Source organism: Prinia subflava, chromosome W (genome assembly GCF_021018805.1).
Source record: "Prinia subflava isolate CZ2003 ecotype Zambia chromosome W, Cam_Psub_1.2, whole genome shotgun sequence".
Classification (NCBI taxonomy): Eukaryota; Metazoa; Chordata; class Aves; order Passeriformes; family Cisticolidae; genus Prinia; species Prinia subflava.
In genome coordinates, this window is record NC_086282.1 from 6,060,417 (window position 1) to 6,132,505 (window position 72,089).

General features: G+C 42.9%; 1 protein-coding gene across 1 annotated transcript; it reads right to left on the bottom strand.

Moving 5' to 3' along the window:
- Positions 1 to 3,443: 3,443 nt before the first annotated feature.
- LOC134563385 (SWI/SNF-related matrix-associated actin-dependent regulator of chromatin subfamily A containing DEAD/H box 1-like) lies at positions 3,444 to 54,145 on the bottom strand. Its single transcript, XM_063421269.1, is given in 28 exon segments — positions 3,444 to 3,576; positions 3,882 to 3,991; positions 5,334 to 5,516; positions 6,439 to 6,557; positions 8,826 to 8,932; positions 8,935 to 9,013; positions 10,124 to 10,245; positions 10,506 to 10,623; positions 11,048 to 11,140; positions 11,970 to 12,039; positions 12,041 to 12,084; positions 13,102 to 13,237; positions 13,675 to 13,750; positions 13,947 to 14,006; positions 15,499 to 15,598; positions 17,244 to 17,334; positions 18,520 to 18,722; positions 23,306 to 23,697; positions 25,144 to 25,228; positions 25,856 to 25,945; positions 27,648 to 27,736; positions 37,730 to 37,783; positions 41,159 to 41,352; positions 43,251 to 43,325; positions 43,327 to 43,371; positions 43,373 to 43,418; positions 43,606 to 43,628; positions 53,895 to 54,145. Coding segments are annotated over 28 exon segments (3,117 nt in total). The 3' UTR covers positions 3,444 to 3,514.
- Positions 54,146 to 72,089: the final 17,944 nt, after the last annotated feature.

Here is a 72,089-nt window from a genome sequence, read left to right on the forward strand (position 1 = left end):
GACCCATCTTTAAAACTGTGTTAGACTTTGTAACAGAAGAAGGCGAAAGGCTCAGCAGTGAAAAAACACTTGAAACTGCAGAAAGAGAAACCTTGGGAAAAGCCTCTAAAAGCAACCATAAAAAAGGAGCCCAAAAAGTAAAATGCAAAAAGGCTCCTGCTCACCTTAGACATGAAGATAAAAATCCAAGTTCTGATGCCCCAAGTCCCAGAAAAAAACGGTTTGATTTACTCCCGAGGAGCAGGCAGGGAAGGGCTCAAAGCCCTCCCCCGAGCCGTCCTCAGACCCCCGGAGTGGGACCTGTGCCAGCCTTGGCCAAGCCGGCAGTTCCATTCCATCCGCCCTCCCCACCCCCTCAGTCTCCTGGTACGAGATACGGGCGATCCCGGTCCGTTAATTTTGAGCGCGCGAGTTTTGAACAAAGCCCTGAAAGCGCGGGCTCACAGAACAAAGAAAAACGTGGAATTCTCCCCATCTCTGAGGCAGAAACTTTAGCTCCAGGTGGGCGGGCTCAGTACAGCCCGACGCTGCGGCATGCTCCATCTGATGTGTCGCTCAGCTCCTCCCACTCCAGCACGGGAGGCTCCCCCTCCATGGGCAGTGCCAAGCCTCGGGCACCGCCCCGAGTTGCCACCCACAGCCTGGACAGACACGTCCTGGCTGTGAGGAGCGTGGGAACTGGATGTGACATCCCGGAACTTGCCCTCCCCAAGATGGCGGCGCCCATGCCGGAGAAATGTAAACAAACTCCGATGAAAAATCAGAAGGTTTCCCACACGTCCTGCAGTTTCTCTGATGATTCAGAGGATTCATCAGCCAGCATAGATCCCTGGCACAACATAAGGAAAGAAACCAGCACCCCAGAGCCAGCCCGGCTCTGGCGACAGGAGACCAAAACAAAACAAAAACAAGGACAGAGCAAGACTGAAGCAGTGAAAGTTTATCATCGTCTAAAACCCTCCAAGAAAACAGAACAGAGACAGCTAACAGTTCAATTCCAGCAGCCAAGATACAAAGTAGACTTCGTCCAAAAGAAGACTGTCATGAAAACCACCACAAGAATCCACCAAAGCAGCAGGCTCAAAATACCTTAAAACCCTGACCTATTCTTTTATTTTGCAGTTTTAACAAGAAACCCAGAACTTTATAAGTAAATTTTTTCATTAAGATCTCACAAAGACTACCAAGTAATTCCAATACAAAAAGTTTTTCTTTTCTGTTTTGTCAATTAAGCAAGAAGATTGTAATAACTTGCCCAAAAAATTCATATTCCAAATTAATTATAAAAGCGAATTCCTAAATAATTTTTCCTTTACAGGAAAAGATTCTGCAAAAATATTTTGCTTGCTCATATCTTTAATTGAAATAGCTAATTCAAAATTCAAAAGTTTTTAAAAAATAGCCCGTATAAATACTACAAAAAAAATTATTAAATTCATCTCTATAATTAAATTGAAAACCTTTCAAAATTCATACTCCTCTAAAAACAATTCGTTTTATAAATAAGTCAAGAAAATCTAAAATCTCATAACCATGTAGTAAAATCCTAACACCAAAAAATAAAAATAAGATTTTAAGAAAGTCTAGAAACTATATCTCAAAACCAAAAAAGAACAACTGTCTACATGTTTTTCAAAGTTCATATTTTATGTTTACAAATTTTTATGTTGCAAGTTTGGTAGAGGGAGCGAAGACCTCTCAAGAAAAAGTTCTAATCAATTGTAAAATTCACATTAAAATACTAATCTTTTTCCTTTTTTCTCAACAGCAACTGTATTGTGTCACATGTTAAAGCAAACACTAAACTCCTAAGTTTTATAGCAAATAGCAAGGTAACAGCAAACTTTTAACCATACATCAAAATACATCAGCTCTTGTAAAAAGTGTCGCATATATCTCAAAGTCAAATTAAGACAATTGTGCAACCATGCCCAAACTACCAAACACTAACTACACCATCAATAGCAGCAAAAGTTAACCCTCAAAATTAAAAACAAGTATCATGCAATATCAACCATTTAAACAATTCAAACAAATTCACTTGTCTAACCACACACTTTTTAAAGTATGTTCTACCTCAACACATAAAGGAGAAAAAGACCAAAAAAGACAATTAAAACATCTCTTGTAAACATTTCTCATTCCTAAATGTACAGTTCTTAAAATTACTGAAGTTTTCAACATATCAAATCTACCACATATTATAACTAATTCATTCAAAAGCCAATCTATTGTTAAAAAACACACAAACAGCTAAAAATGCTCTTTAAAAGATAAAAATGGGAAAAGGTGTAGTGCTTTCTATTATAGAAAGGTTGAACAAAGTTATATATATGTTTTTTAATCTCTCATATTCATAAAAATTCTGAAAACAAGACAAATTTTAGAGCCTGTCCTTTATGGCAGGGAGAGAGGTTTTGTTTGTCTCCACAGGTACAGACTCTAAGAAAGTTCCTGCAAAAGAAGTTGAGTCACAACTACAAAAGAAGAAAGGAGAGCAGAACACACCTCAAGAAGAGCATGCAAAAGGACCCAGAGTGACCACAGACTGTGTCTTCAAGAAGACTTCTGCATTTTGACACAGCCCAGCACTATAGACACTGAAATACGTTTGAAGCAGAGACTTAAGTTTTATAAAAGTTGCACTGTTAAAATTTTTGAAGTTATTATTGTCATGTCAAAATTGTTCGTTGTTGTATGTTAAAAGTTATTATCAAATCTTTATGCAGAAGAAAAAGAAAATATAGTTCACTTGAAAAAATCTCCCCAAACAAAGAGTAAAATAAGATTCATATGTAATTTGAGACTAAATATTAAATTTAAAAGATTGGCTAATAAAAAGAAAGTACCAAATTTAAATTTTTGTAATCCATAAAACTACAGCTTAACTATAAACCAAATTGTTAAATAACAATAAGTTATTGACACAATCACAATTATGAACAAAAGTGAGAATTTTTTCAAAGTAACTATTTCTCTTTTTTTTTCTTTTTTTAATATGATTTTACAGGGTGAGATGTAGTCGTGCATTTCTGTACCCGAGCAGGTGTTTCCATATAAGGAAGTGAAGCTAGAATTTTCTATAGCCTGCTCGCTGTAATTGGCTTGGTCCCAACACAGACACAGTGATAGGACTGTAGAAGTGCACCTCAAAGCCTAGTGTCCATCTCATTGGGCCAAGAGCCAAAAAAGCCCACCTAGACCATCGAGTACTAAAGGGCCTGCATAAGGGTACACGAGGCTTTTTGGGAGTGCCTTAGCCTGTGTAGCTTTGCTTGGTACACAGTGCTCGGCTTATCTCTTTTCATTTTGTAACGTTTATTATTTTCCTGTTATTAAAACTTTATTTTACAAAGCATATCCTGGGAAGCCGTCTCGCTACTTTATTAAGCCATTTCTCCGCTGGCTGGACCCTCGGAGTTATCGGGAGATACCCCGATAGTCAACAGTAATGTAAAAGTCCTTGGAGTACATCATCACCTTTCTTCCTTGAATTTCATAACATATTTACATTTTAGAGACCCAATGAAGCTTTCAATAGCGTGGCTATATCTGCTGGAATAGTTCCTTCTTCTCCTGAGGAACAAAGACAAGCATTAGTAAAGCTTAAAATATTTCACATAAATAGATAAAAGCCTATGTGCTCAAAACAGTAAAAAAATCCTCTGCTTGTAAGACGTGCTCACTGATTTCTGGGTCAGACTCAGAGGGCACTTCCTGTCAAATCAAAGAACAACCAGCAAAAATACATCTTTCTAGTTTAACATAAAAAACCTCAAACAACAAAAGGCTTGTCTGCATCAAGAACCTTCTTTTTTGCAGAGTAACATATTACAGCTTTAATTTACTTAAATGGACATCATTATGTGCACATCACCTACCTGATTCTGCTGCAGTCATATCTTGTTCTAACTTCAATTTTTGTTGGCTGATTTTGAGCATGGTTTCTTCAATAGTCCCCTTACTGATGAGCTTTATGACCTGTACTTCTCTGAAAACCACAAGAAAAAAATCCATTTTCGTAGTTCAGATTAATGCAAAAGGGAAGGATGCTATGCCTTGGCTCAGCTGGCTGGGGTTTAAAGCAAGGATGAGGAAATGAATGAGAGGGCAAAGAGCTGCTAGATTTTTCTCTGGAACAACTGTACCAGAAAACATGTTTTCCCCTGCAGTCCCAACCACTGCAAATGTCTGGACAGTCACAAACATCTCCATTAATATAAACAAGTCAAATTCCCCCTAATTCCATTTTACCCTTTGTCTTGGGTTGAAAAATGTAACCAAAAATGTGTATTCTATTTTAATCTGTTGAAATCCATTGGGAGATATTGTTCTTGTCTCCTGCTCCATCCATCCTCCTCCTCTACCCATCCTCCTCCGAGGGACATCACCTGTGAATGGGCCATTCAAAGCCTCTCACATGACTGATAACATTACTTCATTCCATTGTGAGATGCTCCACTCAGTGGGAGGAGCCAAAGCCTTTCCACCAGCATAAAACCTGCAATTCCAAACACTAAGGCAGCTGGTTTTTCCACTGAATCCTTGGAGGAAAGACCAGACCCATCTTGCCAGCACTGGACCCTTTTCCCTACAGAATCCTCTCTACTTCACAGAACAACATCTGTTACTCCAGGAAGACTTATTTGGACTGCTTCCAACACCCTGACAACAGGGTGTCAGGTCGTATCTCTGACTCTGCAAGGGTTTTCTAGGACTTTTGTTTGTTTACTTGTTTGGTTTTTTTTTTTTTTTTGTACTACTGCATTTGTATCTTTTTAATATTCCTAGTAAACAACTGTTATTCATATTCCCATATTTTTGCCTGAAAGCTCCTAATTGCAAAATTGTAATAATTTGGAGGGAGGGGGTTTTTACATTCTCCATTCCAAGGGAAACTCCAGTTTCCCCTGACAGATACCTGTCTTTCCAAACCAAGTCACCCTTGAATACTGTTGAAATTACACACATTCTATGGTTTCACTCTTTATGATAGGGTGGCACTTAGAAGTCTCCTGAAGAGAACAAACAGCTTGGCCAGACAGTCCAAAAGACTTCAGATCTACCTTGGAATAGTTCCCAGCACCAGTAATTTGAGAATTATACGCCTTTTGAGAGTTATAGTAAACTAGGAAAAGGAGGAAAGTGTAAATAAAGGTTTGTTCTGCCAGCAACATGGACTAAGACAATCACAGTTCCTAGCTCCCACACAACCCAGAGTTGCTCTACACAAGTCTCTGCTTAAAACTTCTAATCAAATACTGTCCTTTTAGCCTCTTTTTGAGAGCTTGCCTCCAAGAAAACCCAAGCACTATAATTAAAAAATGTTATACCGCGTCTGACCTACTCTGTAGCACTGGTCTTCTGCCTGCTTATCATTGTAAGGGTTGCAGTCAATGTTGTGAAGGATAACAACATTGGCCAAGGTCAGATTAATGCCCAAGCCACCAGCTTTGGTGGACAGAAGAAATACAAATATACCCATATCTGTATTGAACTCATCTATTGGATGTATCCTGCAGAACACAAGACACCATGCATCAAGGCCTTGGAAAACATTCCACACTGGCTCCAGAGCTGAACACAGAAGTTGGGATGATCTTTTGAAAGAGAGGACAGTGGCACTGCACAGCAGCTCCAAAGTACAGATGTTATGTAGCAGGAAAAAGGGGAACCAACAGTCCTCTGCAGTGATCAGAGAAACATACAGAGTGACAGATGGATAGCAAAGAGTGAAAATGGGCTTAAAAAAAGATTTTTGATGATCACAGAACACAGTCAGTTGGGAGACAATGGAAGACTGAAACACATGAAACAAATGGGAAGGCAGGGGATGAATTTCGCTTCATGACATTCTTCTGTACTAACTGCACATGCAAGGGCAGAAACAGACATCAGCTCAACATGGGAAGTAACACCATAGCAAGAATGACAGTTTTTTGAAATGAAGGAAAAAGCATCCAAAACCAAAAAATCTTCAAAAATTCTTGACACAGAAAACCAGCTCAGCTCAAACACAGGAAAAGCATTGCAACATTTTCAGCTACAGGGACATACAGAATGGTTTGTCCTAGAGAAACAAAGGGGTGTATCTACCTGTTGTAAAAGAGATACACTCTACTTCCAAGGAATCGCTACAGGTGTTATTACATGATGACACACAAATCAAACACACCAGGAACTGCTGAAGACACACATTTTTCATTTCCATGGCTGACTGTAACCCCACCATCTAAACCTCATCTTTCAGCCTCATCCTTACTAAGGTGATCTGAAATCCAACATCAAACGCCTTCTATGGTCAATGTCCAGTGAGCAGAAATTTCTACACATTGGAAAACAAAGGTAAGGGTCTGAAGTCACCTCCCTCACCTCCCCCACCTCCCCCTCTCCAACACATTCACTTTTTCTCTCTCATTTTTGGCAACAGTCATGTACTGCTCAGAAATCTGCGTTTTTCCATCCAGCCTAATGTATCTATGTTGCCAGTGTTTTAGGAAAACTTCCAAGATGTCCAGCATCATAGTGAACTGGCTAAACAACACAACTCTGTAACCCTGGAAAGGACAAAGCAAAGCAAAAATTTTGAAATGTGTCAATTGTGAACTACAAAAATTCTTTATTGAGACAAATATAGGATTTTACTTTCACAAAATCCCTGTTTTCTGAAATAAAAGACTAAGCTGAAAATCGTCAGGATTGACTTTCAGTGAAGATTCCATATCCAGTAGTTCTGCTGCATTAACTCACTGTCTGTCATTGCATTAAAATTTTAATTACTTTGTTGCCGAGGCCGTTTTAAGGGTTATAGGTCTTAAAAGTCTAAGAACATTTTAGGGTCTAAACAGAGTGGTTTATTATATGAATGCATTAGTCTGAAGGTGCGTGAGTCCTAAATGAGCTGTCTTACAATCTCATAATCGGTTATAAACATAAGTCTTAGCAAGCAAATTATAGTAAAGCATAGAATTTAACATCACAGCTTCTAGGTAAAACAGCCTTCAATTCCTGACCCCAAGCAGGGTTTCCGGCCGTGTAGTCGCAATAACAGAAAGGGATCAAAAAATCACAAATTCCAGACAGGGGTCCCGGCCGCAGGGATCACAGTGACAGAAAAGGTCCCGAGATTCTGAACCCACACAGAATCCCTGGCCGCAGGGTCGCAATGGCAGTGAGGGATCCCGAACCAGAGTTCCCGGCCGCGGGGCCGCGATGGCAATGGGGGATCCTGAACCCGGCAGAGTTCCCAACCGCGGGATCGCAGTGACAGGAAGGGGGGTCCCAAGGTCCCGAACTCACACAGAGTTCCTGGCCGCAGGGATTGCAGGGACAGGAAGGGGGTCCCGGGGTCGCAGAGGCAAGAAGGGGTCCTGGGGTCCCGAATTCCAAACAGAGTCCTGGCCACGGGTATAGCGGAGGCAAGGGGTCCTGGGGTCCCAAACCCTCCCAGAGTCCCCGGCAGCCCTGAACAGAGTTCCAGGGCAAATGCCGCAGAGAGAAAGGGAAAGGACGGGACCCCAGGGCCCTGATCCGAGCAACAAAGACTACAAGAGATGGTACCTTTAGAATCCCATTTGGCGCCCTGGCAGGGCTCCTTCCTCAGGCTGCAGAAGGTGGAGGTTGGATCGATAGATCAGGTTGATCAATTGATACCTTCACTTTCATCCCAGAGGCTTTTTTATCCATAAGTTACAAATGCATATTCATATCTTTATCTACACACTACCCAATCTAGGTGCAATTTTCTAAGTTCGTAAAACTACGAAAAACTACGAAAAGCAGCATCAAAAACCTACGCAGATAGCATATCTATCAGTGCAAAAACTCTGTCTTACTAGCGTAAAAGTTATCTTATTGTGCATAAAAATTCTATCTTGTTATGTGAAAAACTCTATCTTAACATACATAAAAAAACTTTACCTTATTTGCGCAAAATTCATACCAAAATTGTAAACAGTACTCTACTCTATTTTTGTTGTGTCTAAACTCTATCACTAGGCCTGAAGCTCTGTACTTCTACACTAACAACTAGGCACTTAGGGCATGTGAAGCTTAAAACTGAAGTTTAGATTTCTACTTTATGCATATATGGCTTTATATATTTTAATTTTTCTAAAGGTTTTAATTCAGTTCCTTCACATTTCACTCTCTGTGGAGGATCCATAGAAACATGGACTCCAACACTTTGTATTTTGGTGGCCCAAGCAAATCACATATCAAATGCATAAATGACAGATTACTTCACCCATAAACACTAAAATACTTAATTCAGAACTTAAATTTAAATATTTCATGTAATATAGAGTAGCCCTATTTTGTCTGAAACCGTCATATCTACAGCACCCACTTGTGCAAATTCAAGATACTCTGGAGCATTACAGCACATGCTTATTTGCAAAATAAACCTGTTTGAATCTCAGGGCAAGACTTCAAGCAGGGACTTCTTACCTTTCCATGGGCTTAACACACACATGATTATTCTAATGTAATACAGTATTATTCAATTGCCAAGAAAAGGTCCAAGGCCATGAGGTGTGAAAATTATGCAAGACCCCATATATTAATAGAGTAGTTAACTTGGGATGAACACTGAAACTTGGAAAACTGGGAAAATTTATTTCAGCTGTCTCTAAAGTGATGTGCATACTCAGGGCTGCACATTAAAAGCTGTAAGTGTTGCTTTGCAATTCTGCACACACACTAAATTACATTGCAAAATTCCGCAGCAAAGCAACTGGGTTGCATACAGAGCTGGCAGATATTAATTTAACCAGTTATTTAGAGCCACTCTTTAGACAGGGAGAAGCTTCAGCCATCTGTAATACCTTCTCTTTAAGGTTGGAGAGAATGCATTCCAGTGCTCTCAACTTTCCAGAATCCAGGATCTGATCCATGTCTAACTTGAAGTCATTGATGTGAGAATATTGCTTAAAAGGAAATGCAGCTCAAAATCTGTCATTACTGTCATATCTTCAAAGATAAGATCAGGGTTAGCATCACAATGTGTAGGTTCCTATTAGCAAAAATAAAGGGAAATAATGCAATACACAATCTCACCAGAGAACTAAAAACTAAGCCACCACACAGTAACATCCATGATCTCTGAAAGAAAAAAGTAACACACCTAGACATGGACAAATGCTAGACCATGGCTCATGCAAGCAACAAAAGATGAACTCTCAACTTCAGGTTTATAGGAGAGGATAATTACTTCACAGTTTAGCTCTTACAAGCGCTTGCACTGCCAAAAACTTAAAAAGGATATGCTCGACCTTCATAGGAATTACCTACTTCCCATCAAGCCCTATGACATTTTACCCCTTTATCAGATCTCTTCCCATAAAGACACATTCCCCAAAAGGGAGGTCCAGTCCTTGGATAGATGGTAGAAGATATGGAAAGCCCAGCCCAAGATGTAGGGTGGGTAGAGGGATGTCATGACTGGAAGAAAGAGGAAAAAAAAGGCACATCTGGAGAGTACAATGGTGTGGGAATAAAAAGGGACAAAAATCCTTCAAAACCCAATGTGTCACTTCTTGCTTCCCCTCAACCTTGTCTGGCTTAACTTTTAAAAAAAAAGCTGAAGAATATTCAAAGCTAGCTCCAACTGTTTTAGAGCACCTGCTGCACATTGAGATTTTTTTTTATATTTTAGAAATAAGCAACAATTTTCCCCAAGCTCCTCAGGCACTAACCACATAGAAATTTAAAAAAAAAATCCTTGACAGATGAATATTTATGCCTTTCCTATTTAGTTCTGTACTAGTGAGTTCTTGCTACTCAGAAAGCTATTAAACTCAAGTGCCCACCTAAGATTTTTTCCATAAACACTTTGGCTTCAAATTCTGGGGTGGAGGGAAGAGGTGCTAAGAGGGAACTTATGAAAAGGAGATTACTGCAGACCCACAACTGTTCTCTCTATCCTAATGACACAAAATCAGTGTTAAATACCGACAGAGCTTGATTAGAGCACTGGATAGATGCAGAGAAATAAAGAGCAGCAACAATGAATTAAGTTTGGCAGACATACTTCTGACCAGAAGTCTGACAACAAAACAAACAAACAACTTTTCATTAGAAATTCTGAAAAATTAAGGATTGCTTTTGAATCTCACCCCCTTACCTTGAGCATGAGGGTGGACATCATCCTGAGCTTGTCATTCGTGTAATACTGACGATGCAAAAGAGGGTGATTGGCCATTTTTCTAAGTTGCATCATTGCATTTCCCATATCCGAGCTTTTCTCTGTAAACAAAGAAGGCATCTTTGCACTGCTACTGAAAATAACCATCTGGAACACCTTTATCCCTCAGCAGAGCTTTGTTTGCAAGAACTCAGTTTGAAAACTCACCTATTACCTGAACTTAAAAAAAAATTAATAGATTTTCATAGAATATACTGTTTATGAGCATTAGACATTTCTACAAAGCAAAGACCATAGTCACATTCAATGTATGTCTCAGCATGAAAAAAATCCACCAAAAGGAACCGAGGCCCTTACATACCATTACTGTCAATAATTTTCTTGAGCTTGTTTAGGAGAGCCAAGTAGAGTTGTTCCTGTTTCTCAGACATGGCACAGAGTTCAATGAGATCTTTTTTGGGAGGTAGTTGTTTAAGGACCTGACAAAACAAAATGATACCCGATAAAACCTGTAGTGTTGTGAACCATCAGTAATTCTGCACTGTCTTATAGTTGTTATGATACTCTGTTCATTCTCCTCATCCCAGCGCCTTTCACTGCTTGTAACTTCACTAACTTGGGCAGCAATTCAACTCAGGTCTTGACCTGGATTATACATCAAGCTCCCCACCAAGTAGCATGGCCTGCACATTCCAAAACTGCATGAAATAATATTATATGCTATACCTGGGATATACTCCCCTGCTAATCAGCATTACCCCCTTCAGACCACTGCAGTCTGCAAGCACCCAGTAACATTTTTTGAGATCAGTAAGTAATTTTGCCTCACATTATAGTGTTGGTCTCAGAGCTTATCAGACTTTTTGATAACACAAACCCATAATTTTAAAGATAAAATGTTACCTCATCTTTTACTCTTCTCAAGATGAATGGTTTTATTATCTGCTTTGCATGTGCAATTCTCTCCTCATATATGCTTTGTTCTTCAGCACTCTTCTAAGGAAAACATTGAAAGAATTCAATTACAGTCTGAAGCTTTCAGCTGTAACACCACCACCTTAACTTCTCTAACTTGATGAAAACCCCAGCCAAAACAGACATACTTGACCTGACCATTAGTATTCAAAGATATCCTGTTACAGGATATTTTAATTTAAAAGGTTTATTCAATTGTTTCATTTTCTAGATTTTCATAATCACATTACCTCTTTCCATAAGATACCAATAAAACAGAAGTTATGCAGTGACACGGCCGGTAAAGTCCCCGGGTAGCTCTGCTTCCTGGCTGTGCCAAGAACTGTTCCCGAATCTGCCAGCAGGTTCAGGTAACGGTGCAGAACAAGGTGGTTCCTCCACAGCAACAGGTGTTACAACAGGTGCCTAGACTTCAGAGCAAGAACTAGAGAAGACTCCTTTTCGTACAATTTCTCAGAGACCTTTATTCCCCGAGACGGGGGTACAAAAATGAGCCAAGAACAAAGCCCGGGCCCGCTTTTAAACCCGAGGGGTGGGGGAGTGTGGAACAAGCAGGTGATTGGTCCCAGGACAGATGGACAGGGGTTTTTCCGTAACATAGGGCAGGATCAGGGCAGAGATGGACAGCTAACCGAAGCTTCTAGGAACAGGGCAGGGGTAGGCGAGGTAGACAAAGAGGGGGACATGCCTGGGCAGCACTTGACCCTTCGAGCGGGGGGAAACAGGGAAAAACCATTGAGATACAGAACTCCAAACAGCTTAACCAAAACCCACCACCACAATGCAGCAACAGTAGTCTTCCAGCAAAAAGAAAAAAGTTATTTTCAAGAAGAGACTTCATGGTACTCACTGTTTTTGAGGAGAACATCCTTCGAATTTCACTTGTGCTACTGCTGAACATATGGGGCATGACAAAATTCCAACAGATTATTTTGAACCAGAGTTAGCAGCAAGCGATTCTTGGCCTGTTCGTCCAAAGTGGAAAGAGCAATGAGAAACATTTGTCACATGGGCTAAGAAATATTATTGGCAAAAAACCCACAGCTATGGAAAAGTGAGAAAATTAGCTTGGTTTAAATTATAACTATTTGAACTTATTATATATTTGGAACATCATGGAATAATTTCTGTGTTAAGTCAACAAAACCGTTTACAGATCTGTGGAGAACTGTGCACCAATTTAAGACAATTAAAAAACCATTCCTAGATCTATTAGGCTTCTTGATCTGTTTGGGCTTTGTTTTGGTTGTCGTTGTTGGGGTTTTTTTGTTGTTTGGGGTATTTTTTCTTCCTCCCGATGACTGTGTTCATTGCTGCTCCCACATCAAGTTCTCTAATGTCATACAGTACTTAAGCACAAGTTCTGAACTGCAAGTACAAGAAAGTTTTATTGCTTAAAGATCAACTTTTTAAAAAGGGTATTGATGAAAACATGATTTTGAAAACTAAGTTGCAGTAAGTGATCTTGAGTACTTTTATTATTGTACAAATACTACAGTGCTAGATCATAGTATTCAGAGAAAGATACTCAAATACTTTTCAAAACTCTGCTTCATCAGGCTGCAAGCCACAAGAAAAAATATTTTCAAACTGGCTCTTCTTACATAGCCCTATCAGAGCAGGCCCTTATATACTATAAGGTTTCAGCACAAGTAATCAGAATAGCATCTTTAAAATCATTACTATGGGATATAACTGGGAATTTGCTTAATACCAAAACTCAAGCACTACCATCATTATAATGATGGTACAGGGAATTTATTATATTTCTTTGGGAGCTTATGTCCCTGAAAGAGATCACAGTGCAGGATACACTCCTTAGACCACACCAACACTTAAATCCACTTGCATACCCTAGTTTCTCTAAATTTATGTGTATTTGAACTTTACAGTTAATATTCCATTTTCCCCCCTGCTTGTAACTACAAAACAGAAAAGCCAGGAGTTGTCCCCTTTAACTCAGCAATAACTAAACCTCTTACATTAATTGTCATGAGGTGCTGGTAGCAGACAGAGCTCATGTTCTTGAGCATATGACCTTCATCAAAAATTGCATAATTAAGCTTCAGCCTGCAGAACAGTCCTCGATCATCTGAGCTGCTGATTGCAGAGTTGTATCTGTCAGAGACAAATATCACTTGAACTTAGTTTCTCTCTGAAAATGAATGTACTGTTATGACAATCAAATCAAATTCTCTAATATTGTTAATAGTTATGGAGAAAGTACATGAGAGGCAGTAAAACTGCCTGGAAGAAACCAACCACAACACAGTTTATTACTGGCAAATGATTTCAGTTCACTTGATGAGCCAATGCTCTCAGTAACACTTCCTAAAAATCTGCTGAAGTCTATTACAATTGTAATATTATCTGTAATATACATGCTGACAGACATATCTAAAGCACCTACAACACAGTATCTCTTACACAATCATAAAACCCTAGTTGACCATTAGCCGAAACCCAGCTCCTAAAATTGTCTGGTTTCTTGTACCACTAGAGGTCAGGAGGACCTCATTAAAGCTCCCTGTCTGTAGTGTTTTAACTGTACTTACGTAGTCACAATCACATTGAAATCAATGACTTTATTATGAATGTCCACCCTGAGATGTTTCCTATCTTCTTGGGATCCTAAAAAAGGAAACAACATTAAATGAGTACAATTATATATATTTATAAACATGTAACAATTAAAGACACTGCAGAGAAATCACTCATTAATAAATCTGTGTCTTAAAACAACATTGCCATGAGAAATTAATCTTTTCTTACACTGGCCACGCAAGCAACTGTTTTATTGCATTCATTTCTTAACTAGATTCCTCACCATAGTGAAAGAGGACGTTCAGTTCAGGACACCACAAATTAACTTCTCTTATCCAGTTATCTGTAAGGCAACACTAAAACAAACTCCAAGTCATTTATACTTTATTATGTCTTACTGTTTCACACCTCAGAACCAAAGCAAACATCTGATTTTAATGCAAATCCCTTTAAATTCTCCTGAAGGTTAAGAAACATTGTGTTAAAACTGGCAAACTGATATGTAAGAAACTGAATCAACCCCAACTGGGCTTTTAGTAATTCAACCAGCTTGCACTTTAAACTCCTGCAGGAACAGGCCCTGCACAGTCTGTAACCACTGTGTGAAATAAATACAATGTGTAACTTTGCAGCTTGTTTTTTTTTTCCCTAGACAGTTAAATCCCCAGAAAGCAAATCACTTCATCTGTCAGTCCTAGCCTGCAGAAGTATGTCACCAGGAGAGACAGTGCCTCTGGGAGCAGGCAGAGGCCTGACATCCCAGCTGTGCAGCTCCAGGTGTGCAGCAGCATAGTGGCCACAGGCAACTTTGCTGTGCCCAAGGGGAAGCTGCTTGACAGCCAACACCAGTGCTGACCCCAAACCACACCAGAAGAGGGACTCTGCTAAATGCCACTTTGGAAGGGGCTAGATCCAGATCAGGGATGAGGAGAAACCCCTGGAAAAGTGTCAGGAAAGTTGCCAGAAGACTGCACTGCCCAGGCACTGCCAACCCCCCTCTACAATTCGGACTCTAAGACTGACTTCACAAAAGCACCTTTCTTCATATACCTACGAACACCTCAGGTTTTCAGTAATATATGCTTTATTAAGTGTTGTTTTAAAAAGCGTCTTCCAGTGGAGTTTGAAAGCACATTAAAAATGATGATTTCAAACTTAAGTTGAACAACTGGAAACTTTACTGATGCATCAAGATAAATTTTCAAGCTCAAACAAGTATTTTATATTAAAAGCAGCATTTTCTTTCTAAATTCAACTTGTTACTTCCCCCTGTCAGTCAACAAATCCAAGTTTAACTCCATCAAGAACCATTTTCTGCTCAACCTCATCAGCTTTGCTGACATTTCATTCCACCATACTCTTTACAATTTCAACTGTGGCCATAAAACAATCAGAACACACAAGTAAAAGACAGTTAGCCTCATCTTTTTAGGATTTTCATCTGCTTTGACAGATGCTGTGCAGTAAAGCAGAAAAAAGACAGTGAGTGTTTAAAATGTCATGAAACCTAACCCTAAGCACAGCCTGAAGACTAGGAAGTTCAGTCAATATTCAGTAAGTAAAAAGACTACTTTGCTACACAAATTCAGATTGTAACAAGCAGCTTCATTTTTTTGAAGCAGACAGATCATCTAAAAAAGTTCCATGTTAAGTCTAATTAATTCAGAACAAGCATGTCTACAGTATGGTGTGCATTCCAATTCAAATTACTTAAGGAGTTGAGTACCCCATAAGAAACCCAAATTTTCTTTCATTAAATTAATTTTGCTTTACAGTATGTCCATGATTGGTTTTTTTTTTCCCTAACAAAAACATTTTTGAAACTTGTAACTTACCTAACGTTGAAGCTGGCACAACTATCAAATAGGGACCTCTATTGCCCTCTTGGTAAAGATAAGCCAGAAATGCAATAGCTTGAATTGTTTTTCCTAAGCCCTAAGAGAAAAGAAATCCATTTAAACAAAATTTACAATCTGTGGAACATAAAAGTGTTTTGAACTCATAAGATAATTGCAGTGTAGTGATGGCCCAGTAAAGATTAGAAATCTGATTAGAAAATTTGTTCTGTTTAACCAATTTTACAGAAGACAATTCCTTCTTAAGTACAATCTCAGTCAAACTTCATTATCACTGTAGCTCAATATTTGAACAAAGATACATCTTTTCAATTTATGAAGTTTTTCATTTTAGTTCAAAATCATCCCTCAAATAATCTTCAAAAACGTACCTTCCTGAACCAATGGTGCAGAAAAATGATTACTTGGAAACTAAATGTTTATTTCCATTTGAGCCAGTAGTACAAAGGGTGTGGAATTGCATTTTATTGAAATGGTATGCTCTGGCTCACCCCTGGAAAGTGTATGGTTTATCCCAAGGCTGTAACCTCCCCTCCAGTATCATGTATCTCTAAACCCATCGGCAGGAGAATCTATCCGCGCCCATTTCGAAACTCCCTGATAAAGGTGCAAACGGAGAGGGCACTCGCTCTCTTTGCCCTGGAGGCCTCCGGAGGCTCTGCTCCTCTCCCCTTCCCTCTCTCCCCCTCCTTCCCCCTCTCCCTCAGTGACCATGCTGCCTTCCTGGGGTCAAACTCCAAATAAACCCTCATCTCATCAGCACCTCACCAGCCGTCTAGAGCCTCCTTGCCTGCCTGCATGCGAATACCAACAAACCTATAGCCCGGGGGGGCTCCCAGGGAACCCTCCCCGGGGACCCCCCTAAATCTAAATTACAACAAAAGGGTATTCCAGATATTTCTGAAGTGGAATTTAATACGGGAATCAGATTAAAGACAAGCCTACATTTACACCAACACTCACTTTTCCTGTTTTCTGCATCACGAATTTAAAAATTGAGTGTGGTTGTATCTACCACAAAACACACACATTCTTACTAACATGAAACATACAGTAGGTGAGAAACCTGCCTAAATCATAGCAAAGCAAAGCAGTGCTTTTATTCATGGTTCATCAGAAGATGAACAGCAGCCAGGATTAAAAACAACAGACTACAAATTCAGCAGCTGCATCAGTAAGTTTTTATCTGTTGTACAACTATGGGTGGTGTCAGCATTCAACAAAACCTCAAACCCATAAGCTTCTCTCTCTTAGTTCAAAGTTGATGGGGAGTGTCATGACAAGAGATGATGCAAATGCTGCTTCTGAAGAAGCAGAGATGGTTTCTACCTACTTGGTTTTTCCTGTATTGTTATCTGCCTGTTTCGAAACTGATGAAGAAATGGACAAAATAGGAGCTCACTACACTAAATGTTGGATAAGTAGAATGAATTATATTTTGGGGCAAGGAGCTGTTAAACTCAATGGTTTGAAAATAACCTGTTGTGGCAGAAACCAGTTCTGTTGCATCAGAAGACACCACGTGACTTGCAATTGTCAGTGTCCATGAATCTTAGGCTACCTTTGATTTTCAAATGGAAAGGAGTTCAGCAGCTTCTAAGATCTTGGAGAACTGTTTGCAATTTAAGATTACTTATAATCTGCTTGAGGTTTCTAGGCAAGGATTTAACAAAATCTTTTTTGTACAATGTTAATGATTCTTAAATAAGCAGTTTCACACATACCATTTCATCAGCCAAGATGCCATTCAATCTGTGCTTATACAGCAGTGCTAACCAGTTCAAACCAATCTTCTGATATAGCTTCAGTTTCAAACTGTTAAAAACAATCAAGCTTATTACCACCTTTCATTTGTTTCTCCATGAAACAAAGCTTTACACTTATGGTAATCACAGACTGGCAGGTTCAACATTGCCTTTATTTCAATGCACTCCAGACCTCTTTGTGTAGTGAAAAACACAAGCTTTCTTAAACAGTCACCTTTACACAGAGTTGCTTATCTGCATTTTCATAGTTCTAAAATGATCAAAGTGAGTAACACAAGAAATACTTCTCTTCTACAATCAGTGATACATAACCAGATAAAAGCAGCTACAGAACCACTCATTTTGAAAATACACGATGAATTAAGTGGCATTTTGCAGCTGCATCCCTAATTTTGCTCTGTTGCATAATTACTGTTTGTGTCAGCACCAAAGAAAAACTCAAACACACAATCCACAAAACACTCAAAAGCAAGTCACCCAGTTCAGCACTTTTTCCAAAGAACCGTCACTGACATCCTTCCTTCAAAGACTAAAACCTGCTTCTTCCCAGGTTTTATTTTCACACAGCTGAGAATCCTTTTGCTATTTACTCGTAACAGCATCCAACTGGAATTCAAGCTGCTACTTTGGCCATTCCCACTACATCCCGACATTTCTTAACCATTAGGATAATGCCCTCTACCATATCCATTCCTCCTAATATCCATTTGGAGATCCTTACCAATTTACCTCTCTGAAAGGAATCCTTCCCCACAACACATCCCTGCTGCCACTTCGACTGGATACAGAGTTTCAGATTACTTGGTACATCTGAACTTCCTGACCAATGTCTTTCATCCAGTTGATAAACCTGCCCAGTTTGCTCAGATTTGTTCCAACTTAGCATTTTTGAAATTGAATCATATTTGAAACCTGTCCCCCATTAAAGAAGGAGGTTTGCTTGGTAAGTTGCCAACTCATGATTCCATTGTTTAAAGGTGGCTGTTACATTCACCAGAAATTGGAGTAAATAAAACACTGTTATAATTTTTTTGCTCTTATCCTGCCCACCAGCTCTTCTGATACACTTTAAAAAATCTGTTAGATTCTCTTAAGTGTTGCACATCACTATCTAGCTCACTGAGAGCTACTAAGTATCAAAAATCTGCAACTCCACTTTCAGAGACTACAGTTCTGAAAATCCCAGTCTTCAAGTATACCTTATTGTCTTCTAAAGTATAAAAATGAGGGATACCTGCAATTCAGAATGGAGGGTTGCTCTATGTTCCATCCACATCCTCCATCTCTAGTAATCCTGGTTACCTGTTTTGTCACTTTATTGGAAATGTCTTCACATTTATTCATGAGCTTTAGAACCACATCCCTCTCCTTCAGCAGTATCTTGCAGTTCCACGCTATATCTTCTGACAAACCAGAAGTCGTCATCATTTTTGTGAACTGCAAAATAATAATAATAATAATAATAATAATAATAATAATAATAATAATAATAATAATAAAATCTATGAACACTGGTAAGGGCAGCTGCAATGAAAATCCACAGCTGCTGCAGGCAGTAATTCAAGTAGGAGATGGCAGCAGCATCCCAATCTTCTCTTAAAACTCCAAATACTCCTTACACTTGGCCCACTGCAAACTGTGTGAATGCACACTGAAGGTCATCACTGCAGCTCCTCACACTGTGAAACTTGAAACCTTAAGAGATACAAATTCTCTGAAGTTTCTAAGGTAATATACAAGTGCTTTAATCTGAGGCAACATATAGTGCAAAGCCGGCTTTGAAGGCCAGGCACACTAACAGAGCAAAACCCCAAAAGGAAGGGAAAAAAAAAGCACTGATTCTCATTAAGATGCCCTTTTAAATAAACCCTATTAGATACTAAAGGTATAAGATGAAAGCACAATGTAGGCATTAAGGCAAACAAATGAACCTATACTGAAGGTTACTACATTTTGTCATGGGTGTGTCTGGGGCTTAACATTATTTGGTTCCAGTTCTAACTCTTTCACAACAGTAGTCAAACTGGACTTGGGCATTGTGCCAGGTTTTCTGTGGTCACCAAATACTACCAGTACAAAGAAGCCTTCCTTCCACCACTTGCTTCCTCAAGTCCACACTAGCTACTGTGTATTTCCTTCCTCTAAATTTCAGATCTTCATCATATTATGAATATTTTACATCAGAGACAAGCAGCCTGAAGTTGTATCAAAATAGGCCCATTGACCTCCTAAATTCAATGTAGAACCATCTGCAGAAAGTGTAAAACCTACCATTAAATACGTTTCTGCAGTAACTAGGGTCACATTCAAAATTATAGTATTTTCCTGAGTAGTTAAGTATATTTCACTGTAAAGAACAGGTATCTTTTTTTGTTTATTAATAGAGTTAAAGAATTGAAGAATACAAGATGCTTTGGATTCATCATTCTTGTATTAAAACAGAAGTAGTTTTCACACACATTTTTCTGAATTTTAGACCAAGGATCTGTTAAAATTTAGCACAAGACTTCCTATGTATATATCCTCCAAAAATTCCTTCCATAAAAAAGGAGTCATATGATCCAGCTATTATGTGTTAAGTAACTCACCAATACTGCCACATTGCAGAGTAACTGCAAGTTTTGTTAAGGTGAAGAGTACAACCAGATTAAACTAAAATAGAATTTAAAAACCAGCTTTCATTAGAAAAAGATTTTAAACATAAATGGAGTGAGGCAATTACAGTTTGGGGGTATGTTTTTGTTTGTTGTTTTTCCATTTTAAACAAACCCCAGAGAGTTCACCAACACTCATAGGTTGGACCAGGCAAAGGCACACATGTCAACACCTGTAAAGAAGTTTTCTAAACAGACACCTCTATTTAGAAATAAAAAAGAGCACAGTTTTTAATGGGTGCCTACAAAATTTTGACATTTGTTTTGATGACTAAAGCTTTAGTTGGCATGAATAGAAATCCTGTAATCCATAAATAAAGGTGTGAAGAATTGAGCCATCTGTTATTGACAGAAATTGTATTGTTTCATGTCAGCACATTAACAACTACGTCCAAATTGCAACAAGAAATACTTTAGCCACTGGTTTGCATGTGAAACACAGGGTGTTACTCTGCTCAGAACATAAAGCAGATCCACAGGTGGCCTTTGCTTTCTAGAGGTTCTGACACCCTCTGAAGTTCACCTTTTTTTCAAATGCGACCCAAAAATGTGAGACCATCATAGAAACTGAACCCATGAGCTTTCCCAGCACACTTGGAATTGCCACACCAGTACAATCCACCTGGGCTTACTTCACACCACTTGCAAGATGATGGAGGCTTTCCCTTTAATGCCTAAGGGTGAAAGTCAGCCTCAGCCTTGACAACAAACACCAGTTCCACTGTAAGCAGTTTCCCGTTGCTAACCTGATGCATTTGCTGATTCCCTTCAGCTGGCTTTGGTGCAAGGTGGTTCTGGAGTTTGGCAGTTTCTACATGACAAACATGGTCCTGTACCAGGCCAGGAGTTGGGCTTTGATATTTGGAGCTCATCCCTGCCTCTCCTCATAGCCCTCACAGCCATGCTTTCCACTGACCATCCTTTAGTTTGTCTACCACTCATCTGCTCCCCTTGTATTCTAATCCCTAATTCCCAGATGTGCAGAGCTGCTCCTCATAATCTCCCATTTGCCCATCACACCTCCCCTTATGTCTCAGCTCCATGCTTGGGCTTTGCAGAAGCACCTGGGCGCACCCTTCCAAAACCTCTGCCTCAGAAAGCAGTGTGCAATTTTTGGTTGTGAATATAATAAGCATTGAAAGAGGAGTTCTCAGAAAACATATCCCAATCTCTTTTGTTACCTACTACTCTCCCATGCATACAATGTATTCTGGAGAGAGGCCACCCGTCCTTGCAGACCTTGTTCACTTCTCCAAGGAGACAGACATCTAAAGCCTCAAGGACATACCTGAGTACACTATACAAGCTGGTGTTTGAGAGGGAACTCTCCCAGCCAGTCATGTCCAGCACTAAAGACTGGATAAAATTATCTTCCTGGAAAACATACTTGACCTACAGTATAGGCATTTCTAAACTGCCAAATGAATTAATCTTTGTGAGCTAGGACAATTTCAGCTCTCTCCATTTATTTCGAGAACTATGTCTATTAAAATTTTTCTGCATTTGAAGCATTACTAGATCAAGTTAAACACTTGAAATATTTACTCCAAAGAGTAAGTATTTCTAAGTGCTCTTATTAACCTTATGAGCTTATGAAATTAATTTAAATCCACTTGGAAACAAAATAGCTTAGTCCAACTTAAAAAACCATCTAGAATAAAAAAAAAAGGCATTCTCATTTATGTTTTCCTGGAATAAAACATGCAATTTACAAATAAGTAGGCTTTAGTTTTAATCTCAGACTGAGAGTCTTAATATCATCTGCAATTCTAATAATGAACACGTGGCAACAACTTGTAGTACTTCACCTTGTATTACACAAGATACCATTACAGTAAAAAGAGACCTTAAAACAAAGCCAATTTCTTTAATGCTCTAAATCAGCTCTCTCCATTATTCTGACCACCCTTATTAACTGGTAGAAAAAACGCTGGGTTACTGAGCTACTGGATCTTTATAAACAATTAAATCCACACTGATACAAAACATCTGCTAAAATCTCTGGCAAATCACTTCTGCTCTGGGCAAGTATTCACAATACTACATAAACATGTGGCTGCTGACAGCAGCAATCTTCAGGAAAGACAAATTTTGAATGCAAATAGGCCCATGTAGCTTTTTTTTTTTTTTTTACTGTAAATATTTTACACAGAGAAGAGCCCTGTAGAAAATACTTCTGCAAAGAATTAAGCTCAGACAAAATCCAACAAGTTTAGAAAGTAATAGCTGTATGATAGATGTTCTGTAAGAAGCTAAAGGCTTGGGGCAAAACGGATTTCTTTTGCAGCATACCAGTACCTTGTATATTTTTCAAGTACCATTCTCCTGTCTTCCCCCTCCCCTTACAACACAGTATACGAAAATCATTTTGTTTTCCTTAAAATTCTGTTTCCTATCTCTTACTGTTTTGCGGTAATATATTTCACACACTGAATAATAAGTGTTATTGTTTTACACATATTGAAGAAGCTCTTGCATATATCAGTAGGGGGGCTCAGAATGCACACTGATGAAAAAACACTAATTACTCTGTAAAAAGACCTGTGTACAGTTACTGCTTTAAAATCCAAAACACTAATAAACTAAATCAAGACAATCTGCTGTAATGCACTTCAAATTTCTTACCAGGACATTGCTCTTAGCAGGTGTGAGGACTTGCAGTTAACTGAAACTGTATGAAATGTGAAGTCTACAAACAAGCCATGGTAAACATCTGAAAGTAACAAGGAAGCAACAGTAGATAATGCACTTACCAACAGACAGCGTTTTCCCTTCCCTGGTGGATTGTGGCTTAGCCTTCTGATGCTTTACCTTTCATTAATAAAAAACACAGCAGCTCACTCCACTACAAATGGCTGCATTGCTTAGCTAGCAAAATCATGCTAGACACTGAGCTGCAGTATAATAAAGGCACAAAAGAAGAAAAAAAAAAGAGAACGACCATTTCTTGCCTGAAACTGAAAATATCCATGCTGGCTTCTTCAATCATGGAGCTACCCTGGAAGCTGCTGCTGCTACACAAGTGTCTGCATGGGTTTTCAGCTACAAGAGCTCAGAAAAGGCTAGCAAACACCACCGTCTCACAGTGAAAGCTCTAATTTCTCCTTCTGCAGTAAAATGAACCAACTTTCTGTGCTATGGAGTGAGTGATAGTAATGTCAGCCAATCAGCTTGAGTTTTACAGAAAAGTCACCCCTTAATTCATTCAAAATCAGGTCATATGACACTATTTGAAACGCTATTGGCTTAGGAGGAACACAGCATTTTAGCATAATGAGGATAAGGCCACCCATCTAAGCCTCCCTGGGCTGAAGCCACCTTGACTCTGGGCAGGCTGGGGATAGAAAAGGAAGAATGCAGACCTACCAGAGCCTCCCAGCTGTTAAAGGGCCAGAGCACTATTATCTTCTGAGCCTTTTTCTGAGAACACTGGGGAATCAGAGTCAGTTCGCTCAGGGAAGCATCCTGCAGGTAGCTGAGGATTTTTGCTTTGTAGCCATCCTCCATCACTTTGTCACCACTGCTGTAGTCCTCATCCAGGGAGCTTCCACCATCTTCGGAAGCGGACTTGTCCTCCATGTGTTCTGTTTCTGCTTCAGCACTCCAAATGCTTCTTTTGCTTTTGTCCTTTTTCTGAAAGCCATTCCGCTCTTTCTCAGAAGCTTTCTGCTTTGTCTTATCTTTACTCTCCTCTCTTTGGCTCTCAGTGGAGGCTTCAGTCCAGTTAGCATCTTTCCTTTTGGGAGGAAATTCCATATCTACACATGCAACGCAGAAGGCAACAAGTCAACGCATATTGGTATGGGGCTGATGAAAACACAAGTTGTTCTTCCAAAATAAAACCTACACATCTGTCAAACACAGTTCTAGTATTTAATACACAAGAACTCAACAGTAGGTGTTACTAAGAGAACAGAAAAGAAAATCTGGATAAAATATGTAAATAGCTGCAACTGTGAATATAAGATAATTAAAGCTCATTTGTACAATGCTCAAATAGCAGAAGGTTTTAAGAATCTTAAAATAGAGATGATCAACATAATGTAATATTTGTGAGCTGCAGAAGCTCTGATGTAAGAGCAAACAGTTAAGAACTCTTAAGATGAGATACTGGTCCCAGTGCACCTGACTGCAGAGATATTAATTCTGCTGACTTGAGAAAAAAAGCCTTCTTTCACTAAGAATTTTTTTTTTTCCATTTTAATGGATTGTAGTACAGTATTCAGAGTGGGACAATGAAAACATGTACTTGTTAAATAAAGCTCAACGAATGAGGCCATCTCCAACCAAAATGACTCAGCTGCCTTAAAATAAGTTATTTAACACAACACAAGCAAGCAATTTTCAGAAGTGCCTTGTAAGGGTTTTGACTCCTTCATTGCAAGAGAGCACTTGCAGTACAGAAGTTTCTCTTCTGCCCAATCCCAGCTTGCTGCTGATTGAGTCCAATCCTGACATCAGGCCTTCTCCGAAGCAGCAGGAAGGACACAACTTCCTAAGCAGTGATAGCTCTCTCCACTTGTAAAGAATGCAATTAAGAACACTACCCTATCCCAAGAACACTTAAATAGCTGATAGAGCAAAACATGTACATATCTGACAGCTGTGTAGCACACTGAAAAGTAATCAACTCATTAAACAGGACTTAAGTTATAACTTGCAGATTTACTTGGAATCACTGGGTTTGCTCCCTGCCATGTTTAAAGTACTGGTATTTACAGATGGGTCACATAATTCAAGGCCTCTTTCTAGTATGTTTCTCTCCTAGAATACATTTTAAAAGAACAAAATAGCATATATCACTTGTTACCTATGCAGTTATTTGCAATTACCGGTTTAGAAACCAGTAATTTACAAATAGTGCAGTTAAAAAACAAGCTTTTAAACAAGCAGGAAGGGAGCAGGTATCAGCTTTGACATGTACCAAAATATATTTTAAAAGCTATCCATAGGTAATTACAACTTTTTATGCCTATCTGTGTTATCAGGGCAAAGATACTTATCCCTAGTTAGAGAGCAAAAATAAAAATACAGAAAAACCAAGATTCCTTCTTTTATCCTCCCTATAATATTAATTTCAAGTATAAGTGTAAGTTTCTAGGCATGGTGCTGTCAGGACTGTTTGAATTGCTGGACGTTCAAAAATATTTGCATCACAAGTTTGCTTTTTCTTTAGATAAAATGAATTATAAATCTGTCTTTACCATCCTCATTGTCTGCAAATATTTCCAGGGCCTCCAGTGCATCATGAAACACCCAGTTATGTTCCTCAAGTACCTCTCTCAGCTCCTAGTGAAAAATAAGACATTTTGCATTGTGGTGAGATAAGCAAAAGCTAAATTTCTGTGCCTAATAGCATCAGGCAAAGAAAACCCCTGTAAATCAGATGATTCAAAATAAAAGAAAATGAAAAGAGAAAACTCTTCAGTTCCTTAGTATACTCAGTTTAGGCAGAGCTGCACTCCACTTTTCAAAAGTGTAAGAACACACATGAACAAGCTTTGCTTCCAACAATTTCAAGCACAGTACTGAATGGGCTCAAGCAGTTGCTGAGGACCATCAGGTGCTAAAGTAATACAAAGTGCAAAATATATTTAGCAATCTGGGGGAGAAGAGTGAGAGAGGGAGGGATCATTTCCCTTTGCATTTTTACAATAAGTCATCAAATTTGACTATGCTAGGCTTGTCATAGGGCTAGAAATGTAGGAAGAAAAGTTCCATTAAGTCCTAACCACATCCCACAGCTCTCAGTTCAAGATAAGCTACATTCTAAAAGCAGGAACAGCAAAAGCCATCCTACCCTGTGCTCTTTCCAAAAGTGCTGTCAGTATAAGAACTGTTTCATATGGACTATCAACAGCTGCAGTTTTCTTAAGAACTCAAAACTTGATGTGCCATAGGGAGACATCAGCTTACCTCCTTATCCAGTCCAGGGAATGTACCTTGCAACTTCTTCACAAGCATCTCTTGCCTCTCCCATCGTCTTTTGGGGTCTGAATCATCCAGCTATGTTTAAAAAGGTACCTATTAGGGTTTAACACTAATTACAGCTATAGAAACCGAAGAAAATTTCATCAGTATTGCTTATCCTTAAAGAGCTACTCTAAATGACAAAATGAGATGACAAATTCAATCTGAAGTGACTCCTCATACATAGTCAATGATCAAAGAAAGACCAAAACTTTCACGAACAGAAAATATCTTCAGTCATGAAAAACTTGGACTCTTTACCTGATAAGCATACACAGTGCAAAGCTATATACCAAAATATAAATAATTTAGAACTGTCTAGTTTATTTTGCTTTAAAATCAAAAGTTATTAACAATTCTGGATGATATTTAAGGCAGAAGATGTCAGGGTTGGTGATCAGATTCACTTATTAAACATGCAGTGTTTAACCCACCACAGCCTACAAACACATCAAATACTGTGTTTATATTAAGATTTATGGGTAAAAAAAATCCACAAATATTGTGTCACAGCATCATGGAGTCACATCAAAAACTGGTAAAACTTTTCATCAACAATAGCTTCACTAACAGCTACTACCAGCCTGCAAAATGGAAGTTAACAAGTGCCAAAACTTCCATAGGCCACAAGCTGCTCTGCTTTGTGGAGAACTACTATGAACTACTCTGTTGATAGGAACCACAAGGAAAAGCAAGACTAAGAAAAAAACCCTGCAAGTTCTCACTATAGTTCTCTATAATGAGTTCTAAAAGCCATATTCCACATTTGTTTTTTTCCAATCCTTCTCCCTTTAACTCTAATGTAACTGTTAAGAACAGAAATCAAGCTGATGTATAAAAACAGGTCCAGCGGAGCATTGTTTGCTAGGCTGGCTGGTTAATAATTAACTAAAGCCTCATTTCATAACCAAACTCAGGGGTTTGGTGAGGAGGAACAAACCCAGTTCACATCTCTCTTTCAGGAAGAAGGAATTACAAGTGAGTTGTAATATTTTTGCTTTAATAGAAAATTGTGTTTTATTTGGTTCTCTCTGAGGACAATATTATCCTAAATTTCAACACAGTCACCCTCCTTCATCCAGCCTCCAGTATTTATATAGTAGTCCCTTTCTCTACATAAGTGGCTTTCAAGAATGTCTACTGGGATGTCTGGGAGATGGCCTCATGACAGCACTGTAGGATGGTGCAAATCTGCCAAATACCATCCTGAATGCACCAGGATCATGAGAGAGTTTCCATTTATTAGCAGAGGTCAAAGCAGTCATTCCTTTAAATGTAACTAATTCATTATTTATAAAGATTTCCCTCAGTTATAGAGCTTCAAATATATAAGCAACATCTATGACAAAGAATAGCAGTAGATATAGCAAAAGATGTTAACTTCATGTGCTTGAGGAAATACAAGGAATGACCTGAGGAGGAGAAGTGATCCAGAGCCTGTAATTCCCACTGATGTTCACAAAACCTGAACAGTACTGAGCCTCACACAATGCTACCTGCCATCAACTACTTCCACCAAAGCAGTGAACTGGCTAGTGTGATACAAATCCACAAGCACTAAAGAACAAAGAAGGTAATCTCATTCAGAATGTCAACAATAAAAAAGTACAAAAAAACCTCATCCAGATGGCAAGATCTGATTTGACTTAATTTTCTGATAAAACACACCACTGTCGCTTACCAAGTCAAGTAATTCCATTTATTTTACAATGCACAAAGAGAAAAGCACAGTACTTACATAACTAGCTTTCGACTTTTTTGCAACTCGCTCATTTTTAGTTTTGCAATTTGTGGGAGAATCTCTCAGTTTCCTTTTACCAGAGGCAGCTTCAAAAATAATTGAGATGGAAAAGAAGGATTAGTTCCTTTCATTAAGTTCACCCCAAAACAGTAGAATATTTTAATTACTACAATAACATAGTAGCTACTTGTTACCTGCACAATGTTTACCAGTCTCCCCAACAGTTTCCTACTATAGACCACAGATACACTGAAACTTGAAGCAAAGCAGCTGCTTGAAGGTACATGTTTATCTACCTCTAAGCTATCTTCAGCATTCTGGCAATTAATCAAGTAATTACCTCTCATATATAACAACTGAAATAGCATTTTATTCTTCTTTTTTAATAATTGCCACATGTTATTACACACAAGTTGCATAAAGGTGTATCTGTGTCTGGTTTTATTCAAGTCGGTATTTCTTCCAGGCTGAAGCCCATCTGTGTGTTAGAATATGTACATCACTGCCAATCTGGAAGTGCTGATGACTGATTTCTGGCTCAGGTGCACACCAGAGCAGTTACCAAATGCTTTTCAACATTAAATCCAGACATCTCAAAGAAAACTATGCATATTAAGTCTGTGATAACCTTATCACTTACAAATAGTCCACATGAGCCATAATTTTCTGACTATCTTTGGGCCCAAGTGATTATCAAGAGATTATCATCTGAGCATTAAGGCCTGCCCAGCCAGGTGCACTTCCAGACTGCTGCTGTGCACGGCTCATGAAGGCAAGAACACATTATCAGTATTTCTGCAGGCCAGCTTGGCTTAAGCAGCATTACCAGAACAAATTATTGTAAAAATTCCTAGTCCATGATATGAAATAGTACTGAAAGTTATATCTTCTCTAGAACAGTAAGTGTCTGCGGAGCTTTGGTGTCTGATACCAGCATCTCTGGCCAACCTCTCCTCCCAGCCTGCCCTGGGAGACCAGTGAATAAGCACACCCCTCCTGTAGTGGTGCATTCTTACACCCAAACAGGTGTTTCTATATAAGGGAAAGAGTTTCAGCTTACCTTGAAACATATAAGGAAGTTAAACTAGAATTTTCTATAGCCTGCTCATTGTAACTGGCTCAGTATCAGCACAGAGACAGTGACTGGGCTTTGGAAGTGCATCTCAAAGCCTGCTGCCAAGTTCATTGGGCAAAGTGCCAAATAGCCCACCTACACAATTGAGTACTAAAGGGACAGCACAGAGGTGCTCAAGGCTTTTTTGGAATGCCTTAGCCAGTGTAAGAGTGTTTTGTACACTGTGTTCGGCTTGTATTTCTTTGCTTTATAATGTTTATTATTTTTGTTGTTATTAAAACCTTTTATTTTACAAAGCATGTCCAGAGGAGCCGTCTCACTATTTATTAAGCCATTTCTCTGCAAGGCTGGACCCTCGGAGGTATTGGGGTGCTTCCCAATACACCCCCCCCACACACACAAAAAATGCATTTGCTTTCCCATCCAGAAGACTGTCTGGATGATCAAAATAGTTTTAACTCTGGAACTTTAAGTAGCCAAATAAATTTTCTACTATAGTCATTCACTCTGAGATCAGAGAAGTGGCATATAAATATTGAAAAAAATTATTAAAACATCCCAAAGAAAACGAAAGTACTAACAACTCTTCCTTAAATTGAGGATATAGTAAGAGATACCAGAAAACATTGCTAAGATATTTTTCAAAGACTATGTATTTATATATTTAGGTAAAAATATCATAGAATCACAGAATTGTTTGGGTTGGAAGGGACATTAAAGATCACTTGGTTCCAAACCCCTGCTGTGGGCAGGGACACCTTCCACTAGATCTGGTTGCTCAGAGCCCCATCCAACCTGGCCTTGAACACTTCCAAAGATGGGACATCCACAACTTCTCCGGGCAACCTGGTCCAGTGCCTCCCCACCCTCACAGTAAAGAATTTCTTCCTGATTTCTATCTAAACCTACCCTCTCAATTTGAAGCCATTCCCCCTTTTTCTGTCACTACATGCTCTTGTAAATAGTCCCTCTCCATCTTTCTTGTACTGGAAGACCACAATAAATACAAGAGGCACAGTTCAAAGTATCCAGAGAATGTGCCAGTGGAGGCTCTCCTTCAGCATTCAGACCTTGACTGTTCTGCCCAAGACCTAATTTAAACAAATTTGCCAGGAAATGCCTGCTACTATCTTAAGTCTGAGAAATGTGTGGTTGTCTTAAAATCCAAACTAGGAGCTGCCAGGCTGCTGCTGGGTCAAGCACTATAAGTCATTGGAGCCCTCGTGCTATTACTTCTTAAGCTCAATTAACATTGTATTCAGGATGGATAATTCTCAATGAGAACAGTGACCCTGCAAACCTCTTTGCCCTAAAAAAATAAAATGGGCTTGATATAAGAGTATTTAAAAGATTTTCCTGCTTTTAGGTGATGGGCTGAGCACTCAATAGCCTTTGAAGGAAGCCCCATCATGAGCAATTTTAGAGGCAAATGAACTGAAACAAAGGATCTGGAAAACCATGGTCCCAGGAACCTAGAAACATAGAATTATTTAAAAATCCAACTGTGGTCTTTGGAAACCCACCACATTTTCAAATGACAAAAAAAAAAAAAAAAAAAAAAATCCAACTTTCTGAAGACATCCACTTTGCAAAGTACACTTAATTTTTCCTTTCTGTGCTAAGGGAGTATATGGCTGAAGGGATAAAGAAACTCTTACTGTTAGATAGGAATCATCCTTGGAGTGCAGGCAGGGCACACCAGGCCTTCCAGAGGAATCCTTGTTCTCCCCGTAAATTTTACAACTAAGGAGCAATGAGAAAAGCAGCTCCAAGGTTTCAAACTTTGGAGGAGCATCAATAATTATTTCCCCTGTTAATTGCTGCTACCTCTAACAAAAAATCCCTTTTATTACTGTGACTTCCCTCATCATGATAAAAGAAAACAGTAAGTTCTGACTGCTCAAAAAGCAGTGAATACCAGACAGATTTACATGAGGCTTCAGCTCAGAAGCACACCCATCACCTTTGTGGTTTTCAAGATGTACAGAACACAACAACAGCAGAAACAAATCACAAGCAACAGGTATTACTACAACTTCACATCTTAGACATGTATTTTCAATGGGTTGCATCTAATCTTCATAACTTAAAAAAAACTGCTCTGTTTCTTGGTTTAGCTCTACACAACTATTGAATTCAAGCTATAAATACAAGTTTTTTGTCATTTTGAAAGGACAGAAAAATTCAAGGATATTGTAGTCACACTTTGTTCACAAAGCCAACCTTCACAAAACTGTATCTTGCCTTGACCTCTGTCGTGGTTGCGGGGGGAGGTCAATTTTTCCAGGGGGAGGTGAGTAGGCCAACCAGTGATCAACTTTTCTGCTGGCACCTAGATTGGTCACTCGGAGGTTTGGACACGCCTCTGAGGACACAAAGAGTTAAAAGCAGGACTCCAGGGGGGTTCGGCCGCTTTTTAGATTCTGGTTCAAGCAGAGAGACGTCTCAGGCCTTCTTCCCCTGCCCAGCCACGAGGCTGGGTGAGGGGAGGGGAAACACGTGGTTGGGCTCAGGTAAGCCGGAGCCCCGGGGGGGAGAAGAGAGCGGACAGGACTAGAACTGAACTGCCCTGTCTAGGATGGAGGGGTGGAAAACTGTGGAAGTGCCTTCTGTGTGTGCTCACCCCCCTCCCCCCCCCCAAACCCCAGGAGAAGGTGCCCAGCCACGTGGGAGTTGCTGAGCTTGGGAGTGCCTGATCCTGCAGCCCTGCCGAGAGCTAGAAGCTCTTAACCCTTGTGTGGCAGAAAGAAACTTTTCTTAGACATTGATTCTCATGACTGGTGGTTTCGGAGGAGAGAGGGAAGCGGCCTGGGACCGAGATGATAAAGCACGATTGGAAGGAACTCGATGGGCAAAGAATGAGAGGAGTAGCTTTCTGAGCTGGACTTTTCTTGCATAATGTCAGCCATGGACTGAACTTAAGTCTCTTTTGAACGTAAACTGCATTTTGGGTGGATACAGCTGCCCCTGCTTTTGCTACAGTAACTGGCACTTGAAGAGTGGAGCGAGCAGAGAAAAGAGGGGGTGTGGTGGTGCCCTCTGCCCTCAGGGGAGACCTGCTCCTGGAACCCCGGCCCCTAGGTAAAAAAGGGGAGAGCTCGGCATGCAAGTATCCTTAAAAGAGCCCTGTATGAAGCTTTCAGACTATAGACAGCAGTGAGAGCGCTAGACATAAGAAAAAGAGAGTGTCACCCTGGCAGACTTCTCCAGGCGGTGCCACGAGTGATATAGAAACACATAAGGGGTGGACCCATGTTTTCTGAAAAACAGTCTGTAGTGCGAGAGAGACTCCTCTCTCCCTTGCTGAATTGAAGATTGGTTTGTTTTTGAGTGGTGATTGTTTGATCTAAAACCCAAAGGTTTGGTCTGTGAAAAGTAATGTGTGGGGGGGTAGAAACTGGGAGAAGAAATGTTCTGAGAGGTTTTTATTTCTGTCTGTGTGTGTTTAAGAGTTTTTCTGTCTCTGTTCTTATGTAATGTAATAAAGTTTTGGTGGTTTTTTTTGTTTTCAAGATTTAAGCCTGCTCTGCTCTTTTCCTGATCACATCCCACAGTAGTTGTTAGGGTAAAAACATATATTCATGGGTGCATTAACATCTGGCCAGTGCCAACCCATGACAACCTCTCACACAGTCAACATTTCACAACAAGTAAAGCATATCGGAAATTGACACAGTTAATGCAGTTGTTCAGTAATGTCTCCATTTTTAAAAAACGTGTCCAAAATGAGGTGATTTATACCATCACTGTCAGGCATGCTTACTCCTAACAAAATATTTTATACAACAGCTGTGATTAGTAAGAATTTTGCTGCCAAGAAGACTTTTTTGTGGCTCATATTAAAAGGATGTGAAACAACATTCTTAAATCAACACAAAAATGGCTAAAAGGCAGAGCCTACATACCAGAAATCAAAGTGATTTAGTTCAAACACTGTGAACTGTTGTAATTTAGGTTAAGGGGGTCCCTGGGAAGGGTTCCCCAGGAGCCCCCCGGGTCCTAGGGTCATGGGTATTTGCATGCAGGCAGGCAAGGAGACTCTAGACGGCTGGTGAGGTGCTGATGGGATGAGGATTTATTCGGAGTCTTACCCCAGGAAAGCAGCATAGTCACTGAGGGAGAGGGGAGAGGAGGAAGGGGAAAGGGGGAAGGGGAGAGGAAAAGGGAGAGGAGCGGAGTCTCCTGAGACCTCCAGGGCAAAGAGGATGAGCCGTCTTCCCCCTGCACTCTTAACAGGGAGTTTTGAAGTGGGCACGGTAAGATTCTTCAGCCAATGGGGTTGCAGAGACACGATACTGCAGGAAAGTTACAGACTTGGGATAAACCATACATTTTCCAGGGGTGAACCAGAACATACCATTTCCATAAGATCCAATTCCACAATTCACGCTTTTTTCGTTAAAATGTGAGAAGAGAAATATGACATGTGACAATTAACAATTTAAAAATGAAACAATAATTACACAGTTTTGCAGCATAAGAACAAGTACAATTGCAGTAAGGATTATGTTATACTGTGCACAGTTTATCTGACTTTGTAATTGCAATAAACGGGTTATGTGGGTTTATATTGCAAGATTTAAACAAATTAACAAATTTGTTCAGCTTTTTCAGCGTGACTGGTCTAATGGTGTCTAGCCTTTTCCAACTGGCTTTTCAGACTACTACAGCCCCCAGTTCTAGGCTATGGCGCTGACTTCTGCTCCTGTTCTAGGGACAGGAAAACACTTGGAGTTTCCCGGGCTCCACACAAAGTTTCAGATTCTCACCCATGGATCTGAGCCAAATTATTCCTTTCACTTTCCAACTGCTTCAACCAAAGGACCCACACTCTGCATGCAATTGTTTACATTCGTCCATATGTACCTATTGGGGATTTTTTTCATCTATACTTGCACCAGAAGTGTTGGAGACTTAACAGAAGACCCCCAGTTTTAGGTCATCAAAAGAAAAACAAAAAGAAAAGAAAACAACAAAAACCATCAAATACTTTCTCAGACACTATTTTAGGTTATCAGGCACCTTCAGAACCTACTGAGGACAGCATAAACCCAAAAGCGTTACTGATTCAGTAGTCTACTACTGAATCGCGCCTTACAAGAAGACAATTTAAAAACTGCTTCCTATGGATTTGCCCTTGTGACCTGAAAAGGCCTCTGCTTTCTAAAACTGAAAGCAGGACAAATCTGCAGTATGAACACACACAAAAACTAGAATAGCATAATTGTAAAAATACTTCATGGGGATGGGAAGGAAATGGAGAAACAACAGTGTTTGGGTTTTAGGGTTGGAGAAATAGAGGGTTTGGGACACCCTGCTGTTTGGCCAGAACAGCAAGGGACAGAATAACAGGGAAAGGAGATCATAAAGTAGAATTAACAATTATACAAGGCTGTAAAACTGGTATTACAAATTTACTTTAGCTTAGGGTTTTGGTTTCTTAGCTTTTACTTTGTGGGACTTGGAAAGCAGAAGGTGAAACTATGAGCTGAGGGGAGGCACGTGGCCATGTTGGCCATGTGGCCACAGAGCACATGGCAGTAGCCATGCTGTGCTGGGCTTAGCAGGACAGGGTTAACTCTTGGGGGTTTATCAAGGGAAGGGGGGTAAGGGAGAAAGAGCAGTGAGGGGAGGAGGGAGTAAGGGTAAGGAAGGAGGTTACAGAATTTACAAAACTGAGTTTTGGGAGGTGCGGGGCTTGGGCACAGCTGAAGACTCCTTTTTCCTTCTTTGATGGCTCTCGCTGAGTTCTTTTCTCTGCTGTCTAGGGCGTTGGCTGCTCAGGCTTGACAGTGTGCTTGTTCTGCGGGGCTCTTCTCGCCGCTGCTGCCGTGCGGGCGTGCTCTGCGTGGCTTGTCTGGGTGCTGGGGCCCACGCCCGCGCAGCGGCGGGGCCGGGGCCATGCCGCGGCTCACGCCGGGGCTTCGCCACACCGTCACTTCACCGCGCTGGGGCCGCGCCGCACCAGCTCTCGGGCACACGCTGCGGCGGCGGTCCCACCGCGCCGGGGATTGCACCAGAGCCTCGCTGCGCTGGGGCCGCGCTGCCTGCACCGCACTACTGCGCTGCTGGGGCTGCGCCGCCACCGGGGCTGCACAGCCCACGCTGCACTGCGGCGGGCCGGGGTCCCAAGGGGCTGAGACCCAGGCCCACGCTGCGCTGGCTGGCGATGGTGGGATGCAGGGTCTCTGCGCGGTGGGGGAGAGGCCACCCCAGGTCACGAGGGCCCGGGACGGCCGCTCTGCCACAGATGGCACTGAAGCAGTGTTCCGCAGGGTTCTGCGCTGTGCTGGTGGTGCGGTGGTCCATCTTTGTCTCAGGGTCGTTTGTGCTCTTGCCCCACACGTTGGGCACCGTTTGTTGTAATTTAGGTTAAGGGGGTCCCTGGGAAGGGTTCCCCGGGAGCCCCCCGGGGTCCTAGGGTCGTGGGTATTTGCATGCAGGCAGACAAGGAGACTCCAGACGGCTGGTGAAGTGCTGATGGGATGAGGATTTATTCAGAGTCTTACCCCAGGAAAGCAGCCTAGTCACTGAGGGAGAGGATGAAGGGGAGAGGGGGAAGGGGAGAGTGAAGGCTGGGACTCTATCTTGGGGTTGGAGACAGAGCAACGCAGGTTCGACCAATATGGTTATAACATACGTTCTCCCCTTTATTCACGAGATTGCCAGTTATATACAGTAAGAATAGTTTACAGTAACAGGTGCATTTCTATTGGCAGTGAAGCGTGGACAAATATGTAAACAATCACAGTTTAAGGCAGCTACCGTGTCTTTACAGTAATTGCCCTATTCTATTGATACCCATACCTTAACCCAATTTCTAGCTGTATTGTTTAAATTTTGGGGGGCTCCCGGGAAGGGTCCCCCGGGAGACCCCCCGGGGTCTTTGGGTCGTGGGTGTTCCCGTGCTGGCAGGCAAAGAGACTCAGATGCCGGTGGGGTGCTGATGAGGTGAGGGTTTATTCACTGAGGGGAAGGGAAGGGGAGAGGGGGAAGGGGGAAGATGGAAGGGGAGCGTCCGGAGGCCTCCAGGGGAAGAGGGGCAAAGAGGCAGAGCCTTCTGCCTTTGTATTCTTAACACTGAGGTTCAAAGGAGCGCGGTAACATTCTCCAGCCAATGAGGTTACAGATAACTTGATACTGCAGGGAAGGTACAGACTTGGAATAAACCATATATTTTCCAGGGGTGAGCCAGAGCAAACCATTTCCATAAAATGCAATTCAACATAGCTGTGCCACAAGCTTATCTACTTCTACTCAGGCCACAAGTTGAGGCCTAGCAGGCCCAAATCTGAGGCCCAGTTTGGGATAGCTCAACCTTTATTCTATAAGTCATCCTGCTCTTGCTACAGGAGAGGGAATGGGAGAGGAGCGGAACCTCCGGAGACCTCCAGGGCAAAGAGGACGAGCCTACTTCCCCCTGCACTCTTTACAGGGAGTTTCGAAGTGGGCACGGTAAGATTCTTCAGCCAATGGGGTTACAGAGACACGATACTGCAGGGAGGTTACAGACTTGGGATAAACCATACATTTTCCAGGGGTGAGCCAGAGCATACCATTTCAATAAAATGCAATTCCACAGTGAACTGCAACAAAGTTAAAGGATATATAGTAGCTTAAATTGGATTAATACTTATCAAAATCCTTGAAAAGTAATCAGTCTTCCAGGAACAGCAGCACTCGGTGTATTTCTCAAAACATGCCAGCCTTGTTTCCTATTGCCAGTATCCAAGAATTTCCATCTATAGAATCTGACCATGCACACAGTGACAAACTCAAAATGGTTTGGTTGGTTAAAAAAACCCCATCAAACACCACAAAACACAAAAGCATCCCTTCATGCAAATTAGCCTGAATGTTCTTAAAGCTTCTTGGAAATTGTTAAAAATCTTTGCACTTTTATATGAAAATAAGAAAATGAAAGTACAATAAGCACAATGGGGGAATTAAATAAGCAAAAACATTTGTACTTTAAAAACAGGAGTAAACCAGTTCTCCCTCAGCATACACTTCATCCTAGACATATTGCTCCAAATCCATAAGGATCCTGCATGAAAAGATGCATGAGCTATTCAGAATAACTAAATAATCAAGAGTGATCATAAATAGCTTTTTCCCTCATTTCCATGAAGATCCCTCAGGAAAGCCTTGGACAACTGAACTGTAAACAGATGGCTGATCTGCCTTCTAGAGTATCAGCATTCCACTCTTCCTGACCAACTCCAACAAATCAAAAATATAAGACAAGACTTAACCCTGGACTTGGGTGATGTCAAGTAACAAACCTTAAGCCCAAGAATTATGACCCTTTTACACATCTAACACTTACAGTACACTCCCACAAAATGTGTTGGGTTTTTTTGTTTTGCTTTGGTAACAGTATGAGACTGCATAAATTCAGATGCAGAACAGACACCCTTTAATAAGCTCTGAGGGTTCAAAAGCATGGTTTGGGTTATGTTTTGCTAGAGAATCGGGGGGATCTGTCTAATGTTTAAGACTAACAGTTCTTATTCAGAATTACAAGCAGGTTTTGAAAACAACCTGAACAAAAAACTGTGACAGAGGCCTTGATACAAACAATATCTACTTATTAATGGCTACATTCCCAGTATATTTTTTTCAATACTACCAGACTGCTCACCTAGAACATTTACAATTACTTCTGCTAACCCCTTACTATTTGCCTCAAGTTCTGAACAAAGAAGGAACCAGCAAGAACAGAACCACTTAAGAACCCACAAGCAAAGCAATCCTGAACTTCACAGAACAAATTCCCCTTGCTGGTTTTATTTACAGATTTTTGTTCCACATCCTCTTTTCATCTTTCTCCCTGCAAAGCCTGTAAATTCAGTTTTGTGTTATTACAATAAACAAACAATACTGTAACTTTCAGCAGAAGCTTTATCACTTTTTAAATACCTCCCAACCAATTCCACTGAATGAGCTATAGTTTCTAAAGTTTCGGGGGTTTTGTTTTGTGGGTTTTTTTTGTTAAACATACCTTTATTGAGCTTCAAACCAGTAGCTACTGCTTCATCCATTGTGCATGCTGATTCTATCAGGTGAAAAAAAAAAAAAAAGAAAAAAAGGCAACTGTTAATTTAATCCAGTTGAACAGATGAAGACAATGCTGGATCAGCTGTGACTGAAAAACACTTTAAACCCCTCCCCCCCCAAATATACATGTATTATAAAATCCAAGAGCAAAACCAAGAGGTATCAAATTAGCTGGACTGGTCACATAAGCAGTATTTGGAAACACTTTAAGACACATACTGGAAACATCTTGAATACAATGTCATTTATTATGGCTTTCTTCCCTACTTCACAAACACACCCTGCAGATTTACTTAGAAGCTTTTTTCCAAAGACTATTCAATGCTACTATCACAAAACAAGATAATAAAATGCCCTAATTTATTAACTCAAAGTGACTGAATACTATTGTGATGCACTGGTCCATTTCCTGTAACTGCATGAAGTGCATAATGAGCCTTTATCAATACATCCTTGCAGTCCTAGATTGTTTCTCCATTCACACGTACTCTCAACATAGATCTGTTTTACAAACTGCATCTTGAGACTTTTAGAAGGCTTTCTTCAAGTAAGGTAACAGCAACAAAAGCAAATGGCCTAAATGTTACAAATATGAAAAAAAACCCGCACAAAAAATGAAGTTATGAGGAATCCTGATTCCCAAGTATCAGTGCACATTTGGAAACAGCATCTTACAATTTTGCTACAATGACACAATTTCCTTTTCAAAAAGCTCATGATTTTTTTCCTTAATAGCCTTCATCAGTTGTGTCAAGTTTGTCAGGACAGCCTGTTCCAGATCCTTCATGAAAGATCAACAGATTCACCTGATATTCCTCTGCCCTCCTTCAAAAATGTTGCAGCTATGTAACTGCAGAAAAAAATCTGCACAGCCTCCATTTTCTACAAAGTTCTGCTGATACAGGAGCTATCTTTCTCCTGAAAAGAAACACCATCAGCCTCACATGCTACTCAGTAGCCAAGTCAAAAAGTGCAGCAGGAGCATGATGTGTTATGGAATGAAGTTTGAGCTATCCCAAACTGGGCCTCAGATTTGGGCCCATGTAGAAGTAGATTAAACTTGTGGCGCAGTTAGAATTTAAGTTAAGGTGTGTGCATGCTTTAGCTAGGACAGTTAGAGTAGAAACACAGTAGCTGCCTTAAGCTAAGATTGTTTGCATTCTTTCTCACGCTGAATGCCAATAGAAATGCACCTGCAACTGTAAACTGACACTGTATAAAACCAGCCATTTCGGGAATAAAGGGGAGAACATATGTTTTAACCACATTGGTCGTATCGTATGTTGCTCTGTTCCAGCCCCATATAGAGACCCTGGTTTCAAAAAAGCAGCAGTTAGACACACCACATAGCATTTCTAGCAAGTTACTAAGCTACAATGAACTTCTATCAGTCTTTGAATCAAACAAATTCTATGCAGCCAAAAACTGAAAAAGATACATTCTGGACATACAAAACAAATTTTAATTACAGTGTTCAAGAGAAAAACTCAAAAATTGCTACTTGCAACCCTTTTGTTCTTCCCAAAATAAAGGGAGCCTAAACATAAAGCTTGATCCACAGGGAAACAAAACACCAAGCAAGGAGCACCAGTAAAGTGTCTGTATTTCTTCAATATCATTTCAACAACCAGGAAACTTTACAGATTAATTTAAATGCATTCAGCTTTATAAATTAAAACTAGTGAAACACCTAGTTACATATTAGCATTGAAAAGTAACCTTGCTAAAAACTTACCTTGTACTGTACTAAAGGTATTTTACTGTAATGAGCTACCATATCTCACTTGTGAGGAGTTACCTGTAGATTTGTACTGTACACTGGACAATGGCCAAGAGTTCTCATGTTCACATGTCAGCATAATCAGAATACATTACAGTAAGTTCAAACCTACCCTTTGCCTCAGTGGAAGTACTAAAGTCTTTGCATGTTAAATGTCCTAAATGCAAGCTTGCACAGTGTTTTGTCTACTGGAAGATGGCAGTGATTTCTCATTCTGCATTTCATCAGTTAGCTCATTCCAACAACAGCAGTTACCAATAGTTATCAACACAGACAGCCATAATTAAGCTTAAATGTCACAACAAAGAAATACTTGAAAAATTTTCCATACACTGGAGTTCACTGTTGTTGAACCTACCTAAAGGTGTTTATTTGAAGTGCATGTCTATATATTCATTTTTATAGATATCCAAGTTCCCACGTATGTGGAAATGTTACACAGCTGTACTTCCTCTAAAATGTTACTTTCACCCATTTGCTATTAACAAAACAACAATTAAGAGCTGCACTGTTTGCATGGCCAGGTTTGACAGTGGCAGGGGCTACACAGGTGGCTTCTGTGAGAAGCCACCAGAAGCTTCCCTCACATCCAAGAGAGCCAGTGCCAATCAGCTCAAAGACAGTCCTGCTGCTGGCCAAGGCCAAGTCTGCCAGTGACAGTGGCAGCATTGGTTAAGAAGGAAGGGGGGTAGGGAAATGGGGAGGAACAACACACCTGCAGCAGGAGAGAGGAAGGAGAATTCATGAGAGAAAAACAGCCCTGCAGACACCAAGATCAGTGAAGGAGGGGCTGGAGGTGCTCCCGCCGCTGGAGCAGAGATTCCCCTGCAGCCAGTGGTGAAGCCCATGGTGAGGGCAGCTGTGCCCCTGCAGCCCATAGAGGTCCAAGGTTGAGCAGAGATCCACCAGCAGCCCGTGGAGAACAGCACAGCAGAGCAGGTGCATGTCCAAAGGAGGCTGTGACAGTGTGGGAAGCCCCCCCTGAAAGCAGGCTCCTGGTAGGACCCATGGAGAGAAGGGTTCATGCTGGAGCAGGTTTGCTGGCAGGACTGGTAACCCTGTGGAAGGGACCCACAATGGAGCAGCTTGTTCCTAAAGGACTGCACGCCATAGAAAGGGATCCAACTCTGGAACAAGGGAAGGGTGTGAGGAGTCCTCCTGCTGAGGAGGGCTGATGAACTGACTGCAGTCCCCATATCCCATTCCCAGGCACCACTGGTGTGGGGGGGAAGGAGATAATCACAAATACAGTTAAGTCCCAAAATAAGAGAGGAGTGGAGGAAGGTGTTTTGAAATTTGGGTTGATTTCTCATTACCCTACTCTGATCTGACTGGTAATAAATTAAATCTTTTCCACAAGTCGAGTCTGTTTTGCCCATGACAGTAACTGGTGAGCAATCTCTCCATGTCTTTATCATGGTCCATGAGTCATTCTATTCTCTTCCCTGTCCAGCTGAGAAGCAGTGGCAGAGCAGCTTTAGTGGGCACCTGGCATCTAGACAGCATTAACCCATCACAAGACTGTACCCTGTAATGAAGTCAGAAGCTTAGAAAAACTGCCGACAAAATAATAATCTAAATAAATCAAAGAACTCAGCATGATTACTTTTAATAATTCTTGGTCACTTCTTCGGGGAAAACGTTCCTTCATTGTTTGCAGCTTTGAGTCTCTAGTATCTTCCTCTACATCCTCTTTCACAGCTGGCTGCTGCTCCCCACCATTTACAAGTGCCAGCTGGGGCATTTCCTCTTCAGGCTGGTCATCATCATCACCAGATGGTTCAGAGCTACAATATACGGGGGAAGAAAAAAAGAATTAACATTAATTTTTGCTTATGAATGTTTTATTCTACCAGAACATTACTGTAAATGAAACCCACCAGGACTGCACAAAATGCATCTGGATGCATTCAGTAACACTGAATCAACTTTTATGCGTTAGATTCTGCTTTTTTCCAACAGAGTCCAGACAGTGACTCTCTGGTAGCAAAACTTGTGGTACATTTTATTTAGGAAATATGTGTTTTCTACTCTAAACTTTGCGCTTTCTGTTCTGTACCTTGTTCAGAACAAGGGAAGCAAGGATATCCTGCAAAAAGGAAGTAATCACTCAAAAAAACCCCACAAACCCCCCAAACTAGGTAACATGCACTAAAATGCACAATGCAGACACTGAATTGACTGATTACGCAAAGCCAGAATTCAGCACAAGTCAGAGCTCCTAAGTCTGGACAGATTCCAGCTAACTCCTGCCATTTGTTTCCAAACACTCCATTTGTTTGTTACCTTGACCAGAACAGCCACTTGTGAGAAGCTCTGTGGGTTCTGTACACATCAATCAGCACCTGAGCCAGCACACTGGGACAAAGTGTCAGGTACTGAGGTGCCTGGTGGCTACATGGGAATACTGAGGAGTACAAGAGAATGTAGCCTCGTTCATCAATCCCACCAGGAGCCACCTTGCTGTCCACCTCTCACTCCCACCAATTGCAACACAGTATAGGAACAGCAAGCAGTGGCCCTGCAAGTTGTGTCCTGTGTGCCTTATCAGCATCAGTTCCACATGGTACAAAACCACTTGAACTGCTTCCAGATGGGATTGATCCCAGAAGGAGAGTAACTACATTTACATAGCACTGCACACAAGCCAATTTGATGCATGCAACCAGCTGGCCACCTCTGTCTCCTTGCACAATCTACAACACAAATCACAGGCAGAAGCAGGAGCTCACTTGTAAGTGCTAGGTTTTTTTTTCTCCTTTTCAAGTAGCTGCCTTAAGTTGAAACTTTGTGGGGGGGAAACACTAAAAAAAACCCCAAACAACACAACATCAGAATTTCAGGTAACAGCAGCAGGAAAATGCATTATTTTGCTTCCACTGTAAACCCCCAGTAACTCCATGCCCTGTGTACGACTGCAAACCTGACGAGACTATACCTGTTAAGGCTGCAATTCCCACAAATGTTTTCTGCCCATTAATTCAACTAGACTATCAAAAAAGCAGGTTAAGGCATCTTATTTTGCTTAGAAATACAAGAACATCTATAGGGCACAATTACCATGCAGACATATAACTAGTAGGGGTTCCTTTAAACTGTTCCAAATGGCTGCAGATGTCTATCTACATCTTGTCTCACCTGCTCTCTCAGCGCTGCCTTTTTAGCACACACACACAGCCACTCTTCCCTCCCAGCACATTCAAAAATATAAATTTCCAAATCACTTAGGAATGAAATAGTTTTCACTATGCATAGGAAACATACCGTGCAACTCATACTTAAGTTTACCTTGGTACTCATACTACACACTGAAGCTCTATTTGCTTCCCTGTCAAATATAGTTGCATATACAAAAAAAATCAACTCCAACACTTTAAAATTAGTAAAGCAAGTGTTTTACAGTAAGGTTTTCAAGTTGCACTAAAAGTATTTCAGAAGGACAAAGGCACAAATGTATAAATGAACAAACATCACACGTTTCAACATGACAAAACTCCTCCCTCTGAGAAAATGTTTCAGCTGGATACTTCTTCCCTGGAAAACCAGTAAAGTTTAGTTAGGAGCACCTGAATCCCAAAGGAGTAAACCAGAACCCAACCTAGGCTCTGATTTTCAATTCAGTGTTTCAACTTACAACACCTCATGAGGGTGCAGAGACATGACAGAAAGCGGGCTCAAAGCATACATTATGGCCGGCTCTCCCCTCGGAGCCCCAGTTTCTTTGGCAGCACCGACGTTTCTTGGCTCCTTGTCCTCACTTAGACACATCAAAGAACTGCACCCCTCGATGACGCTTGAAATAAGACTTTCGTTGTCCTCTGAGCTTCAGGAGTTTCTGGGACAGTGGAATAGTCTGCACAAGCCATTTCAACAGGAGAAAAAAAGAGGAGACAATGACTTATGACTTCAAATATTTATTTGTACTTAGAGCATCAGGTAGCTGTGATTTCTTTCAGAGACACAACAGCCAGTTAAACAGAACTCACATTCTCATGCATAGAAAATTCCTGTAAGCTACATTCCTTAAAGTGGGAACTTACCTGGCAGAGGATCTTCAGACCTCCTACATCGAACAAACAATTTTTATACTACAAAGTTTAAGAGAACATGCATTTTAGGTTAATAATTGAAGCTGGGACTATAAGTGGGATCGGAGACCGAGCAACGAAGGTCAGACCAACATGATCATATCATACGTTCTCCTCTTTATTCATGAGATGGCCGGTTATATACAGTAAGAATAGTTTACAGTGACAGGTGCATTTCTATTGGCAAGGGAGCGTGAGCAAATATGTAAACATTCACAGTTTAAGGCAGCTACCGCGTTTTCACAGTAATTGCCCTATTCTACTGATACCCATACCTTAACCAAGCTTCTACGGCACCACAAGCTTATCTAGTTCTATGTAGGTTAAACGTTGAGGCCTAGCAGGCCCAGGTCTGAGGCCTAGTCTGAGGCCTAGTTTGGGATAGCTCACATCTCACTCCACAGCACATTATGCCCACGATCTCTAAGAAATTTGGTTACAAATAATTACTTAGAAATAAACAAACAAATACTTTTTTTTAGAGAAATAAATAATGAGTAAAGTCCTCTGAACTACTTCCAGGCTGATCAGAACATGGATAGAAACAGAGGCATTTTTCTCTATGAAGACAGAAAAATTGATGCACAGAGCAGAGAACATGACAGTTGCAGAGAGCATTTTCTGTATGAAAGAAATCTTGTGGAAAATAAATTTAAAATAACTCACTGTGGCAGCACTGAATGAATGGGGGAAAAAAAGATAAATCCTAGAAGTACAAGCTATTTGCTGAAACAGGAAGCTGCACAGGCTTTGAAAGGGAAAGGCACCAAATAATCTAAAAAAAATATGGCATCAAATGTTACTGAGTACACTACAGAAAAAGAAGAAAACAACTTTAAAATGGAGCTTAACAGTGGGTAAAGAGATGTTTCCTCAGTGTCTATGAGGAAACATCAACAAGGGTTCAATGACAGTACAAGAAAGCAATCACTGAAGCCTTAAGACTTCAGGTTGTTAAAGAAACTTCCCTGTCCAACCATCCAGGGGCCACTCTGGCAGCACCTGAGCTGGGACCAAGACCCCTTTGCAGCTACAGGTCCCATACTCACAGTCACACCAGGTTTCCCAGAGCAGTTTGCAAAGCTGATTTGCCAAGAAACAGGAGACACAGATGAAGCTAGAATAAATTCATCTGATAGTCAAATGCAGAAAGGAGCTACATGGCATTTAATTCCTTCATCTGTGATAAAAGACCTGGCTGAGTTATCAAAATCTAAATCTTTTATGTCGGAGTCCATGTTTCCATGGATCCTCCACAGAGAGTGAAAAGTACAGAGATAGAATTAAAACCCTTAGAAAAATTAGAATATATAAAAGCTTTAAATGCATAAAGTAGAAATCTAACCCTTAGCTTTAATTTTCACATGCCCTAAGTCCTAGTTCAGTGTAGAAGGACACAGCTTCAGGCTTAGTGATAGAGTACAGACATAACAAAAATAGAGTAGGGTACTGTTTATAATTTTTAGTATGAGTTTTATGTACAACAAGGTAGAACCTTATGCTAGTAAGATAGAGTTTTACATTAATAGATATGCTATGTGCGTAGGTTTTGACGCTGATCTTCCTAGTTTTACGAACTTTAGAATTGTACCTAGATTGGTTAGTGTGTAGATAAAAAATATGAATATGCATTTTGCAATTTGGGATAAAAAGCCTCTGTGTCAGTCAGTCAGGGGGACGGATTGGAGGAATTGGTCGAGTGATCAATCTGATCAATCGATCCAACCTCCACCTCCTGCAGCCTGAGGAAGGAGCCTTGCCAGGGAGCCGAATGGGATTCTAAAGGTATCATCTAAAGGTAGCCTGGGATCTGGGCCCTGGGGTCCCGTCCCTTCCTCCTGCGAGGGTTCGGGACCCCAGGGATCTGTCCTGGCCCCTGCGATCCCGTCCCTTCCCTTTTCCCCTGCGGCGTTTGCCTCGGGACTCTGTTCGGGGCTGCTGGGGAGTCTGTGAGGGTTCCTGTCTCTGCAACCGGGAACTGCAAGGGTTTGGGACCCCGGGACCCTTCCTTGTCCCTGCAGCCCTGCTTTCGGGAACTCTGCCAAGTTGGGGACCCCCCCACTGCCACTGTGATCCCTGCGGTCGGGACCCCTGTCTGGGATCTGTGATCTTGTGTTCCCTTTCTGTTATTGTGACCCCACGGTTGGAAAATCCTGCTTGGGGTCAGATGGGAGGCTGATTTACCTAGAGGCTGTAATGTCAGATATGTGCTTTACTTATAGTCTTACTAGTTCTGCTTGTTAGGAATTCTGTGCTTTGTTTGCTGTTTCATTAGAACTCTGTGTGTTAAGATTTCTATGCTTTGGTTATTGTCTTGTTTAGACTTTGTTTGCCTAGGTTTGTAATTGATTGTATTGTAAAGCCGTTCTTAGAACTCTCGCACCTTCAGATACATGCTTGTAAATAAACCATTCTATTTAGATACTAAAATGCTGTAAGACCTTATAGATACTTTATGCCCGTACCCGACTTAGGCATTTTCTATCACTTTCAAAACACAATATAAGATTATAGTAATGATTTTTAGAAGAGGCAAAAGTCTCACTTTGCAAATGAATCTTATTTTGAAAAGCCCATACACATGCAAATTTAGGAATGCCTAAAAATTATTAGTTCTGAAGCAGTAGTATACTTTTCCAAGACAGACCTCCCTGCATCCAAGACCAACATGTTGGCAGTGGAAGCTTCCTGAGCAGTACCTTCTTCTATCTGTCCATTTTAGGAAGCAGATGTGTTGCCCTTGATGCAGTTGCTTCATCTGAAAACTGATTAGGTTTTTAGATGAACACAGGAGAGGAGCAAAAGAGACCTTTGGGAGCATTATGAAGTTGGGTTATCAGGGTGAGGGCTATCACAATAGGATAGTGTTATAAACGTAGATGGTTAATTCATGTTCTTATGATAAATTAGAAATTTATAAAATTGTATAAAGTGATATCAGGTAAAAGTGTATGCTTTAAGAGATTTTGCAGCAGACGGTGAAACTGACCACCCTGAGACAGCCGGTGCCCCATTCAGAAAAGGAACAAAGGAGTTTTCCGAGAAAGCCCGAGAAAGCCCGCAGCTGCCCAAGCACCAGGGAGGGGACCCCGGAGATAAGCTGGCACCAGCAACTCACACCTTGGGTGCCACCTTCACGGACCATCAAGCCACATCCTCGATATCTCAACCACTCATCAACTATAAAGACCTATTGAAACTGGACATTAACATTTGAACTAAGAAAAGAACTCTTTTCTGCTTGGTTGAGGAGACTCCCGAATTTGTTTAGTTAGTGGGGAAACAATGGAGAATATGGAGAAATATTGCCAAGAGCAGAATAAAGTGTATAAAACCCAAGCCCCGAACTGGGCAAATTTGTGAACCGTTGGGGGAGATAGCAAGCTGCCAGACCCTGTATCTCACGGTTCACCCTTGACATTTCCCGGGAAAGCTCTGTCAAGTTTCTCCACTGTTAGTGAGATATCGAAATTCTGTGATTTGATTTGTTATTAATAAACCAAATTATTATTTAAAATTAGAATATCTGATTGGCATTTATAACAGATAGAAATACAAAACACATTAAAAAATGTGATTCAATACCAAAACAGGTCTGTAAGAAATATGAGAATTTCACATCTATACTGAATTAACAGAAGAGATCAAGGCAGTTTTCATGGATCTTTGCCTTGTAGGTTAGACTAAATTCTAAACGTTCCCCTTGCAAGCAGCGTGACATGGAAATGACACGTACTCATGACAACTTTGCTAAGAGGCATCCTTACTGAATTTTAAATCAAAACACAAGGAAATTTTACAAAAATAGGATGGTTTTAAAAGTAATTTTATTCTTTACAGTATAAACCTTAGGCAAGGTTTATATTTAAATAGAGTATTTACTGTTTCACTTAGTGATTTCACCGTTTATGTTTATTTAATTTAGCAACTATTGTCCAGTCATGACAGCTCCTAACTCCCATGCTTATAAAATGCTGAGTTACCTGGAAAAAAAAAGAAAAGCATTTTCCCTCTCAAAAAAAAGCCCAGTCTTCTCCCCTTGCTCCACATATTCCACTGAACAGAGAACCCTACTAAGTGGGGGGAAGCAGAAATCACACATGTAATTAGGAGTCCTCATATTTAGAGCAAATTGTAACCTTGTAGAGTAGTAACAGATTAAAGTTATTGCTACGACATGTAATTGTTGGAGGCAGAATTTTCTGATTACAGGCAATTCAAAGGAACTGTTAAGGAATGCCTGAAATCATAAGACCAGTATTTGACTCTGAGGCCAGAAATAGGAGCACTCATAAGTATCCTTACATGCACCCATTAACATCAAAACCAAAGCCCACCAACAACAACAACCAATTTTTGCTATCATAAAAAGAGAATACAGTGCCCTGTAATTCTAAACACAACCTCCTACACAAATCATACACCACACACTGAGAAAGCCACCTTCTCTCCCAAGTGAAAACAAAGGTAAAACCAAAGCAAAAACTGAAGTAATACTTCAGAGGCTTACCATATTGTCCAACAAGTATTGTCAAATAGAAAGTAACTTCCACCTAGTTTTGGAAAGCAGTATCAAGCACACGCTGCTCAAGTCTACCAGCTAATAATTATTACCTTTTCAAAGGAAAGTCTTTTCCATTGGCTAAAACAATCCTAAACATCAGTATTACTCTAAGGTGATTCTTAAAGCACCCATTTAAAAATGATGATTACTTCAAATTATCTTCTCATGAACCCTTAGAAAACTTCACTAGGTACTGCAGTCATCACCTTTTTCCATAAATACTCTTAGTAGAATTACACTCTATGAAATGAGAAATAAGCAAGACAGGACTTCCTCAGATCCTAAAGAAAATGACAACATAACAAAAAAGAGCAGTTCCAGGTCAAGTGAGCTTTGAGCATTATAATCTCAAAGTGTAGTCATTTAAGATATATATTCAAACAGCACAAAACAAAATCAGCCATCAATATCAGGGTTATATATTGTAGTTTAATTTCTTTTACAAGTTTTATTTCAATTCTTTTTAGAAGCTTTGTAAGCATGCTTTTGAGACCTGAATACAAGCCTCATTTTGAAATTCATGTTGGTAATTATCCTAATTTGTGCAGTTTTGGTACAGTTCTGCTCCATTTCTACAACTGTGTAGAATAATCTCATTATTTTAGTACATCCAGTTATTTACATAATTAAAGACATCTAAATGAAAATTAAGACGCTTCACTGTTTCCTTAAGAGATTAAGAGATACAAAACTATTCAGTAAATAATACTAATTTGTCACAGTGGACACGGAAAGAACCACACGAGGACATGCTGGTGAGCGAAGCAGGAAAAAAGGGGCGAGTTAATTTACAAAACTCAGTTTTATACATTTCCTATGGTGCCCGTGGATTGGAGGATGGAATTCCACCTCTCAATCCACATTGGTCAAGCCAACTGTCAATCACCTTTCTCCTCCCACCTAGAAATATGTAAACAATGAAAGATGGTTAGCAAAACACGGCCAGTGTTTATAGTAGAAGTGTGATAAGGTGAAATTTCTGACTCCAATATGAAGAACATTACAGAAGGCTTAGAAAAGTCTTCAAAACCAGGGTGACATCTCACCCTTTTTATCTTTAAAAAAAGAAAAAAGAGAAAAAGAAAAATGAACAATTTTTACAATGGAAAAAAAACTGTACAGAGTTCAGTGATTATCCATGGAGGAATCATAAGAGTGATCACTCGCGTCATCTGTGTCCGAGTCATCGCCTAAGGATTCATCCATTTGCTGACCTTCAGTCTGGTCACGGCCTCCACCTCGCCTATCAGCCGTATTCTGCCTCTGCTGTCGCAGGTCAGGACGGACACACTTCAAAGGTACCCAGCGTGCCCCAGTATCTGTGGACACGCACGCATACCCACGCCCCATAACAATCAGGTCATAGGGTCCTTCCCATTGTTTGGTAACTAAATTCCAGACCCGAACCTTCGCTCGAGGCTGATGCGTGTCATCTGAAGCCTGTTGGAGTCTAGAACATCCCTCTGGCCACCCTGGAGGGTTTGGAGACCAGACAGGGGGGTCTGGGATCTGTACAAGGGGGTCAACCAGCCTCATACAGAGCCCAGGAGGACACTGCCTCTGATCCCTGGCCATGGGAGTGAATGCCCACATTGTATGAAGAATCACAAGCTGAGAAAATTCAAAATTAGTATTTAGTTTATCATAGAATGTAAATGTAGAATCTAGGATTCTCAGTATATGGGGTTGAAGAGGCAAGATGGAGGAATTGGGGAGTGGCCCCTGTGCTCCTTGTTCTTGCTCTCGTCCCCCATTTTCTGCTCAGTTGTATCTCAAAGATTGGTTTAGAGTAGAAATGACATGTTAGCATAGGTAGTAGGTATTGGTAAAATTTTGTAAATAAAAAATACGTCTTGGACAGTGGTTGGGTCAAGGGTACCGTACATAAGGTGCGGGGCTCTCTGATCCGCCTAGTCTGCCGCGTGTCCTGCTCTGCTGGGGATGCCTCGCAGAGCTGAGAAAGAACTAAGATAAGGTACCCTGCCAGGGAGGCCTGGCAGAGCTGAAAAAGAACTGAGATAATGAAGAATATACAACCTTGGAAACATGCACTGGTGGACTCAGCTTGTCGTCTCTACCTCTGGTGTGAAACACTTAGGGCAAAGAGAAGACTGAAAACCTTATTACCTCGGGGAACAGCAACCCTGAGGAAACTCCCAGGGAACAGCAACCCTGGGGGAAAAACCTTATTACCTTGGGTGTCGGAGTCCATGTTTCCATGGATCCTCCACAGAGAGTGAAAAGTACAGAGATAGAATTAAAACCTTTAGAAAAATTAGAATATATAAAAGCTTTAGATACATAAAGTAGAAATCTAACCCTTAGCTTTAAGTTTCACATGCCCTAAGTCCTAGTTGCCAGTGTAGAAGGACACAGCTTCAGGCTTAGTGATAGAGTACAGACATAACAAAAATAGAGTGGAGTACTGTTTATAATTTTTAGTATGAGTTTTATGTACAACAAGGTAGAACCTTATGCTAGTAAGATAGAGTTTTACGTTAATAGATATGCTATGTGCGTAGGTTTTGACGCTGATTTTAGTAGTTTTACGAACTTTAGAATTGTACCTAGATTGGTTAGTGTGTAGATAAAAAATATGAATATGCATTTTGCAATTTGGGATAAAAAGCCTCTGTGTCAGTCGGTCAGGGATTGGAGGGATTGGAGGCATTGATTGATTGATCAATTCGATCCATCGATCCAACCTCCATTTTCTGCAACCTGAGGAACGATCCTTGACAGGGAGCCAAGACGGGATTTTAAGGTATTATACATCGCGGTCCCCGCTCTAAGGGACCTGGGCCCCGGGGTTCCCCCTTTTCCCCTGCAGCACTTGCCACCGGAGCGCTGGTCGGGACAGCCGGGGACTCTGCGTGGGGAGGGACCCCGGGGCCCCCACTGCCCTCGCGATCCCCCGGACGGGAACCCTGCGCGGCTCGGGATTTCCCATTGTACCCGCGTCCCTGCAGTCAAGGGCTCTGTGTGGGTTCGGAATTTCGGGGTCCCTTTTGTTGCCATGATTCCTGCGGCTGAGATCCCTGTCTGAAAATTGTGATCGATTCCTCTCTGCTAGTGTGATCCCAGCGGTTGAAAACGCTGACAGTAATAAGAGGTTGTTTTACCCTGAGGCTGTAAATGATATGCTTTGCTTATAGTCTTACTAGTTTTGCTTGTTAGGAATTCTATGCTTTGTTTGCTGTTTCATTAGAACTCTGTGTGTTAAGATTTCTATACTTTGGTTATTGTCTTGTTTAGACTTTGTTTGCCTAGGTTTATAATTGATTGTAGAATAAGGCCGCTCTCAGAACTCTTATGCCTTCAGATATGTGCTTTTGTATAAATAAATTACTCTATTTAGATACCAAGATGTTGTAAGACCTTTTAGAGACTTTATACCCGTAAAACGACCTAGGCACTTGGGGAACAGCAACCCCAAGGAGAATCTCAGGGAAAGATAACCTTGAGAGAAGCCTGCAATGAGAGGAGGTGGTTTACAATCACAGGGTTACTTGAGTTCTGCAGAACTGTAAGGTAATTGATGGTGTACAATGCTTTGGCCAAGCGACTGTGTGGTGTTTCACCCTGCATTCCCCATTTTTGCTTCTGGAGAACATGCTTGAGAGTACCATGAGCACGCTCTACAATTGCTTGTCCTGTTGGAGAATGAGGGATGCCAAAGTTGTGAGTCCCACCCCATGACTGTAGGAACTGCCGTACCTGTTGAGAGGCATAAGCAGGACCACTGTCGGTTTTCATGACGGAAGGTATGCCTAGTACAGCAAAAGCCTGCCTCCAGTGGGCAATGGCATCGCGGGCCTTTTCCCCAGTGTGAGCCGAAGCCCACATTGCAGAGGAGAATGTGTCCACCGTGACATGCACATACTTGAGCCGGCCAAACTCGGCGACCTGGGTGACATCGGTCTGCCAAAGCTCCAAGGCCTTAAGGCCCCTGGGGTTAACCCCTGCCGGCAACGGCGCACCAAGGGCATGACAGTCGTCACAAGAGTCGACAATGTCACGAGCCTCAGTGGCCGTCAGGTGAAACTGCTTCTGCAGCGTATGCGCATTTTGGTGGAAGAACCCATGCGATGCCTTGGCCTGAGCGAGTGTGTCAGGCTGAGGAGCTACCCATGCTGGGTTACCCAACTTGTCAGCCCTTGCATTACCTTCTGCTACGAAGCCTGGCAAATTTGTGTGACTTCAAACGTGCAGAACGTAATAGGGATGAACCCTGGACTGAATTGCACACCACAAGGTCTTCAGCAGATGAAACAAGGCAGGGTTACTGACTTCCTTCAAAACTGAATACCCTAATCGCTGTGCAATGTCGGCAACATAAGCTGAGTCTGTGACCAGCTTGAAGGGTGTCTGAGAAAATTTTTCGAATGCCATGACGGCAGCCCTTAGTTCAACCAGTTGGGCTGACCCGTCCTCATGGCCTTCCAAAATCTGCCATTTGGATCCATCCTTCCAGGTAACAATGGCTTTTCCTGTTTTGCCTGAACCGTCAGTGAAGACAGTGGGTCCTTGCACTGGCTCTTGGCTGTTTTTGGGTCGTAATGAAAATCGAGTATTTTTTGCCACTTGCAATAGCTTGTGGCTGGGCAGATGATAAGTGATCTGCCCTGAAAAACCCTCTAGAGCACTTTGTAGCGAAACGTTGTTCGCATAGCTCCAATCAAATTCCTCCCTCTGAACCAGGAGTATGATTTTTGAGGGATCTGCACCCATCAATTGTAAGCAGCGTTGTCGGCACTTGATTATCAAGTGTGCAATCAATTCAAACAATGCAGTTGCCGTCTTATGCGGCTGATGAGGCAAGAAGACCCATTCCAAGATGTGCAGAGGATCAGTCCAATCATCATTCCATTGGCCAATGATACCTGTAGGATGTAGATCAGGAGTGGTGATGAACACAGTGACATCAATGGAAGGTTCTATGAGGTATACCTGGCGAGCCGAAACAGCTTGCTGTACCTCCTCCAGCACTTTTTGTGCCTCAGGGGTCAATCCACGAGGTGACTTTAAATCAGTGTCCCCTTTCAATAATTCAAACAAGGGAGACAGTTGTGCGGTGGTCAGTCCCAGGTAAGGACGTAACCAAGTGATGACACCTACCAGCTTTTGAGCATCATTCAGTGTCTTCACAGGTTGCACAAATTGCACCTCCTGGTGACGGATAGTCCGTTCCAGAATTTTGACACCTAAATATTTCCAGGGAGGTTGCTGTTGTACCTTTTCTAGAGCCACCTGCAGTCCATGTGAATGCAGAGCATTCAACAACTGAGGCTGTATCCTCAGCAGCTCATCCTTGGTGGGCGCAGCCACCAAAATGTCGTCCATATAATGATAGATGTGAGCGTCAGGAAACTGCTTGCGGACTCCAGATAAGGCACGGGCCACATACCATTGGCATAATACTGGGGAATTTCGCATTCCTTGAGGCAAAAATTTCCATTGATATCTCTGTGCTGGTTCAGCATTGTTTATTGTTAGTACCGTGAAGGCAAATTTTGGTCTGTCATCGGGATGCAGAGGGATCGTAAAAAAACAATCCTTCAGATCCACGATGAGGACCGGCCAGTCCGCGGGAAGCATGGTAGGCGATGGCATGCCCACCTGTAATGTCCCCATGCCTTCCATCACAGCACTGATTTTTCGGAGGTCTTGTAGCAACCTCCATTTCCCAGACTTCGTTTTGATGCAAAAGACAGGAGTGTTCCAGGGACTGGTGGATGGTTCCAGATGCCCCTGGTCCAACTGCTCCTGTACAAGTTTGCGAAGGGCGACTAGCTTGTCATGAGAGAGGGGCCACTGATTCTCCCAGATGGGTTTGTCCACCAGCCACCGTAAAGGAGGCGTGGGACACTCTGCGCCCTTCATCACAGTGGCCCCCATTAAAAATCCGTGGTGATTAGCACCCCCCATGCGGCCAAAACATCCCTCCCCCAGAGGTTGTTAGCAGTCTCCGTAACATAAGGCCAAATCATGACCATCTGTCCCTCCGGGTTGGAGATGATCACAGGATCTGGCTCACATAACACTGCTTTGTTCCTCCTAAGCCCACGACAGGTGTCTGTACCAGGCTCAAAGGCCACTGTGGGGGCCAAGCCGCCAGGGAGAGAATGGCAACATCAGCCCCGGTATCTGGGAGGCCGCGAAGTTGAATCTCTGACGGTGTTGCATCAGCCATGGATACAGTACACACAGTCTCAGGACGGTCTTTGGTCAGGAGAACAGTCCAGTGGACTTGAGGCGACCCAGTAGAGCCAAAGCCGCCGTCACCTCGTGACCGGTCCTCCATCCTGGAAACAGAAGACTTAAAAGGAACAAGTTGAGCAATACGGGTGCCTTTTGGAATAGTCAAAGGGGGGGTGGGTGTGGAGACCATCGCATGAATCTGCCCTGAAAAATCAGCATCGATGAGTCCCGTGTGCACAATGATACCCTGGATGATAGCACTAGACCTCCCCATGAGGAAAGCACTCATGCCATCACCCAAAGGGCCAAAGGCATCCAAGGGGACCCTGTGTATCTTGTCCGAATTTATGAGGAAAGATTCTGCTGTGCAGATGTCAACACCCGCTGAACTGCGGGTGCTGGCTGCAAGCCTGCTAAGCAGACCTCCATCGGTTCGGGCGGGGGCAGAGACACTTGTGTCTGAGTGCGTCTCTGCTTCGCGCTGCGTTTCGTGTTTCCCGACACCAGAAGAGGATGGCCATTGGTATGCACCGTCGCCTTGCAATTATTTGCATAATCCTTTGGTTTTCCGAATCGAGCGCACAAAAACAAGGGGGCCGTGGTTTTCTGCACTTTCTTCCCCTGTTTTTTCCTGGTTTTGGGACTGCCCAGCTGTTGCAGCCTGCCCTGAGGGACTATCCAATCAGGCTGCATCACAGTGGCCACGGCTGGTTGTACAGCCGTAGCCACAGGCGACTGCACAGCATCAGCCAAGGCAACCAACTTGCGGCTACGTGTGCTTATCTTTGCACAGGCTTCTGCCATCTGAGCGATGGACGGATCACCAGGAAGTGCGTCGATGATCCTCCTGCAATCAGTATTGTAGTTGCCTCGGGACAGGTGCTTAAATAATACCTTCCTATGCTCGGGATCACCGACCTGCTTTTCCACTGCAGCAGTCAGCCTTCCTGTAAAATGCAGGAATGGCTCATCAGCTCCTTGAACAATTGTGGCAAACGATTCCTCTGGAGCAGCCATTGCTATTGTCTGAACCAGAGCTGCCATGCCTACCTGCTGGCACTGCTCAAGCACCAAGGGCGCAAACCCAACTTGTCCATTGGCATCGGCATAATTTCCAATGCCCAGCAGCTTATCGGTATTAACCGTGCGCCTGACATCAGTTGGGCCTAATGTGGCATTTTGCTGCACTGTGCTGGTTGCTAGCTGACTCCATTTTGATTCGAAAATTTCATATTCGACAGGTGGAAACAGAGCCCGAGCTAGACTCCGAATGTCGTAAGGCGTTAAAAGATGACCACTGAAAAACCTGAGCATCTGCATTACTTCACTAGACCCCAGGCCATATTTCCCCACCTTATCACGGAGCTCCATCAAGGCTTTCCAATGCAAAGGCTGGTGGGTGTTATGGGTAACACCTGTTATGACAGGGAAAGCCTGGAGACCTCCTGGTAGGGTGGCAGGACCTGCCACATCCTGTCCCGTGGGCTCCACAGGGACAGAGGCAGACACTTGGCTGGGGGCCAGCTGAATGCCAGACACCGGAGGTCCAGCAGCGTCAGAAACAACATCAGTAGAGCTAAAGAGCCTCTTTTCAGACTCCGGAGGACGATGTGTACACATGCATTCCTCCACTTCTTCCATCTTGACTCTAACCTCCTCCCAAAATCGCTCGTGGTCCTTCGGCCGCACTGTGACATTACAAGGAGGGAGTGTCCAGGTGGAGGATCCCAGAGCGGGGGGTCTCTTGGCCCTGGGAAGGGCCGGCCGGACCCCAGCTGCGTCCCCACCAGCGCTGAAATTAAAAACTGTAGCGCCTGCTCCCATCGCAGGCGCAGCGCCGGTGGGAGGCTGCGGGGGCGGGCCCGCTGGCGCTTCCGCAGCCCCGGCGGTGCCTGCACCCGCCGCAGCACGGGTATAGGGCTCTTCAGTAGGCGTAGGTTCCAATAGAACCCCCGAGCCCCGTGCAGGCAAATTACAATGTGCTGTGACGGGTGCGGCTGGCGGAGCTTTCGCTCCACTGTGCGCCGTGGTCAAGGGCGCCTGCGCACTCAGCGCGGGGGGGGGACGGGGGGCGGGCACCGGCGCTGCCCGCGGGGCTGCGTCCCCGTCTCGCGCCGCAATCAACGGCGCAGGCGCGGTTCGCGGGACCGCACCCTCGCCGTGCGCCGTGGTCAGCACCGCAGGCGCGGCCGGTGCAGTGGGGGGGGGAACCCAGGAAGGGAGTGGGGATTGGCGCCGCTCCGCCCTTGCCCGAGCCAGCCGCCGCTCGGTCCGGGATCCCGCCGAGTAAGGTTTCACCGAGGCTCTGCCGGCCAATAGCAAGCGGCAGCCCCCCCGAAAGGGAATGCACGGACTGCCCACCCAACAGAACGGGCGCCAGCGAAAAGCCGATACAGACCCCGCCTCCAGCGGCGCCCGCCCCCTGCACGCTCTGCAGAGGCGGCGCAGGCGTAGAGGAGCCCAAGGAGCCACCCTCGGCGCCCAAGTGGGGCGGCGCGGGAGGCGGCTCCACCCTTGACGTATCCAGAGGATAAGTCGTGGAAGTTCCACAGTTCGGGCAGAGCATGGTAATAGAATCATGCTCTACAAGGGGCGGGGCCCGCGCCGCGGGTTCCTCCCCACCCGTCAATGCTGGGAAGGCTTGAATGGAAGGCTCTCCCATCCCCAATCTCCAGCGCAGTGGCGCAGGAGTGGGTGGGGCCGGCCGTGACGACTGCGGGGCCCCTCCCTCTCGCTGTTCAAGCAGCCGGGGCGGGCTCAGGCTTCCCTTGTTCCCCAAAAATTCGAAATCCGAATCGGAGAGGGACAAATCTTCCAGCGCAGCAGCCGGAGGGAGAAGAAAAGAATCCTCCGACCTCGGAGACAGGGGATCGAGCTCGGATGGGAATCCCACGTCCGACACCGCGGCCGCGTCCCTTTGCGGCCCCCCACCTACCACCGGAGAGGGAGGGTCGCTCAGAGAATCTGCCGAGATCTCCGAGCTAGCGGGATCCATTTCCCGGAGAAAGAGATCAATCTTTCGACACACAACTAACAACCTGGCTGCCTCCAGCATGAGGGGAGAGGAGAGAAAATCCATGAGGCACTCCCCCAAACTGCCCCACACCTCCCCAGAAAATGCGTCCGCCGGATCGCTAAAGAAGCCACGCCCCCGGGCCCATTCAACAAACCCTGAAGTTCTGCCAGGAAACAGGAACGTGCTTTCGTTCCATAATAGATTTCCAGACATCCAAAGCTATGGAGTCCTCTTTCAAGACCGTACCGAAATGAAAAGAACAGGGCATATGCCTTTATTAATATTCAGCTCTTTATTAAAGTGATCAGCTCATTATTAAAATCATCAGCAGGATTGCGAAGTCGGATCAGAGTTTTCCACACTACTGCAGCCATCTGAAGGAGCAGGTGCTGTCCCAGTGGATGCTGAGTCCTTGTTCCCATAGAAACAGCTGGCAGTTCTCTCTGGTCAACCATCAGAAGGCAGAGCACTGGCAGTCAGCTCTTTGCCCTCAGGGAAAAGTTTCAAGAGTTTCCCATTCTCTACATCAGTCAGCTCAGCTGGCCAGTTCCCATTCCATTCAGGCTCCTCACAGGTCATGGCCAATCTTCAAACCAGGCCAGGAGGTGCATCCACTCCCCGCTCAGCCAGGGCACTATCCCATTCTCTTCTGACGAATCCAGCTTCCTGTCCCGGGGTGCAGTATCCCCCAAAAAAACCTCCCAGGATCCACGGGGGCGGCCCTGCCCTATCTGCATATCCAAATGCATATGCATTTGTCCTGGTCATAGCCGAAGTTACTCTTGCTAAATGAGGTAGTTACAAAGGACAATAGGGCTATCTAGGTGTGGGCAGCTTCTTTTCACATTTCAATTAGGTAGGGAAAAGTTGCCAGGCAACTTTCCTTCAGGGCAGCTCTCCCTGCTCAGATTGTCTGGGGTGTGGGGGGTGTTACTCTAGCCAGGAGAGGGTCAGTTGTGGGGTGGTTGTTTTTTTGGGTTTTTTTTTTTGTTTTTTTTTTTTTTTTTTTTTTTTTTTTTCCGTTCATAACAAATCCCTCCTCTATTTCTTTGATCGGGCTGTAGCCCGCATCAACTTGCAGCTTCCTACTGTGTATCCTCTCAGTAGACACTGCTCAAAGAAATTTAGGAGTTCTCTAGGGGAATTGCCCAGCGGGAGACTGAGCAGATGTGGGAGGGGTGCCTTCAAACTTGGGTTTTTTATCAGGAATTAAGACACACTCGATAACAATTTAACTAGGGATAGGTCTCTTGGTCTCTCAATTGTTATCTATGTAGAAGAGGTGGCAGGTGGTCCTGTTGGGTCTGGTTCGGCATCAGGGGCGGTACTGGTCCTGTGACTCCGGTAACGTGGGTCTGACTTCTCTCTGGAGTTCGCACTGTGGTATGTGTGGTGAGCAGCACCTGGAAGAGACTTTCATAATTTTCCTCTTTTTAGTTACAGAATTACAGAATCACTAGGCTGGAAGAGACTTCTAGGATTAAGTCTAACTCTAATTACACGATGTCACTAAGTGCTACATCTACTCTCTTCTTACACACATCTAGGAATGGTGACTTTACTACTTCTCAAGGCAGAATTTTTTTTTTTTTTTTTTTTTTTTTTTTTTTTTTTTTTTGGCACCGCTGAAGACTGTGTCTTCTTGTTCTATCAGTTGCTGCTTGAAGAACAAGACTCACTCTCACTTTACTATAACTACCTTTCAGGGAGTTGTAGTGATAATGTTACTTCTGAATCTCTTTTTCTCTAGGCTAAACAACTTCAGCTCTTCCAGCTAGTATTTATAGGGCTAGTGTTCTAAGCTTCTCACTAGCTTTGTTGCTTTCTTTTGACACGCTCAAGCATCTTAATGTCTTTTTTAAACTGAGGGGCTCAGAACTGGGCACAGTACTCAAGGAGTGGCCTCACCAATGCTAAGTGGCCTCACCAATGCTATGTGTAAGGAAAGGATGACCTTTCTGCTTCTGCTGGCCACATTATTCTCAATACAGCCTACGATATTGTTAGCTTTGGCCATCAGGGCATACTGCTGGCTCATATTTAGTTGGTTATCACCTAGCACTTTCAGGTCTTTTTCTGCTTGGGTACTGTCTAGCTACACTACGTTCAACTTGTAAGGTTGCAGGGGGTTATTGTGGCTAAAATGCAACACCTGGGATTTGGACTTATTAAACGTTATCTTCTTGGATTTTGCTTATATATCTAATCATTTTAGGTTTCTCTACAGAGTCTTCTTACTCTCTAACAGATGCACACGTGCTCTCAGCTTAGTGTCGTCTGTAAATTTACTAATGAAGGACTCAATACTTTCATCTGTGTTATTAATAAATATAATAAATAGAACTGGCTTCAGCACAGACTTTTGAGGGACACCACTGGTGGCTGGTTGCCTGCTGGATGCAGCACTATTCGTTACTACTCTCTGGGCTTGGGTATCTAGCCAGTTCTAAACTTAGCAAAGAGTGTTCTTGTATAAGCTGTGGGAAACAGTGTCAAAGACTTTGCTGAAGTCTAAATAGACAACATAAACAACTTTTCATGTATCTACCAGGCAGGTCACCTGGTCAGAGAAGGAGGCTAGTGGGGTCGAACACTACTTACTTCTCTTAAGCTCATGCTGGCTGGGTCTGATACTCTGTTTATCTCGTCAGTGCTGCACAATAGCTCTCAGTATAAACTGCTTTATCATCTTATTCGGTACTTTGGTCAGGCTAACTGGCATATAATTACTAGGCTCTTCTCTACTCTTTATGAATGGGAATTACATTGGCTAGCTCTCAGTCATCTAGAACTTCACTAGTGAGTTGAGACTGTTGGTAGATGATAGAGTGGCTTTGCAAACTTATCAGTTAGCTCTCTTATCTCTTTGGGATGGATTTCATGTGAGTGGGCATTCAAGCAAATTACTACTTCTCTGACTACTTTGTTTTTGATAACAGGAGGACTATTCTGTTCTTTAAAAATATCTACTGACTCAGTATGACCACTGTCTTGAAGACAAGCTGTCTTCTCACTAAAGACAGCAGCAAAACAAAGCATAAAGCACTTCTGCTTTCTCTTTGTCTGCAATTACTAAATTTCTTCTTACTTTGAATCATGTTCTAGATTGGCTAGGGGTTCTCTAGCGAGAAACTGCATAGGGTGATTAATTCTAAGTCACTTGTGTTCATTATTTTAGAGTCAGTCAACTAGTGTTAAGTCTTCTGGCTTAGCAATTTTTCTTTTGCAGGATCAACCTTTTAGACTTCTTTTATTAGGGTAGCTGTTACTGCAACTGTTTGCAGGCAAGTTGGTTATCTCTTAACTACTGGGTCTAGTAGTTTTGAGAGGTAGACCGTAGACTTTGATTCTCACTATCAGGGATCTATAGTCTCTCATGCTTTGCTTTTTTTTTTTTTTTTTTTTCTTGGTCTGAATTTTAGCTGGTGTCTATTAAGGGCATCTTATGGTCTCTTGGGTGTCACAGTCTATTTTTTTTTTATTTTTGCTATCTGGACTATCCAGGCTTCTTCTGGAGTGAACAGAACTATTAGAATAGAGTTTAACTCTCTCTAGAAATAACTATTTGGCCTCAGAAGCTGGTCTAGCTGGTTAGACATTCCAATGGGGTCTTCTACTAAACCCTCTCTCTTTCTTAGAGTCTTGGGCTTCAGGGGCTGTCAAAGGTGCATTTATAAATTTTAATCTTTTTAATTAATCTATAGGAACTTTTCTAAGGGGAAAGACCTCCTCTGTTCTTGGTGCTTTGGATTGGGTGTTGTAATCTGTCTCTTCCTCTAAAACACCAGGTAGAGGGAGCAGTAGTGGAGACAGGCCAAGAGAAACACTGGGCAGGGGTGGTTCCCACTCCCAAGTGGGGAAGTGAGGGTATCACAATTGGTGAAGGGGAACTGTTGGAGAGGTTAAGGAAGAGACTGGAGGTACAGCTGGGGTAGGAGGGAGAGTTTGCATATTTTCACATTTTCATTACTTATAGTTTTCTAGCCAGCAGGCTGCATAAGATAGTGGTTTTACATCAGGGTCTTCTTGGGCTTAGAGATGTTGGTTTAAGTGGTTACACATTTACTGAATTCAGGTCTTACACTATGACTACTCTCTTTGTAATTTTAATCTCAGCTATATTCTTTTACTATAACATGTCATCTTAACTTTATCTGGACTCTTTGTGGTCTTTTAAGGATATTATTGGTCTGACAATTGTTCTAGGGGGATGTTAGGGAGAATCTTCTTTACTGTCCTTTTGGAAGGGTCTGCTTGTTTACTATAACATCATCTCAGTTTTTAGGCCTTAAAATAAAAGGAAAAACGAAGTACTTTAACAATGCTTCAATCTAAACTGGAATATTCTGATTGGCAATCTAAACTTTAAGATAACTAAAGGTTGTCTGATCTCTCACAACTAAACATTCTGAATCTCTTTGCTGAACTTTAAAGGGTCAGAATATAATTTCTTGGCAACCCACTTTTGACACTTTTTCGTCTGTCTCTTTTTAAAATTCTCTCTTGGCTATGACACTTACTACTATGAATCACACCCACTGTTTTCTGCTAAGGGTATCTCTCTTAACTTTTCGACTTAAGTCTGAACTTCTTTCTAGGCTATCTAGGCTTGGACCCCTGCTGAGTCTTGTTTGAACTCTCTAACTTCACAAGGCTTAGGAGGCTTGAACTCCCAGCCAGGCTGAGGTCGAACGTCCTGCCGAGCCTCACACCTGAACTCCGGCCAAGCCCCCCTTGCCCCCTAGGCTTAGGAGACTTGAACTCCCTGCCGGGGTGAGGTCGAACGTCCTGCCGAGCCTCACACCCGAACTCCGGCCGAGTCCCCTTCGCCTCCCTTTCCTACAAGGCTTAGGAGGCTTGAACTCCCTGCCAGGCTGAGGTCGAACGTCCTGCCAAGCCTCACACCTGAACTCCGGCCAAGCCCCCCTTGCCCCCTAGGCTTAGGAGACTCGAACTCCCTGCCGGGGTGAGGTCGAACGTCCTGCCGAGCCTCACACCCGAACTCCGGCCGAGTCCCCTTCGCCTCCCTTTCCTACAAGGCTTAGGAGGCTTGAACTCCCTGCCAGGCTGAGGTCGAACGTCCTGCCGAGCCTCACACCTGAACTCCGGCCAAGCCCCCCTTGCCCCCTAGGCTTAGGAGACTCGAACTCCCTGCCGGGGTGAGGTCGAACGTCCTGCCGAGCCTCACACCCGAACTCCGGCCGAGTCCCCTTCGCCTCCCTTTCCTACAAGGCTTAGGAGGCTTGAACTCCCTGCCAGGCTGAGGTCGAACGTCCTGCCAAGCCTCACACCTGAACTCCGGCCAAGCCCCCCTTGCCCCCTAGGCTTAGGAGACTCGAACTCCCTGCCGGGGTGAGGTCGAACGTCCTGCCGAGCCTCACACCCGAACTCCGGCCGAGTCCCCTTCGCCTCCCTTTTTGTTTATCTGGCTACTCTTTTTTGTTTGCCTTTTTTTGCTCATAAATCTTGCTTGCCTTCTTGCTTGCCTGTCTGCTTTCTTGTCTGTTTCCTCACCTTTATGCCTGCTTTCCTGCTTGCTAATGATATCTTACTTGCTTGCCCAGATATGCTTAAACTCTCTTGGGGACAGCCCACCTGCCTCCTGGGACATCATGCCCTATCCTGCCAGGGACTTCCCACTTGCCCTATTAGGGATCTTCCTTGCCTGCCTGTCAGGGCATCCTGCCCTGCCCGAGACTTTCTACCTGCCCTGCCAGGGACTTTTTCTCACCTGCCTACTGGGGCATCTTGTTTTGCCATGCCGGGGACATTACCTTGCACCTGCTCTGCCGGGGATCTTTCCTCGTCTGCCTGATGGGGCATCTTGCCGTGCCAGGGATCCTCTTTCAATTCCCTTCTGGAGCAGCCCTGCCAGGGACCTCTCACCTGCCCTGCTGAGGATCTTCTCTCATCTGCCTTCTGGAGTAACCCTGCCAAGGGCCTCTCACTTGCCCTGCTGGGGATCTTCTCTCGCCTGCCTACTGGAGCATCTTGTCTTGTTATGCCAGGGACATTACCTTGCACCTGCTCTGCCGGGGATCATCCCTCACCTGCCTGATGGGGCATCCCGCTGTGCCAGGGATCTTCTTTCACTTGCCTTCTGGAGCAGCCCTGCCAGAGACCTCTCACCTGCCCTGCTGGGGTCTCCTCTCACCTGCCTTCTGGGGCAGCCCTGCCAGGGACATTACCTTCCCTGTTGGGGATCTCTCATCTGCCTTCTGGGGCAGCCCTGCCAGGGACATTACCTTCCCTGTTGGGGATCTCCTCTCATCTGCCTTCTGGGGCAGCCCTGCCAGGGACCTCTCACCTGCCCTGCCGAGGATCTTACCTCACACCTCAAGAGCCTTTGCACGCTCAATGGGGCCCTCCCCCAAGGAGGCGCCTCAGTCACTCTTCTATGCCATTCGCTTCCCGCCCGTTCTCGGCCGGCACCCTCTCGGGAGACCGGAAACGCGATACTAGGGGGTCCACTTTCGCTCTGGGGGTCCGAGCTGCCGGCCCCCATCTCACTCAAGCACTCATTCACTCGCCTCCCATTTCCGCCACGGATTTATCTCACCCATCTGGCGTTCTTCTGCTTTGCTTGGTCTCACGATGATCCCAGGGCCGATCCAGCGCTGATCCCAGGGCCGATCCTGCGTTCTTCTGTGCTGCTTGGTCCCACGCTGATGCCAAGGTCCGGGGGTAGCCAGCAATTCCCAAGGATCCCTCGAAGCAGATGATCGTCTTCTTCGGGGGTGGTCCTTTGTGGGCGTGGCTATCCCGGACGAGTCCCCAATTGAAAAGAACAGGGCATATGCCTTTATTAATATTCAGCTCTTTATTAAAGTGATCAGCTCATTATTAAAATCATCAGCAGGATTGCAAAGTCCGATCGGAGTTTTCCACACTACTGCAGCCATCTGAAGGAGCAGGTGCTGTCCCAGTGGATGCTGAGTCCTTGCTCCCATAGAAACAGCTGGTGGTTCTCTCTGGTCAACCATCAGAAGGCAGAGCAGTGGCAGTCAGCTCTTTGCCCTCAGGGAAAAGTTTCAAGAGTTTCCCATTCTCTACATCAGTCAGCTCAGCTGGCCGGTTCCCATTCCATTCAGGCTCCTCACAGGTCATGGCCAATCTTCAAACCAGGCCAGGAGGTGCACCCACTCCCCGCTCAGCCAGGGCACTATCCCATTCTCTTCTGACGAATCCAGCTTCCTGTCCCGGGGTGCAGTATCCCCAAAAAAAACCTCCCAGGATCCACGGGGGCGGCCCTGCCCTATCTGCATATCCAAATGCATATGCATTTGTCCTGGTCATAGCCGAAGTTACTCTTGCTAAATGAGGTAGTTACAAAGGACAATAGGGCTATCTAGGTGTGGGCAGCTTCTTTTCACATTTCAATTAGGTAGGGAAAAGTTGCCAGGCAACTTTCCTTCAGGGCAGCTCTCCCTGCTCAGATTGTCTGGGGTGTGGGGGGTGTTACTCTAGCCAGGGGAGGGTCAGTTGTGGGGTGGTTGTTTTGTTGTTTTGTTTTTTTGGTTTTTTTTTTTCCTTTCGTTCATAACACCTTGACTGTGAAGGGACATACTTGATTGCTTGTGAGGCTTTGAGATTGCCGGTGTGTGTGGAGTGGTATTTTAACTAGGAACTGGTGATTCCTGGCCGCAGAGGAGTGCGGGACAGTGTGAGGCCAGAGTCGCCCTCCCCCGCTTCCCTCTTGCAGAGGGATTTGTGCTGTCTCTGCTTGAGCCCTTTGGTTTACGTTGAGACTTTGTTAAAATTTTTGGTTGAGTGTGTATATTTAGGATTGTTAACATCTGGCCAAAGCCAGATATTGGTATTCTGCAAGAGCCCCATCTATACTCTAATTACAGCTCGACAGGAGTTGCATCAGGTTTTAACTGTACCCTTGGTGCAGTATGTGTAAAACTGCTTGCAATTACTGAGCGCATTTTTAGCTGCAATATATCCAGTGCAAGGTATAACAGAGGACTTAGTTGGATAGCAATTTGTAATCAGCAATTTAAGCAAGGAAGAGGGGACAAGTGTGTGTGTTGTCAATTTGTTTGACTGTGTTGTGTTGTTTCGTTTTAGATTAAAATAAAAAGGAGCTTTTCCCTTCCCGTAGTGTGTGTGTGTGTGCGTGTGTGCATGTAAACCCTGCTTCGTCCTTAAGTAAAAGTATATGCCCAGGAGCAAGAGATATAGGGAAGCCAGTGGAAATCTTTAGAGTAGAGAGTGCCCAGTATAGCTCTGTACCAGAGGAATCAAAAAGACGGGAGCAAGTGACTGTCAAGAGATTCCTAAAGGCAGTCCTCTGGGGTGTATTTTAACACACTGGAAAGAATTGGTGGGCTATGGAGGTACAGAAACCAAAAGAGAGCTTATTAAGTTTTGTACACAGTGCTGGCCACTGTATAGGCTGGAAGAGGGGGTGAAGTGGCCAGCAAATGGCACACTGCACTATGAGACTATTGCAGCTAATGCTCTTCCTACGCTGTGAACAAAAGTGGCAGGAAGTGGCTTATGCTGATAGGTTTTTTACTCTTAGGGATCACCCTGAGTGGCAAAGGGAATGTGGAATGAGGCCACCATCTGATCCTTTAGTATTGGCCCTTGAAAAGGACCATAAAGTTACTAAGGGAAAGCCCAAACGGTGTTGTAGCACCTGCTCAATAAATCAGAGGTGCACGCATCCTGACAAGGTATACCAAGCAGAGGCATTAGAACGGGAGACAGAAGACATACTTAAACCACCCCCTAAAAGGCAGGAAAGGAGGAGGGTGGTGGGGGATGCAGATTCAGAACCATCATTATCTCCAACCTCCCCTGCTTCATCTCTAGCTTCATCTTCCTTTAGAAGGACAGCAGCTGAGGTAGGGGTTCCTCCATCCACTCCTGAACCCAGGGAACCATCCAAATTTTATCCACCACTGCCTAGCAGTGACAGTAAGTGGGATGAACCTGAATGTCCCCCACCAGCTCCCAAACTTCCCCCACAAGGACCCATAGCATTAAGAACCCGAAAACAACCAGAGAGGTCATACAAGCACCTCTAAGACAAGCAATGACCTCTGATGGAGAAACAAAACTGATTAAGGTTCCCTTTTCCTCGATTGATTTAGAAATTTAAGAAAAGAGTGCTAAGGGCTATCAAAGTGATCTAGAAGGGGTTGCTAAGAAAATGAAGTTTATGATTAAGCAGCATTCACCTGATTGGGCAGACCTCCAACTGCTTATTGATGCCCTAACAGAGACTGAGAAGCAATTAGTTTTGAAAGGAGCAAAGGATCTGCCCGAGGATTATTGTAGAACAACACAGGAGGATGTTAAAGATATATTTCCCCTCCAAGACCCAAAATGGGATCCTAATGAAGATGAGGGGTTGGGACGGTTAAAGAAATACCAGGAATTGATAGTAAAAGGGCTGGAAAGAGCAATCCCCAAAACCATAAACTGCTCAGCTTTATATGCTATCAAATAAGGCCCCTCTCAAACACCCTCTGAATTTCTAGATCACCTGCGAGACGCAATGCGCCGACACACCACCCTGGATCCTGGATCTGATGAAGGAACGCAGCAATTAAAAAATTTATTTTTAGGACAGTCTACAGGAGACATCAGGCGGAAACTCCAGAAGATCCAGGGTCCAAACAGCCGGAATTTAGAAGCTTTACTGGATGAGGCCTAGAGAGTTTTTAGTAACCAGGAAGAAAGATATACACAATGGATAAAGAACTTAGTAGCAGTAGTAAAAGAGGGAGAAAAAGGAAAACGTGGGCAAGATCCACCAAAACAGGGATCACCCTGACTAGGAAAAAAATCAATGTGCGTTTTTCAAAAGATTTGGTCACTGGAAAAACCAGTGTCCAGAACTAAAAAAAAGGTGATGAACATAGAATAAGTAGTCAGAAAGGGGAGAAATTGATTGCTCATGTAAAAGAAGACTGAGGGGGACCAGAGGGCCCTACCCTAGAGGACCCTTTAGTTATAGTCAAACTGGGGAACAAAGAAACAAAGGTGAAATTTTTGATAGACACAGGGGCAACATTTTCAGTGCTGAATAAGGTCCTTATACCTGTAACCAATGACTATGTTATGGTAAAAAGGGTGACTGGCCAATCTGAAACAGCTTATTTTTGCAAACCACTGAAGTATAAATTGGGTAAACAGTGGGGAATTCACCGATTTTTATACATGCCTAAAGCTCCATCTGCACTTTTGGGCAGAGATCTGCTAGAGCAGCTGGAGGCAAAAATAACATTTAAGAATGGGGACATTATTTTGGAGGTAAAAGATCAACAATATGTAGAACTGATAAGTTTAATGATGATAACCAAAGAAATTGAAGTTGCAAATGAAGAGGAAAATTTCAGGAAAATAATAGATCAGGTATTTCCTGGAGTGTGGGCTTCTGATATACCAGGAAGGGCAAAGAATGCACTACCAGTACAGATTAAACTTAAAGAAGGAAGACAGCCAGTAAGGGTTAAACAATACCCCCTAAAGAAAGAAGATAGAGAAGGGATTAGTCCAATTATTGAAAACTTTTTGAAGGTAGGACTACTGAGGGAGTTTCAGTCTGATTTCAACACTCCTGTTTTGCCAGTGAAGAAGCCTGATGGGTCATACAGGTTGGTACAAGATTTAAGAGCTGTTAATAAGGTAACTGAGGACTTGTACCCAGTAGTTGCCAATCCTTACACCCTGTTAACCCGTTTAACACCTGAATTAACCTAGTTTACCATTTTAGATTTGAAAGATGCTTTCTTTTGCCTACCTCTCCATGAAGCCAGACAGAAAATTTTTACATTCGAGTGGGAAAGCCCTAGATCTGGATGTAAAACTCAGCTCACATGGTGCGTATTACCACAGGGGTATAAGAACTCACCCACTATACTTGGGGAGCAGCTTGCAAAGGATTTGGAGTCCTGGGAACCTCCTCCAAGAGAAGGACAGCTCCTCCAGTATGTGGATGACCTCTTAATAGCCACCCAGACTCAGGAAACATGCGTGGACTGGACAGTAAGCCTCCTAAACTTTCTGGGCATGCAAGGGTATCGAGTATCCCAAAAGAAGGCTCAGATGGTAAAGCAGACAGTTATTTACCTAAGCTATGAAGTAAGTGCTGGACAAAGAACCTTGGGACAAGATCACAAGGAGGCAATATGCCAGACCCCAAAGCCTCAGACAGTGAAAGAACTGAGAACCTTTCTAAGCATGACAGGGTGGTGCAGACTGTGGATTTATAATTATGGATTGCTTGTTAAACCTCTGTATGCCTTGATCAAGGAAGGGAGCAGAGATCTTGAATGGACAAAAGAAGCAACTCGAGCCTTCAACCAGCTAAAGAAGGCCCTCATATCAGCACCAGCCTTGGGACTTCCAGAAGTGGGTAAGCGGTTCTGTTTGTTTTCTCACGAGAAGCAAGGAATCGCTTTAGGAATACTAGCACAAAATCTGGGCCCGTACCGAAGGGTAGTTGCCTACCTCTCCAAACAGCTGGATACAGCAGCTAAGGGGTGGCCAGGGTGTCTCAGAGCCGTTGCAGCAGTAGCAGTGAACATCCATGAGGCACACAAGTTCACCCTGGGCCAGAAGATGACTGTGCTAGTGTCCCACACAGTGTCTACAATCCTGGAAGTGAAAGGGGGGCATTGGCTCTCCCCACAGAGATTCCTGAAGTACCAAGCTATACTGGTAGAACAAGATGATGTTGAGATTGTGGTGACTAACATTGTGAACCCAGCTTCCTTCCTCAGCAGAAGTATGGGAGAACCAGTGATCCATGATTGCCTGGAGACCATTGAAGCCACCTACTCCAGTCGCCCGGATCTGAAGGATACCCCGCTTGAGAATGCTGAGACCTGATTTACTGATGGGAGCAGCTATGTCATCAGTGGAAAGAGGCATGCTGGGTATGTAGTTACCACAAGCAGGGAGGTAATAGATTCTGGACCATTACCAACAAATAGCTCTGCACAGAAGGCTGAGATAATTGCCTTAATTCAAACCCTAGAGCTGGCAAAAAGAAAAGGAATTAACATCTATATGGACTCAGGGTATGCATTCAGAGTAGTTCATGCACATGGAGCTATTTGGAAGGAGATAGGATTGTTGAACTCACAAGAGAAGAATGTTAAACATGCCCAAGAAATACTGAGACTATTGGATGCAGTACAATTACCTGAAAAGGTAGCCATCATGCACATTAAAGCACATAAAAAGGGGAGCTCTGAATTGGAGGAAGGGAATATGCTGGCGGATAGGGAGGCAATAGAAGCAGCAAAAGGTGAGATACCTGATAAGACAACGGAGGCAGCATTGATTCCAGATGGAAAAATTTCTATTGAGAGTAAGCCAATATACAATTAAAAGGATAAGAAACTTGTTAAAGTAGAAAAGGCAAGTTATAACCAAGAGGGAAGAGCTGTAACAGAATGAGAGAAACTTGTAGTACCCTCCTATTTGTTGTGGTCATTAGTACAGAGGGAACATGAGAAAACACACTAGGGAATAAATGCCCTGTATAACCATTTGAAAGAAAGAATTATGGCTAAGAAATTGCAGGGCACAGTAATACAAGTAACTCATCAGTGTAGCCTTTGCCTCCGAACTAACCCTAAAAACACCCCAAACCTCAAGTGGGACAAATTGGGAAAGGTTGTGGACCTGCGCAACAATCGCAAATTGATTTTACAGAACTGCCCAGGAAGGGAGGGTATCGTTACCTATTGGTGCTAACTGATACCTTTTCAAGATGGCCAGAAGCCTTTCCTGCGAGGACAGCTAAGGCCCGAGAAGTGACCAAAACATTGTTGCAGTATATAATACCGTGATTTAGAGTTCCAGCCACCATATCCTCAGATAGGGGGCCACACTTTATTTCAAAAATTGTACAGCAAATAAGTCACCACCTGGGAATAGACTGGGAATTGCATACCCCATACCACCCTCAATCTAGTGGGCAAGTGGAGAAAACGAACCATTTGATGAAACAACAAATTGTGAGATTGGGCAAGAAGCAAATTTGCCCTGGCCCCAGGCTCTCCCATTGGCATTAAATATTGTATGGGAGGCCATATGCCGTTCAAGAAGGGACAACACCCATTCAAGTAGGGGAAGAAACCCTACATAGATATATGGTAGCCCTAAATAAATAACTCAGAGAAATTGAGAGAAATGTGGCTGGAGCTCAAAACAGGGAATTAGATGGGCCGGTACATGATGTACAACCTGGGGACTGTGTGTACATTAAGTCTTTTGCAGAAAAGACCTTGGAACCGCAGTGGGAAGGACCATTCCAGGTGCTCCTCACTACCTTCACTGCAATCAAGATCAAAGAACAGAAGGCCTGGATCCATCACTCCCGAGTGAAGAAAGCCCCAGAGGGAATTTGGAAGGTCACACCAGGCGATAACGAACTGAAGCTGAAGCTCACTCAGGACCACGCATAAATAGACTAATAATTTTTATGGACATTATGTGGAAAGTTATAACTATTGTAGTAATTACCTTAGCCATAACAAGAGTCAACGCAATAGCATGTAGGTATAATGTGACTAGGATATACCGGTGCCAAAGAAAAGCTTATGACCCTTACTCTCGTAAGGCTTTAAACAAGATGCTAAAAGTCACGAATGCAAGCTTGTGGGAAGGAAGAAATGTTTGGGGATGTAAAATGAGTTTGTACAGTATGGGTTCCACGAGGCTTATCACCCATCCATGAGACCCATCCCGATTAGTCCTGAATGCTGTGACAAATGCTTGAGTAAATGTCCTCAGTTTAGATTCAAAATAGAGGGGTGTGCGATAAGAGGGTATGATATTGACTTTAACATCACCCAGGTATGTACTGAGCTCCATGAAGACCAGACCAAGATTACTCCACCAGTGCCAAGAAAGGCTGTGATCATCCAGATGCCAGTTATTCCAGAAGTAGAGGAACAAATAACTCCTGTAGTTACCAGAATTGGGCCATATGCTATTAAGAAGACAGGAGTTCAGAAGCTGATAGTTAACCCAAAGTGGTCTATGAAACGAGTAGAAATGGGAGCACAGGTAAATGCTTCTCACATTCAGCCAGAATGTGCCCCATTTCTCAGGAACTCCTTTATGGACTGGACCACTTGGCTCCAAAAAAGTATGCCTCCTAGTTTTAGGAGTAAGAGGCATCTCACTGGGTTGCTAGGGACAGGACTGGGAGTGCTGAACACAATAGATTCAGAAGTGCTGATGAATAAATTAACCTCAGTAAGGAGCAATTTAGTCAAACTACAGCAACCTTTGCAATCCTCTCTACTAGCACTGGGTAACAATCATTGGAAATTGACCCAAATATTACCAGAATGGGAAAATACAGAGGAACGAGATCATGAGGTAATAATTATTGCGCTAGGCACAGCTAGTGAAAACATCTCGCTGGCTCTAGAGTGTACTCAAGCACAACTGTGGATGCAATCAGTGGCTGCTGCAGTTAGCAGGGAAGGTGGAGAGGGAACATTCCCTGCTGAAATTTGCAAGATTGTTTGGGACAATGCCTCTGATATGGGGAGAGAACTTCAGTCTTGGTGGATGTTGGTCAATTTCACCTATAACCCTGTGACTAGTATGGTGACAGCCTTTGTTTTAACTATACACAATGCCTCAGTGGACCTAATACATCCCATAGTGTGG